The 57,754-nt window shown below is 38.9% G+C and overlaps 2 protein-coding genes across 5 annotated transcripts; both read left to right on the plus strand.

The window, feature by feature from the left end:
* The first annotated feature begins 5,546 nt into the window (after positions 1-5,546).
* On the plus strand, positions 5,547-9,687 carry BRS3 (bombesin receptor subtype 3). The gene is made up of 3 exons (XM_037157052.2): positions 5,547-5,980; positions 7,516-7,867; positions 9,274-9,687. The coding sequence occupies exons 1-3, from the start codon at positions 5,547-5,549 to the stop codon at positions 9,685-9,687; spliced, it is 1,200 nt and encodes a 399-aa protein (XP_037012947.1).
* Positions 9,688-20,368: 10,681 nt separating this feature from the next.
* HTATSF1 (HIV-1 Tat specific factor 1) lies at positions 20,369-39,729 on the plus strand. Of its 4 annotated transcripts, none has more exons than XM_037157062.2 (10): positions 20,369-20,427; positions 21,017-21,257; positions 23,944-24,139; positions 25,792-25,839; positions 26,307-26,461; positions 28,402-28,565; positions 29,684-29,783; positions 35,589-35,678; positions 36,571-36,708; positions 37,432-39,729. In XM_037157062.2, exons 2-10 carry the CDS (start codon positions 21,072-21,074, stop codon positions 38,713-38,715), a joined length of 2,361 nt encoding a protein of 786 aa, XP_037012957.2. In that variant the 5' UTR covers positions 20,369-20,427; positions 21,017-21,071; the 3' UTR covers positions 38,716-39,729. The 4 variants fall into 4 exon arrangements, with proteins under 4 accessions (XP_037012957.2, XP_037012955.2, XP_037012956.2 ...); XM_037157060.2 differs by lacking the exon at positions 20,369-20,427 and adding an exon at positions 20,596-20,831; XM_037157061.2 differs by lacking the exon at positions 20,369-20,427 and adding an exon at positions 20,596-20,747.
* Positions 39,730-57,754: the final 18,025 nt, after the last annotated feature.

The following is a 57,754-nucleotide window of genomic DNA, read 5'->3' on the forward strand; positions in this document are numbered from 1 at the left end:
TGAAAAGTTACATTAAGATTGTATTACAGACAAACATCACTCAGAACTATTGGAGATTGAGTTGAATGGAAGTCCTACAACTACAGAATTAAAGAAAAAACTACATCAAAACTGGTAGGAGAAGTGGAGATACAGAATGGAGTGGTCCCACACACACATGTAGTGGATAAAAATTTGGAGGTATATCTCAGGAACCAGGGGTCCCAGTCCAATACCAGGCACCTCAGCCCAGGGTTCCTGTACCAGGAAGATAAGTCCTTATAAATTCTGGTTATAAAAACCAGTGGGGATTGAGGCTGTGCAAGACAAAAACTACTGGACTCCCAGGCAGTTCCTCTTAAAGGGTCTGCAGATGGACTTAGGTGGACTCACTTGGATTCACTTCCTATGAGCTCCAGTGTGTGAGCAGCAGATTAAACGACATCAGGGACATGTAGGGAGGAAGTGAATTGTCTGGCATCAGGACGACCCCTGGGGAGCAGCTTTCTCCCAGACAAATGCTGGCAGAGGCTATTGTCCCTTTTCTGAGCCCTCCTCCCACAGAGCCACAGAGTTAGAAGGGGGGCACCATATCTTAGACTCCAGCAACCTGGATCACACTGTTTGCCCCACCCTGGTGATTCCCTGAGGCCCTGACCCATTCAACTCCAGGCCCACCTAAGTTGTTTCCAGTAGCTTTTCTAGACAAATGTCTTGTCTTGGCTCATGCTTCAGATTCTTCTAAATTCTCTCAAACAATCAGTATCTGGCTTCAGCAAAACCTTGTACCTCTCCCTAATTTCCCCAGGCTCAGGACAAGCAGAAGCTAGCCTTGTTTCACTGCCTGGCCACTCCTGGGCACCTCCAAGCCCAGCACAAGTAGCAACCATCTGCAAATAACTTTGCAGCTAGTGATGTTTGACCCCAGATAGAACACAGTCAGTGGATGATTTGGACATGCCAAAAGCAACCAAGGCTCAACTACAAAAGGAGGGTATAAACAGCCCACACAGTAGGTGCACCTTGAGTACCCAGCTTTGGTAATAGCAGATACTGCACCACTAGACCCTACTGGATACCTACTGTATTAGGCCATGCTACCAAGCCAGGGAGACATAGCAGCTCTACCTAATACACAGAAACAAATACAGGGAAGCTGCCAAAAGGAAGAGATAAAGAAACATGGCCTAAATGAAAGAACAGAACAAAACTCCAGAAAAAGAGCTAAACAAAACGGAGGAAAGCAATCTATCAGAGGCAGAGTTCAAAACACTGGTTATAAGGATACTCTAGGAACTTAGTGAGGACCTCAACAAAAAAAAAATCCAGCCAGAAACAAAGGATATACTAATTGAAATTAAAAAAAAATTTACAGGGAAACAACAGCAGAGTGGATGAAGCCATGAATCAAATCAATGATTTGGAACATAAGGAAACAAATAACAACCGATCAGGACCACACACAAAAAAATAATCCAAAAAAATGAGGATAGTATAAGCAGCCTCTGGGACAACTTCAAGGATTCCAATATTGGCATCACAGGGGTGTCAGAAGAATAAGAGGAAGAGCAAGACATCAGAAATCTATTTGAAAGAAATAATGAAAGAAAACTTCCCTAATTTGATGAAGAAAATAGATATGCAAGTCCAGGAAGCACAGAGCATCCCATGCAAAATAGATGCAAAGTGGCCCACTCTAAGACACAGCATAATAAAAGTTCCAAAGGTTAAAGATAAGGAGAAAATCTTAAAAGCAACAAGAGAAAAGCAGTTACTTACCTACAGGGAGTTCCTGTAAGACCATCAGCTGATTTCTCAAGAGAAACTTTGCAGGCTAGAAGAGATTGGCAAGAAATATTCAAAGTGTTGAAAAGCAAGGACTTACAACCAAGATTATTCTACCCATCAGAGCTATCATTTAGAATTGATGGGCAGTTAAAGTGCTTTCTAGACAAGAAAAACCTAAAGGGGTTCATCATCACCAAACCAGTTTTACATGAAATGTTAAAGAGTCTTCTTGAAGAAGAAGTGGAAGATAAAAAATATTAATAATAAAATGGCAATAAATACATATCTATCAACAACTGAATCTAACAACAAAATAAATAAACAGAACAAAAACAGAATCATAGATATAGAGAAGGTTTTGTTGCTTGCCAGATGGGAGGGGGGTCAGGGAGATGGGTGTAAAGATGAAAGGATTAAGAAATACAATAGGTCACTACAGAATAGTCATGGGGATGTAAAGTACAGCATAGGGAATAGAGTATCCAAAGAACTTATATGCAGGATCCATGGACATAGACAACAGTTTGGGGATTTCCTGAGTGAGTGGGGGGTCAGGTAAAGGGGGACAAAGGGGGAACATTTGTGATAACTATAATAGCATAATCAATAAAATATAATAAAATTTTAAAAAGATTATATTACAATTGTTTAATCTATAGCTAAGTAGTTGGTTTTGAAAATCTTGTTTTTAGTGCACTAAAAACAAACGAAAGAATTTCATCATTTAGTATAATCTAAGTGCCCTACAGCTTTACCTACAAAATACATGGTGATATTTTGTGGTTAATTACAAGGTAAAAGAAGGAGATATTGGCTATTCTTATTAACAATCAAATGTTACTAATAACATCAATATCAAGATATAATAAAATATTAATAATATTAAATTAAAATAATTAAAACCACCAGATACTTTAGTACTAGCAAATGGTGACAAAATATATAATAATAAAAGCTTTTGTAAATTGAAAAGTAAAGCAGATGCATTTAAGTAATCTATTATGATTTGCTTGTTAGCCTGGAAATCTCTTATTCTTAGGTTAATAAAACATGCAGAAGCACTAATTCCGCAATGTCAAATGAGCAAATATTGCTTGTTGTCAGGAGCTCTTTTTCAACTCTTGTCACTGATTTTTAACTTCTTGGAATTGAGAGACATCTTATTTCATCTCAGCCACAGAGTACTTCTGTGACCTTACATGAGATAACTTCCCCCCTCTTAACCTCATTTCTGCCTCTGAAAAAGAGAGGATTTGATTTTATCATCTCTAAAGTCATTTATCTCTGATATTCTGGGATTCTAGATTTCTAGAGATAAGGCCACCACTGCTCCAGGACCACCCCCAAATCACTGCTCTCTCCTGACTTCTCCTGACCAGAAGGAAGAAAAATGATAAAAGGCATACTGATAGCTGCAGCCTAATGAAAAGCATGCCTGAGAACTTTGGAATCCAGATGATTTTGGAAATCACAGGCAGGATTTGTTTCTTGCTGTGTGGCCATCAGTTGAGGTGTGAATTGAGAAATACCATTTATTCTTTCCTAAACTATATGTAGAATCCCAAAGATTTTATTATAAGCTTTGTGAGAATAATATATAAACCATATAAAGCCATTTTTGATAAAAAAAAAATCTTAAAAGATCTAGTCCAGTGCAGAAATTACTTAAGTGTATATAATAAAAGCTAAGAGACTTGTGTTTACCTATACATCTCCCTTCCCTATTCCCATCAAAACAGTTATTTAGTTGAGTAATTCAAGCTCTGGAGATAGGGTAGAGAATAGGTGTGGTTTAAGAAGCTCAAATTAACCAGATAATTGATTCAATTAACCCAATTCACTTTCCTGTAGAACTTATTACATCTATTGTGTCAGTATCAAGAGCAATCTATATTTGCCACTACTGTTCATTGGCTAGCCAAATACTTTGCTGGTTTTCATTTCACTTCCCAGGCTAATTCTTATATGTATATGTTTATAAACACCTCACTACAAAACGTTTCTCATAGCTGAGAGGTTATCCTTTAAAATTGATCATTTCAGAAAATATTTCTTAGCAGGTTTTATTATTAAATGCCTTCAAAATGCAGGCTTCCAACTCCTAATCAACCTCCCACCTCACACAGACACATAAACCACATACTTGTATTTTCTGTAACAAGGGGCTTTTCTGGCTGGTGCTAAAGTAAGTTGTGATTTTTTGCTTCCTTCTGTTGATATCTACATGCCCATCATCTCTGGAGCAACCTATGGCATTCTCTCACTTGAAGAGAACAATTTTAATATTTACAAGTCTTTTTGTGTCAGAACCTTGAGCTGTGTTCTGTGTTATTTTGTTTTGTAACAAGGTGGGTTCATTTCAACCATTTCTTTTTTTTTCCTCAATCTTTTTTTACAATTTATTTAGTTATTTTTCAAGTACAGTTTTCTTTTGTCAATTTCTCCCATCCCAGCCCCCCCTTTGCCCCGTCTCCCCACCTCCCTCCCATTCCCCCCCACCCACAGACCTCATCCCTGTGTCTTTCATACTTGTTCTTCAAAATCCCTCCCCATTTTTCCCCTTAAATTCCCTTCCCTCTCCCCTCTGGTCGCTGCCCACTTGTTCTCTATTTTAGTGTCTTTGTTTTTATTCTATTTGCTTGTTTATTTTGTTATTTAGCTTCCTGTTAAAGGTGAGATCATATGGTATTTGTCCTTCAATGCCTGGCCTATTTCACTCAGCATAATGCTTTCCAGTTCCATCCATGTTGTTGCAAAGGGTATTACAGATTCAATGCAATACCTATTAAAGTACCAATGGCATATTTCACAGACATAGAACAAACACTTCAAAAATTTATATGGAGCCATAAACGAGCCCGAATAGCAACTGCTCTTTTGAGAAAGAAGAACAAAGTAGGAGGGATCACAATACCTGATATCAAACTGTATTACAAAGCCACTGTAATCAACCATTTCTTAAGAGAGAAGCCCTAAACTGAATTTAAAAATATATAGCATTAAAACAGACAAACAGTAAAAATTGTTTTATTAGGACATTTAGAGACAAAGCAACTGGTGATTTGCCTGCATTTTTTCATCTCTTAAAGGTTGCTTTGCTGTTGTGCAGTGCAGCCTTAGTAATATGCACGAAGGTGGGAATTACCATGTGTCAGAGAGAGATGATATGCCCAGGTCACCTGAATTATCCATCCTTAGAGGTGACATCAGCCCTGTAAAAATGTGAATGCTCTTTGCTTTAGCACCTCACTGATATGAATCCTAGAGAAATGGATTCAAGTCTGTGCTTCAGGGGACATACATCTTATTTACCATGTAAAAGAAAGTGCATTAGACCATCTTCTGATTGCAGAAAAATGAACGAGTTCCAGGACAAAAGTGACAAGATCTATATATAGATCTTCATGGTTAGATAGGGAAACAGAGTGATTCTAATAAACAATGGGTATTATTCTATACTATCTACTTATTCATAAGATTATCCAAGAGGAAAGAACAAGCAACTGCAGAGCATTTCCCAAACCCCCCTCCTTCAGTCATGGAAACGTCAATAAAACTCTTCCACCTCCCACTCTTCAGTGCCAGATTCGTAAGCACGTAGCCAAGCATGCTGGGAGACACAGAAAAACTGAAGGAGGCGAGTATCTGGATGTCTTAAATTTGCTTGCATTCTGCTCTGTTCCTCTACCATCTCGTCACTAGACATGGGCATTAGACGTGACAATCGACAACATCTGAGCTGAACAGAAGAAACATTAAAGGAATAGTCTTCAAGAGAAATGCCTCAAAGACAGCCTCAGTCACCTAATCAGACTTTAATTTTAATCACAAATGACACAGAATCATCCAGCCCTGTCATTCCTAATGATACCAAGAATAAAGGATGGACCGGAGACAACTCTCCAGGAATAGAAGCATTGTGTGCCATCTACATAACGTATGCTGTGATCATTTCAGTGGGCATCCTTGGAAATGCTATTCTCATCAAAGTGTTTTTCAAGACCAAATCCTTGCAAACAGTTCCAAACATTTTCATCACTAGCCTGGCTTTTGGAGATCTTTTACTTCTACTAACTTGTGTGCCAGTGGATGCAACCCACTACCTTGCAGAAGGATGGCTGTTCGGAAGAATTGGATGTAAGGTGCTCTCTTTCATCCGGCTCACTTCTGTTGGTGTATCAGTGTTCACATTAACAATTCTCAGCGCTGACAGGTGGGTTTCTTTTCTCAATTACATTTGTCAGGATGGGATATGAGGCAAAAAGAGAACAAGATATGAAAATAAATAAAAGCTAGTAGGTAGCATTCACTGCTTCCTATCCTGTTTTTCTTACACTCTGTAACCGAGATGTAAGATTAAATATCGGGGAGCACTGGTATAAGAATGTTAAAATTCCTGGGTTAGCATTAGAGGAGTGATTGAAATTGTATGTTTTAGGGATAATATATTCTCTTTGAAATGTAATTGTTTGCTTGAAAGAATATTTGCACGATGTTTTTTCCCCCAGTTTATTACGGCAAATTGTTCCAGGTGTAAAAGAAAAACAATTCATGCTTTATACATTAGTGCATCCTAGTGGTGCAATATTGTCGATATTAAAACACCAGCCTAAGTATGAAATTGACCACATATGCATTACTGAATACCAGGAGAGCAGTAAAAAGCATACATCTAATATATTTGAAATTCATCAAATTAATAGCAGAAACATGGCGAGCTTTTTGGCTTCCTGGTAACTCAGTGTAATGTCATCACTTAATTGTACTTGTTTTCTCTATAGGCATTCAATGACATTCTTGTTTTCAGAGAGATAAAATAATCTTGTTTAACTTTTAGAGCTCTATGGATAGAGCATGTGAGAACCTCTGGCAGTCAGAGTGTTTGGGCTCTGTTAGGATATTTTCAGTATAAATACTCTTTTTCTGTGTTCCTATTTGTAGAATGGTAACTGAAAACATGAACAAAATTGAGCCTCTAAATGTTAAAAGTGATGCTTAGGAAAGTCTGCAAGAAGCCTGTAATAAACACCTGGCAGTACCAGAAGGATAGCTTCTTCAGATTCTGGAATCTGAGATGAGGAAAAGCTTTCTTGGTGCCTTTTTTGAATCTTTGCTTTGACTGGTTTTATATTATATTTGAAGGCAGATTTACTTAAAGGCTATAGATTTTAAGGTGGATGTGTCAGAATAAACACATCTATCTTTGCATGGGCACAGGGCTTCCGATTTCACCCTCTTCTTGACCCCAGTCTACCTACCTATGGCTTGGGCAACAAGTTACCACTTTTGAACAATGAAGAAATTAATCCTATCCTCTCTACTGCATAAACTCATGGGATTCCTTTATAGGAAGAAAGGAGAATTAGGTTTAACATCAGTCACTTATACAAAAAAGAAGTCTTTTAGAATATATAAGGTAATACACAGACAATGAATTACTCTCAATCACACATAAAATCATGCTGAAAAAAAAATCATTTGTCCTAAACAGAGGATCTACACATAAAATTATAAACTTGCAAACCTAGAATATCTCACACTGGTGAATAAGGGAAGAGATGATGAGCACAAATAAAAAAAAACTGGGATGGATTATGTATATTTAAAACCATAACTAACTCCAAGTGGTTAATGTTGACTTGGTTATATACATTTGGATAGGAGGTAGAACTGAATGACCACTTATAACCCTAAGATTTTGTAATTTTGATATTTATTTAATCTTTGCCTCTGCTTATGTATTTCTAGATACAAGGCAGTTGTGAAACCACTAGAGCGACAGCCCTCCAATGCCATCCTGAAGACCTGTGCCAAAGCTGGGTGCATCTGGATTGTTTCAATGATAATTGCTCTACCAGAGGCTATATTTTCAAATGTATATACTTTTCAAGATGCCAACAAAAATACCACATTTGAATCATGTGCTTCTTATCCTGTTTCAGAGAGGCTCCTGCAAGAGATACATTCTCTGCTGTGCTTCTTAGTCTTCTACATTATTCCACTCTCTATTATCTCTGTCTATTATTCTTTGATTGCTAAGACTCTTTACAGAAGCACCTTGAACATGCCCATGGAGGAACAAAGCCATGCTCGCAAGCAGGTATGTACATATCAGGATTCATGAGTGAATTTAGAGGTGAAAGGTCCTACTTTAGCACCTGTGAACAATAAATACAATAGGAATATGGTATTTTTGTTATGATCATGGGCTGTGGAGTCTGTCAGACCCAGAATTTAATTCCAGCTCTACCACATACTAGCTGAGCAATCTTGAGCAAGTTAGCCTCCCTGCACCTCAATTTCCTCATCTGTAAAATGAAGATGGGGACTGGATGATATATATGAAAGGCTTAGCATAGTAAGCATTCAATAATGATAGAACTATTATTATTAGAAAAGGGAGAACTGAAGTTTGGGAGCAGTCAAAATTATTCATCCCTGTAATAGTGAGGATCATTGCACAACATGAGACTATAAAGTGAAGCATCTTTTATTTTATAATGTGTAACATAATGATAGGAAAACACAGGATGATAGAACTGGCAAGAAGCCATAACATTATTCAATGCAAACCACAAAGATGAGTAAACTGTGGTGTCCAGGGATGAAGTGCCAGTAGTGGCAAAAGAATACAGTGACTCACAGAAGCTTATTTAAGACTGTTGCAAGAAATTAAAAAAAAAATTGCAAGAGCCAGGTGTGCTGTTCTGTAAATGTGAACAGAATAAAAAGAATGTTGCCAAAACACTGTTCCATATGATTTTTAAAAATGCAACAGGATTTCCATCTTTCTTGAGTGGAGAGGGATGATTCCATTTACCTCTTGACCATTTTAGAGATCTCAGTGCCTTTTTTTGCACCTGGCCCATTGGGTTGGTTCAACAGCAATGGTCATAAAGCTAAAGTTGCATATTTAATGGCCATGTGAGCAGCTATCTTTGCTCTATGACCAGAGGCAATGTCTTCATTTCATCTAATTTCTCTTATTAATAGGTATAGGATTATTTTCACATATGAAGGAAGCACAATTAGTTTTTATTCCTTTGACTATAGTTAGAATTCCTATAGGTTAAAAACAATTTTTGGTACCAACTTGGCAACTTTCATAAACCCCAGAATAATATTCTAACCTAGTCAGCCTCTGCTGATATGATGAAACCAGTCTTGTATAATACCTCTATTTTTAAAGTAAAATTTCCAGAATTCCACAATACTCCTTGAGAGATAATTGGAGACATCTTAGAGTACCTCAAAACCAGGGGTGGGAGTCTCTAAAGTAGAGCTAATGAGACCAAGAACATGGATTACCATGCTAATTAACTTGCTGTATTCTATAGCCGCAGGCTGCCTTCCCACATGTGTCCGGTAGTTATTTCACAAATGCATGTTCAAAAAGACACCAGCTTGTTGACTGTACATTTCTATGTAAATCTAGAGAATGGTTTTTTTAAAGACTCTGCCAGCTAAATGATTTGTTTCTTTTGCCATTTTTATTTCCCCTTATAGATTGAATCCCGGAAGAGAATTGCCAAAACGGTGTTGGTGCTTGTGGCTCTGTTTGCTCTCTGCTGGTTACCGAATCACCTATTGTATCTCTACCGTTCATTCACTTATCAAACTTACATGGACCCCTCTGCCATTCATTTTATTGTCACCATTTTCTCTAGGGTTCTGGCTTTCAGCAATTCTTGTGTAAATCCCTTTGCTCTTTACTGGCTGAGTAAAACCTTCCAGAAGCATTTTAAAGCTCAGTTATTCTGTTGCAAGGCAAAGCTGCCTGACGCTCCTCCTGTCAATATTCCTCTTGACAACCTGGCTGTAATGGGAAGGGTCCCTGGTGCTGGGAGCATGCAGATGTCTGAAACTAGTATGTCCTTGTTCACTGGGTGGAGTGTGAAAAAGGAAGATGACAGAGTCTAGCTTTTACATTAAAAATGTTTTTTTTCCCTCCCAGTGTGTGTATCTGATTCTGAGCTGTGCATAGGTGTATGGTGTCAGGATTTTTGTTGTTTATGAATTGTGTTGAAATCTTAGGAGTGAAGGTCCTTTATAAGTAAAAGACAAACCATGATTTTTTAAAGTACAAATGTTAATGTTATTGGGCTTTCTAAACAAAGTGAAGCCCCATTAGGTGCAGAAAGACACATTTATATGTCAGTGCATCTTAAAAGAAGGGAAGGTAAAATGAAAAAGATAATTTTTAAAAATCTAATTTATTTCCATCACATCTATAATGCTTCTAATTACTCATATTCCTGTGATTTACTAAAATTGTTTGTGTTTATTATGTGGTATAAATCTACACATTATACCTTGCATATGAAAAGGGGATCAAAAACATCTCTTCTGCACTTCCCTTAAAAAAAGAAGTCCTAAAAAATAAACCTTTACAGGGTTTTTGACTGCCCTTTCCTGTTAATCTCTATTTCATTAAACTGTGCAATTGTAATGAAAATGTTTTGGGGCCAGTGAGTATAAAGCAATGAGTGAGAATCTGAAGAAAGGAGCTTGCTTTACTGGGTCAACACTGACTGACTTAATGCAGTTCTATTTACAACTACCATTGATTGATAATTGGAAAACGTTCCCTCTCACAAATATGGAAAGCTTGCCTTATTTACAGGCAAAATAAATGGCCACGTTTATGGTATCTTGAGGTTCTCCTCCCCAAGAAGGATGGACCTCTGTTGAAAAATCTGCAAGCCTGCTGGTGTCTGAAGTTCTTCTTTTAAGGAAATTCATTTATTTTGGTAAGCAGTGCCCTCTCTCTTAAAAATGCAGAAGTACCACATGAAACCCCTAACACCTGGGTGTCTAGTTTTTATCAGATCATCTTCCTGCTTGATTTCATTAAAATGTGCTTAAGTCCAGTAGGAGTATGACCTAATTAATCTCTACCCTTGGAAATCAGACATAAGGTTCTGGTTTCCCATCCTCCATTTCTACTTGCTATCACTATAATTTTGTTAATAATTTTTATTTCAAACAACTGTTGTTAATAGACACCAGATTTAGATTTGTGATTTCAGAAAATGTTTTCTTGAGGCAATCTGAAGCATATGTTTGGCACTAGAGAAGGCTAATTTGCAATTTCAAAAACTTGATTTTGGGGTGTGCTTTTGGTACTTTTGAGCTTTCTTTAATAGCTTATATAGTTGTAAACTTTTGCTAATGATGTGGCTCAAAAGGGGGATATATATGAACACTAGGCTTTACATTTCTGTAAAACCATTTTACTAAAGTGTGGCCAATGCCAATATTGTATTAGTATTGTTTTAAGTTGGACATTGTAATAAGTGGGGCAAAACAAATAAATATTAAAGTTACAAATAATTTTGTGTAACTTTATATTCTAAAAATAATACTTCTGACAGAATATAACTGAGAACATGTTTTAACCCTGAAATTTATTTTCAAGTCATGAAGACTTTGAATATTTTAATATTTTCCTCACTCTGGGTAAAATTATATCTTTACTCTCCTAAGTATAACATTTTAGACATAACTTGATAAAAGTACCAGATCACAAAGGCCAAGATAACCTTTTATCAATTGATAAAACCAGAGCTCAGATAACTTTCATTTTCTTCATTCTAAGTAATCCCAATGTGAGTTAGGGATTTGATATAAAATAATTCCTCAGTTTTATAGGGCTTCAGTCTTCCTTCCAGAGTTAAAGAATTGGGATTAAAACTATGGCTTTGATTTCCAGTCCAGATGGTGGCATAGGTAAACACAGCATGCCTCTTCACATAGTCACATAAAAACTACAGCTAAAATATAGAACAACCATCACTCAGAACAGTCAGAAATCAAGTTGAATGGAAGTCTGACAGCTACAGATTAAAAAAAACATCCATCCAGACTGACTGGAGGCATGCAAATGCAGAACAGGATGGTCTCACATCCATGTGTGGTGGATAAAAATTCAGGAGGGATATCTTGGGAGTGAGGAGTCCCAGCCCCACACCAGGCCCCACAGCCCAAGGTTCCAGTGCCAGGAAGGTAAGTCCCCACAACTTCTAGCTGAAAAACCCAGCAGGGATCGTCAGTGGTTGAAACTTCTTTTTTTTTTAAATTTTATTTAGTTACTTTTCAAGTACAGTTTTTTGTCTATTTCTCCCATCCCAGCCTCCCCCGCCCCATGCTCCCCACCTCCCTCCCATTTCCACCCCCCTTAGTTCTGTGTCCTTCCTGTTTGTTCCTCCAAATCCCTCCCCCTTTTTCCCCTTAATTTCCCTTCCCTCTCCCCTCTGGTCACTGTCCCCTTGTTCTCTATTTCAGTGTCTTTGTTTTTTTTCTGTTTGCTTGTTTGTTTTGTTGTTTAGCTTGCTGTTAAAGGTGAGATCATATGGTATTTGTCTTTCAACACCTGGCCTATTTCACTCAGTATAATGCTTTCCAGTTCCATCCATGTTGTTGCAAAGGGTAGTAGCTCCTTCTTTCTCTCTGCTGCATAGATCCCCTAGAGCAAGGAATATAAAGGAAAGAATAAACAAATGGGATCTCATCAAAATAAAAAGCTTCTGCGTGGCTAAAGAAAACAGTATTAAATTAAAAAGACAACCAACTGTGTGGGAAAACATATTTGCCAATGATACCTCAGACAAAGGTTTAATCTCCAAAATATACAAAGAACTTACATGACTCCACTGTAAGAAGACACCCAACCCAATTAAAAAATGGGAAAAGGACTTGAACAGACACTTCTCCAAGGAGGACATACAGAACATCCAGAGACACATGAAGAGATGCTCAATATCATTAGCTATCAGAGAGATGCAAATTAAAACCACCATGAGATACCACTTTACACCGGTCAGGATAGCTATCATAAACAAAGCAACAAACAACAAATGTTGGAGAGATTGTGGGGAAAAGGGGTCCTTAGTTCACTGTTTGTGGGATTGCAGACTGGTACAACCATTATGGAAAACAGTATGGAATTTTCTCAGAAAAATAAAAATCAACCTGCCTTTTGATCCAGCAATTCCACTGCTAGGATTATATCCTAAGAATCCTAAAACATCAATATCAAAGAACCTATGCACCACAATGTTCATAGCAGCACAATTTACAATAGCCAAGAGTTGGAAGCAACCTAGGTGCCCATCAGTAAATGAATGGATAAAAAAATTGTGGTACATATACACAATGGAAGAAACTTCTGAAGCCCCATGAAGTTCCTCTGAAAGAACCCATACACGAACTTATACAGACTCACTCCCTCTGAGCTCTAGCACTGGGTTAGCAGCTGGAAAAGTACCAGTGGCATAAAGGGAAGAACTGAGGTGTCTGGCATCAAAATGAGCAGAGACCATTGTTCCTTTTCTACAGCCTCCCTGAACAGAGCCAGCAGACTAGTGCCACATCTGAGACTCCATCAACCTGGCTAACACTGTTTAACCTGCCTTGGAGATCCCCAGAGACTCCGCCCTAACAACTTATAGGCCCACCCACACTGCTTTTCTGTATGAATTGCTGGTCTCAGCTCATGCTTCACAATTTCCTAAATCCTTTCAAACAAGCAACAGCAGGCCTCAGTGAGCCCCAGTCCTGGCAATAGCAGACAGCCTAAATTCAAAGCTTGCTTTGCCTGAGAATCTCCAAGCCCAGCACAAGTAGCAGCCTTCTCAGATTGATTCATACCTCAGGCAGGTTGGCCCTAGAAAAACACAGATGGGGGCTGACCTTGGCAAGCACCACCTGGGAAACCTCAGGACCAACATACCCAGTGGACAGCTACATACCATGTCAGACCACCACCACCCTGACCCTGCACAGCTGATCCTCCACAGAGGACGGAAGTTGGTGATCAGGCTCACAGCCAGACCTTGCAGTTGACTGGCCTAGGTAAGTCCCTCCCATTGATCTGCCAACAGCAACCAAGGCTCAACTACAAGAGGAGGGTGTACTGAGCCCTCACAAAGGGCCAAAGGGCACACCTCAAGTACCCAGCTTATAGGGGAGGCTGTGCCACTGGACCCTACAGGACACCTACTGTATTAGGCTAAGCTACCATGACACAGAGTCAAAGCTCTACCTAATACATAGAACAAAGGGAGGCTGCCAAAAAAGGAGACAAAGAAACATGGCCCGAATAAAAGAACACATAAAAACTCTAGAGAAAGAGCTAAAAGGGAGATAAGCAACCTACCATATGCAGAGATCAAAACACTGGTTATAAAAATACTCAAGGAACTTAGTGAACACCTGGACAGCATAAAAAATGATCCAGTCAGAAACAAAGGATATACTAATTGAAATAAAGAAAAATTTACAGGGAAACAACAGCAGAGTGGATGAAGCCATGAATCAAATCAATGATTTGGAACATAAGGAAACAAAAAACAACTGATCAGGACCACACACAAAAAATAATCCAAAAAAATGAGGATAGTATAAGCAGCCTCTGGGACAACTTCAAGGATTCCAATATTGGCATCACAGGGGTGTCAGAAGAATAAGACGAAGAGCAAGACATCAGAAATCTATTTGAAAAAATAATGAAAGAAAACTTCCCTAATTTGATGAAGAAAATAGATATGCAAGTCCAGGAAGCACAGAGCATCCCATGCAAAATAGATGCAAAGTGGCCCACTCCAAGACACAACATAATAAAAGTTCCAAAGGTTAAAGATAAGGAGAAAATCTTAAAAGCAACAAGAGAAAAGCAGTTACTTACCTACAGGGAGTTCCTGTAAGACCATCAGCTGATTTCTCAAGAGAAACTTTACAGGCTAGAAGAGATTGGCAAGAAATATTCAAAGTGTTGAAAAGCAAGGACTTACAACCAAGATTATTCTACCCATCAGAGCTATCATTTAGAATTGATGGGCAGTTAAAGTGATTTCTAGACAAGAAAAACCTAAAGGGGTTCATCATCACCAAACCATTATTATATGAAATGTTAAAGGAACTTATTTAAGAAAAAGATCAAAACTATGAACAATAAAATGGCAAAAAATATGTATCAATTAACAATTGAGTCTAAAGAAACAAACTAAGAAAACAAGAAGAACAGAGACAGAATCAAGAATACAGTGTTTTGATGGTTGCCAGATGGCAGGGAGGTATGTGGGAATGGGTGAAGAAAGGAGAGAATTAAGAAATACAAATACGGAGACTTCCGCCAAGATGGAGGCATAGGTGGAGACATGGTGCCTTCTCACACAACCAAGTTTAGAGACAACTAAATATTAGCAACAGAAAACACAGCCAGAACACAGAAAATTGAACTTTTCAGAAGTCTGTTAACAACAAATTCTTCAGCCTGACCGGTAAGGGGCAAAACCAGCAGCTGGTGGAGCGGGGTTGCACAGGAAAACTCAGTCAGACGGACTCAGGCGCACGGAATCCAGGCGCAGGGTTGGACCTGGTGAGCTACCGAGCGAGCGACCAAGCGAGCAACCGCGGGGAAACAGTGAGGGAGCAGGGCTGCGGGTTGACTGTGGTCCTGCATCCATGCATGGATAGACAAGCGAGGGAGTGGGTGACTGGACTGGACCCAGCGGGTCCCCGCAGGAAGCAGCAAGTGGTAGTGGAGGGCGCCGCCATTTCCCCGCTCTGACCCCACCTCCACATACAGCATCATAACCCAGCGACTCTGAGTGGCCCAGCCCTGGTGAACCACCAAAGGCTCTGTCCTTCACCCAGCGGCTTGAAACAGCAGAGGGTGCTGCCATTTCCCCGCTCTGACCAGGCCCCCACATACAGCGTCACAACCCAGCAACCTGGGAGTTCAAGGCTCCGCTCCTCATACTTAAAGGGCGCGAACAGACCAAAAATGGCTCAAGAAGATCTCAAAGCCTCAGAGCTTATAAATCTAAGCTATGAAGAAATAGCAAAATTCTCAGACGCACAGTTTAAAACACTGGTGATCAGGATGCTCACAGAACTGGTTGATTATAGCCACAAATTAGACAAAAATATGAAGGTGAAACTAATTGAAATGAATGGAATTGCACGGGAAACCAATAGCGATGAAAAGGAAACTGGGACTCAAATCAATGGAGTGGACCAGAAGAAAGCAAATAATGGCCAAACAGAAAAGAGTCAAGAAGCAAGAATTCAAAAAAATGAGGAGAGGCTTAGGAACCTCCAGGACATCTTTAAATGCTCCACCATCCAAATTATAGGGGTACCAGAAGGGGGAAAGGAACAGCCACCAGTAGAAAACTGATTTGAACAAATAATATAGGAGAATTTCCTCAATCTGGCAAAGGAAATAGACTTCCAGGAAATCCAGGAAGCTCAGAGAGTCCCAAAGAAGTTGGACCCAAGAAGAAACACACCAAGGCACATCATCATTACATTAGCCAAGATTAAAATGAAGGAGAGAATCCTAGAAGCAGCAAGAGCTAAGGGGACAGTCACCTACAAAGGAGTTCCCATCAGACTGTCAGTGGATTTCTCAAAAGAGACCTTACAGGCAAGAAGGGGCTGGAAAGAGGTATTCCAAGTCATAAAATCCAAAGACCTACAACCAAGATTGCTCTATCCAGCAAAACTTTCATTTAGAATGGAAGGACAGATAAAGTGCTTCTCAGATAAGATCAAATTCAAGGAGTTCATCATCACCAAGCCCTTATTATATGAAATGTTAAAGGGACTTATCTAAGAAAAAGAGGTTTAAAAAACATGAACAGTGAAAGGACAGTTAACTCACAGTTATTAACAACCACACCTAAAACAAAAGCAAACTAAAAGGACAGCTAGATCAGGAATGGAAACATAGAAATGAAGATCTCAAGGAGGGTTAGCAACAGGGGAGTGGGAGGAGGAGTAGGGGGAGAAGGTGCAGAAAATAAGTAGCATAGACAGTAGATAGGAAATAGATGGGGGCAAGAATAGTATGGGAAATATAGAATCTAAAGAACTTGAGACACATGGTCATAAACTAAAGGGAGGTAATGGGGATGGGGAGGTAGGGTGGAGGGAAATGAGGGGGGAATAGAACAACTGTAATGGCATAATCAATAAAAAATAAATAAATTTAAAGTTTAAAAAAAGATATACAAATAGGTAGTTACATAATAGCCATGGGGATGTAAAGTACAGTATAGGGAAAGGAGTAGCCAAAGAACTTATATGCATCACCCATGGACTTGAATATTGGTGGGGTGAGTGCCTGAAGGAATGGGGGTGCTGGGTGGAGAGGGACAAAGGATAAAAATCAGGACAACTGTAATAGCATCATCAACAAAATATAATTTTAAAGAAAACTATGACTTTGATTTTTTAGATGGGGTAGTCTTTTTTTTAAAACAGATTATCCTTGTTAGAATTACCCTTCCAAGTAGGCTCCAATATCCGCAATGTCTTTCATACTCTCTACTGTGGTGTCATAAATGTTACTATGAGAGACTTCCTTCCATTGGAGGGGTTTGAAATGGAAGGAGAGGTAGGATACTTGAAAAACAAATTTTGCATACTCCTCAATTGTTCTCAGGGTCTGCCCTGACCCTAGAATAAGAATAATGGACTATAATAATATGCTATCAAGCAGCAAAACAGACACAAATTAGGTATAACTAAAATGTCCAATGGGAAAGTATTTGTCATGGAAGTTGAAAGTGCCACAAAACACTGAACATTGGTCTATCTACTGAGAATAGTAAATTTAGGCTTAAGAATTTCTGCAGTTATAACCACTTGAGGTCAGGGATCCAACAATTGTTTGTCAAAACGAGTTTTATTTTCACCAAGTCTTGAGATTACAGGAAGTGGGGAAAGGAAATTCACACATAGAGTTAGCTTGAATAGGCAAAATTTTCACTTGGTGTAGTTGAGTAATTTTCCAGAAAATGTTCCTATTCCAGGTAGGTAACTTCTCTGGCCAAGCAGTTTCTGCTTTTATAGGTTAATGTATTTTTATCCACAAAGAAGGCTGTGGCCTATCAGGCCAGGAGTATAGCACAGATCACCACTTTTGGACGTCAGAGAGAAGAATGAATAAGATATTCAGAAATAAGCCAGTTGTCTGGGTTCCAAAACTTTTTACTTCCTGGACCCATCTACATTCCAGTCCTGCAGTTTCAGGAGCTACTTCCTATATTTATAATAATGAGGCCCCCCTTTTTCTTTTTGAGTATTTCTGTGCCTTAGAAAAAAGATTATGAAGACAGAGATACTTCCAGATTACTTTGGTTACTAGGGGGTTAATTCTACAAATACACCAGGACACAAGAACAAGGAGGAGCCAAGCCTCATAGAGACAATAGCACGGCTTTAAAAATAACTGTCAGGTCTCATGGTCAGATAGAATGTCATTTAGGCAGCAGTCACCAACCTTTTTGGCACCAGGGACCAGTTTCCTGGAAGACAATTTTTCCATGGCTGGGGTGGGGGTGAATGGGGGGTGGGGAGTCAGGAGGCAGAGCTCAGGCAGGGGATGGCATGAGGGACAGGAGGCGGAGCTCAGGTGGTAATGCCAGAGGATGTAGAGGGAGGTTGGGGACCCCTGCATTTAGGTACAAGTGTACTTGGCTCCCTATTTCACTATTATGGTGACTCAGTGACCCCTGTCACTGTGTCAGCTTAACCTCTCACTTCTGGGGAACTTCATGGTAGGCCTCTGTTCTGCTAATTACCTTTCCTACACAAGCTTCCCTGCTTCTGTTCTACTCTGATCATGTTCTTATTTGTACCAGTCATTTCTCTCACTGGGAAAGGCTCTTACTGGCTCAGTTCATCAAACTGTCTAGAATGCAGGGCTACCCTGCCAAGTCATTTCACATGCTTCTGGGCAGCCTTTGGGCTAGGGTTGGCTGGGTCACATGGGACACAGGCATAAGAACCTTTATGAATACCTACTCAGAGTATCCAGGGGATACAGCAGGCACATATAGTGTCACATGCAGTAGGGCTGGGTAGCATATTATCTATCACTTATTCTATGAACTCACTCAGGATTAAAATGGGATCCTATAACACAGTGCTGAAAACAGCTGTATGCCATTTTTGGACCCATGAAGAAACATTTAGCAATGCTTAAATGATCCTAACAAAAGTCATGTTATCTCTACTATAAAAATGCATGCAAGTTCAGTTCTTCTCCTAGTCTCCAATACAACAACTTCATAAAAATGTTATTGAAAAAATACACCCAAAATCCAAGATACTATTTAAAAATTGTTGTTATGGTGGAAATTGTATTCACACAGCTGGTAACTGGGGAATTAGAATGTTTAGAAACAAAAAAAAATAGTAGAAATAATTTCTTCTGGGATGCTTTTCCCCACCCTCAACTTTGTTTATGAACTTCATATTTACATACAACAGCCTTGCTATTTTTAAAAGAAGTAATACTTTTAGCCCTGACTGGTGTGGCCCAGTGGATTGAGCACCGGCCTGTGAACCAAGGGGTTGTGGGTTAGATTCCCAGTCAGGGCATATGCCTGGGTTGCAGGCCAGGTCTCTGGTAGGGTGCTCTCAAGTTGAAACCACACCTTGATGTTTCTTTCTTCTTCCCTTCCCCTCTAAAAATAAATAAAATATTAAAAAAATAATAAAATACTTCTAAATGACTTTTTTTAATTTTTAAAAAGTATGTGTTTTGATTTGAAAAAGAGAAACATCAATTGGCTGCATTGATGGTACTAGATACCATCAATTGATGGTACTCAGCCTGAGGAAGGTACTAGATAAACGAGAGAGGGTTGAGGCTTGGAAAAGGCGAACCCTTCCAACCATCACATATGGCATCATTCCCATATATGCCCCAACCAGGGGTTAAATACACAATCTAGGTATGTGCCCTGACCTGTAATCAAACCCCCAACCTTTAGGTGCACAAATAATGCTCCAACCAACTGAGCCATACTCGCCAGGGCTAAATGGCTGTCTTAATTTTAGTCTTACAAATATTGATAAATACAAACCACATGAACAAAAAAAGCTCTCTGAGGTCTTCAATAATTTTCTAGTGTAAAGGTGTCTGAAATCAAAATGAGGACTGCTATTCACCAGCATCCAGTACTTCCATCATACTTCCCAACCACCATGAGCGTGTCTCCTGAGTGATACCTGTCTTGTTGACAGCTAAGTCACCAGAGCCTAGTACAGTGCCTCGCACTTAGAAGGAACTCAGTATCTGCCCAATTAAAAATTACATACATCTTCATTTTCAGCGATATGTGTAATTTGTGAGAAAAACAAGTTCTTTAGAGGGAAAGTATTCTGTCCCAAAAGAAAGAACAAAATAATGAAGTTAGCCGGCCAGTAAAGCTGGTGTTTACACTTGGATATTTTATGTTCCAGGTTTGGAGCTTGTGTACCTCTGAATCATTGAGTACAAAAGACAAGCAACTAACTGCTGCCCTCCCCATCCCTCTTTCCAGACTCAGCCTGAGGAAGGTACTAGATAAAGGAGAGAGGGCCAGGCTTGGAAAAGGCTAATCCTTCCAACCATCGCACCTTCTTCCACTCATTCACCACGATGGAGGCTCAGAATCCATTCTAGGATTTTAGGCTATCAAGATGCACTAGAACCGACACCTATCCTAGGGAATCAGAAAGAAACAAGTAAAAGACACATTTCCCACCCGGAGGAGGGGCCTTTGGGCGAAGGAGGTGAGGCTTTTTCTCAGCAAGACAATCCGCTTCCGTCAGCCCCAGGAACCTCCCCAAGATGGCGGCACCCCAACATCCGCCTGCAGGGTAAGAATATTTTCTTGCTTTTGTTCTGCCGCCCCGGGCCGACTCAACCCTGCCCAGGTCGGGCCGTAGTAAGCCGCACCACTTGCCGCCCCAAGGCGGTCCGAGTAGGCACCTGCGCGTGGCAGCAACGCGGCCATTAGCGCTCAGTCCTTTGTACCCGCACCCCGGCCCGCGTTGGGGCCTGTTGACGCCACTGTGGGCGTGTCAGAGCGACGTGCGACGTCTCGACGTGCCCACACGGCGACTGCGTCAGTCTGAGAGGCCGCCGTTCTCAAGTCATTTCCTGACGTTGCCGCTGGTGTTCGGTAGTCTCAGACCCGGTAGGTGGCGACGGCGGCGCGCGTGCGCGCTCCCGCCGCGCTCTGGAGCCAGCGGCTGCACCGAGCCCCGGAGGAGCTAGCCAGGTGGGCGGCGGCGCAGCCTGGCGGGGAGCATTAGGGCGCGCGCGGCAGGCGGGCGGAGAGGGGGCGGTGCGGCTGCTGTGAGGCCGCATTCCCGGGGACTGCTGGGGCGCTGCGGGGAGGCGCGCCGGGGGGCGGCGGGGCGCCGGCTGAGCGCGGCCGACTTCTTTTTCTCTATTCCCCTTTAGCTTTATCTCGGCCTTTCTGCGTGCTTGGTCGCTACCCGTGGGCTAAGTTGGCAAAATGAGCTGTAACAACTTGGATGGGAACAACGACTTTGATGAACAGTTGCGAATGCAAGAATTGTATGGAGACACCAAGGACGGAGACACCCAGAAAGATCCTGATAGAGAAGCCAATTCTTTCGGGCAGCCGCCAGATGACACCCCCTACGAGTGGGACCTGGACAAGAAGGCTTGGTTCCCCAAGGTAAGAGTGTGTCACCATACCACTGCAGAGTGGGCTCCTGGGCCAGACTCGTTTTCTTTGCGAGGTCTTGGGATAGAGCCCCCAATGGTAGTGGCGTTTCTTTTTGTTGTGTCTGTTGCAGAACCAGTATGTAAAGGAACGTAAATCTTTAGGGGCATGTCTTAAATGTAATTTAATTATAAAGCTTTTTCTATGCCTCGTTAATTTTATCTGTGAAGGTCACAGTTGGTTATTACATTGGTGGCTGCTTTTTATTGCAAAGAGGAAAAACACCAAGAACAAACTTGGTAGCTATTATTCTTAAGGACCTGACCTCACTTATCCTATGAATTCATATGTTTAGCTTATATGCTATGTGCAAAATGCAGCTTTTTTAAAGATTTTTTAATTTATTTATCTTTAGAGGGGAAGGGAAGGAGAGAGGGAGAGAAATATCAATGTATGGTTGCCTCTTGTGAGTCCCCTGATGGGAACTGGCCTGCAACCCAGGCATGTGCCCTGACTGGGAATCGAACCATGCTTGCTTGGTTCCCAGGCCCCTGCTCAATCCACTGAGCTACACCAGCCAGGGCCTAAAATGCAGCTTCTTGATTAAAAAAAAAAAACAACTAGCCATTTACATAGCATTACTAATTGAACTTTGCACCCCTACTTTTCTATTAAATTTTGTCCCTAGACACATATGCTTGAACCATATAACCACAGGAATATGAGTAGAGGTGCACAGAATATGGATGGTCAAGATCTGTGTATATTTGTTCAGAGTATTTGGAAATTGTTAAGCATTTTATATCAGCCTAATTTCAGTAAAATAACTGGTGTTGGACTTAGTTCTGTAAACTTCTGAGTAAATGCATCCTGTTAATCAGAATCTCATGGGTGGAAAAAGGACACCAATAGCACAATAATTGACTTGCAAGCCTGTAATAACAAACTGTGTCTCTATTGTGGAACTTTAAAATTTATTTATTTCAACTTCTTTCTTTACCATTTTGTGTATGTGTATGTGCTCCAATCCCTCCAAATTGTTAAATTTACTAAAGTTGATCCTTGAACAACCTGGGTTCGAACTGGGTCCACTTTACATGCACATTTTTTTTCATCTTGTGAGCAGATGACATAAACTTATGGTATCAGTAAATACAGCACAGTAGTGTAAATGTGTTTTCTCTTATGGCTTTCTTAATAACATTTTCTTTTCTGTAGCTTCATGTAGTACATATAACATACAAAATATGTGTTAATTAACTTTATGTTATCAGTAAAGTTTCTAGTCAACAGTTGGTTATTAGTAGTAAAGTTTTGGGGGAGTCAAAAGTTTTATGTACATTTTTGACTGAATGAGGTATTGGCGTCCTGTGTTGTTCAAGGGCCAACTGTATTTCACTCTTCTACTGGTAGTGCCAGCCCCAGTGCACATTTGGTTTATTCAGCCTTCTGAGTTCTTTTTAAAAATACAACCAAAAACATTGAAATAAAGAACAAACTGACAATAACCAGAGAGGAGGTGGGAGGGGGTAATGGGGAAAAAGAGGGGAAGGGCCATCAAGGAACACGTATAAAGGACTCATGGACAAAGCCAAAGGGGGTAGGTTTGAGGGTGGGAGGTGGGGATGGGTAGAGCCACGGGGGCATGGTGGGGTGAAAATGGAGACAACTCTCCTTGTAACAATAAAAAAAATTATAAAATTCTTTTTTGAAAAGTTCAAAAATTTAACAGTATAATATAAAACAATCTAGTGGATATTTTAATTCAAAAATAGTCTGATAATAGATTAACTTGTGACTCTAATGCTGTGGAAACCCGTATCTCTTCAAACTTAGAATTAAAAATTTTTCCCATTCCTATGTGTGCATAACATTGATTGGTATGAAGATATAACTACACTTTTTGCATTACGCAATTGTGCTGTTTTTCCTAGAAGCCAGGAGGATAGATGTAAGTTCAATTGTTCTTAACTTGTTTTGACAGTAAATAATAATGTGATTTCATTCAAGGTAAAGTTAAAATAAGGATTTACTGTTGTTAGCCCCATTCTTTATACACCAGATCAAAGTTCCATACTGTTCTCTTTGCATACAGATACATAAATGTTCAGTGTACATACACTTTTGTGCACCTATAGAGTTAAAGAGAAAGTAATTCTGTTGTTAGATTACTGGTTGGCTACTGGTTTATTCTCTTTTATTGTTATCTGGTACTCCTTTGGTACATGTTCTCGTTGCCTTAGGTAGACTCTAGAGAGGTAGTAATTTATAAATAAAACAAGTAGAAAGGTGCCAACATCATTTGAAATATTTTAGAAGTTAAAAAAATCTTAGTATTATCTCATACTTTTGTGTGGGTAATCCAAGTGCCCATGGTTTGTTTTTTATCATTTTATGCAGTTTTCTATATGTAGGGTGGGGCAAAAGTAGGTTTATAGTTGTTAGCACATGAAACACAGTTTATTTTTGTATTGTTTATTAACTATATTACTTTCCATATGAACAGTTGTTTATAGGTAATCCGTATAAGGTGACTATTCTTGCATTTATACTTTATTACTACAATTACTTGCAGAAACACTTCTATGTTAAGGTGTATAACTAACTGAATATCCTATAATTTAACACAGTGTAAACTTTTTACAGGAGAAAATTATTTAAAATTTTTTTATATGTGTGTGTTAAATTTCTTGTTCAGATCACTGAAGACTTCATTGCTACCTATCAGGCGAATTATGGCTTTTCTAATGATGGTGCATCTAGCTCTACTGCAAATATACAAGATGTTACTGCTAGCCCCGCAGAGGAACTGCCCATTGTGCCAGGGGCACAAAGAAATGCCCCTGAACCCACTGATCCCAAAAAGAGGGGAGAAAAGAGAAAGGGTGAATCAGGCAAGTGAATTTAGCTTGAAAACATGAGTGTAAAAATTAAAAGTGTGTGTATGTGTGGTAACTTTTTGGAGAATTATAATGGCTTTGAAGGAATTGTTGAAATGATTTTTTTAAAAAATATTTCAGTTAGCCTGCGAACCAGACAATTGAGGCTCGATTCCCAGTCAAGGCACATGCCTAGCTAGGTTGCAGGCTGGTTCCCTGCAGGCCAGTTCCCAGCAGGGGATGCACGAAAGGCAACTGAACATTGATGTTTCTCTCCCTCTCTCCTTCTCTTCCCCTCTAAAGATAGATAAATAAAATCTTTAAAAAAATATTTCAGTTCATATGTTGACTCTCACTACCTTATTGAGGGCATTGAATGGGCTGTTTCAATTCTGTGCCTCAGTTGCTTGCTTTACAAAATAGAACTATTATTAAGGGATTATCAAAAGTTCTATTAGTAAGATTTTTTTTTGTACTTTTTGAATTTAAGTGAATTGAACTTAAGTCAACTTTGCATCAGCTTGGCCATGTCTAACACAGTAGATTGGAATCAGAAGCAACTTAATGTGAAGGCCTAAAGTTAGTGCAAGGATGAGGTTTTTTTTAAGGTACTATCAGAATCATAGCCAGCATATAGAAGCAGCCCAAGTGCCCATCAGTAGGTGAGTGGATAAAAAAGCGGGAGTATGTTTATGCAATGGAATACTACTCAAACATAAAAAAAAGAAGGAACTCTCAACCTTTTGTGACAGCATGGATGGACCTGGAGAATATTATGCTAAGTGAAATAAGCCAGTCATAGAAAGTCAAAGTACCATATGATTTCACTTGTAAGTGTAATCGAATGAACAAAAAAATAAACTAACAAATAAAATAGAAACAGACTCATTGATAGAGAACAGACTGACAGCTGTCAGGGGAGGGGTGGGAGGCTGGGTGAAAAAGGAAAAGGCATTAAGCAAGGGGAAAAAAAAACCTTATAAACACCAACAATAGTATAGTGATTACCAGAGGGAAAGGTGGATGGGAGAGGTAGAGAAGGTAAAGAGGCTATAAATGGTGATGGAAGGAAACTTGATTTGGGGTGGTGAACACACAACACAATATACAGATGATGTATTACAGAATTGTATATATGAAATCTATATAATTTTATTAAGCAATATCATCACAATAAATTCCATTTAAAAATTGTAAAAAGATTTTATTTAGTATTTTTAGAGGAGAAGGTAGGGAGAAAGAGAGGGAGAGATCTTTTAAAAAAAGAGAGAGAGAGGGAGAGAAACATCGATGTGTGGTTGCTTCTAGTATGTGCCCCAACCAGGGACTGAACCTGCAGCCCAGGCATGTGCCCTGATTAGGAATTGAACTGGCGACCCCTTGCTTTGCAGGATGACTTCCAACCAAATCAGCCCCACTCCTCAGGGCTGCATAATTTTTTAAAAAATGAACTAGCTCTTTTTCTTAAGAGAGGGTTCTGAAACTAATTTTGTATCAAAAAATCCAAATACTACTTTGAAAGCCAGACAGTGGTTTGAATTAGTCTGTCTTGTTCTAAGGGTAAAAGAGTTCCTGGAAGTTTTAAAACACTGCCACATTGTCAAGATATTATAATGTGACTTTTACCTTTTGTTGCATGTGTTTTATTTATTTATTTTGATTTTTAGGATGGTTTCATATTGAAGAAGACAGAAACACAAATGTATACGTGTCTGGTGCGTATACCTTTTTAAACAGGTTTAGAATAGAAAATACTTGATTTTGATATTTTTCACAAAGTATTTTGTTTTCAGTTTTTCTAAAGTCTTTATTATTGTGTCTTTTTTGTTCAACTCTTTACATTAGTGAGGAATATGTTTGTTGTTTATTACCAGACTAAGAAAGATTAAGTATGTGTACATTTGCATGCCATCCTTTTTGTCTGGTTTAGGTGATTTGTGGTACTTTGTCCCTTCAAATTCATTGCTACAAGGCTTTGGCAAAGCGTAATTTTAATGTATGTTTGAATACATTAAAACATGAAATTTCTTCAATTGTATAGTTGTGAGATTTTACATACATTTGGAAAATCAAAATTATGCTCATCTAAGTTGTAGTTTTCTAATTTGTATAATGCAAAGTAACCTTCACCTTTATTTAGATGCCTTTATACATTTAAAATTTTTTTTCCTAATGTTAATAGGTTTGCCTCCAGACATTACAGTGGATGAATTTATACAGGTCATGTCCAAGTTTGGCATTATTATGAGAGATCCTCAAACAGAAGAATTTAAGGTCAAGCTTTACAAAGATAATCAAGGAAATCTTAAAGGAGATGGGCTTTGCTGTTATTTGAAGGTTAGTTATATGGTCAGATAAGTGTCTTTGATCTCCATTTTTAAGTCAGGAACCAGGGCTGTAATTTTATATAGATGATTACTAAGATGAAGAACTATTCAAAATACGATGTCTCTAAGAAGAAGTGCAAGGACTACAAGCGGTTTTAGATTGTGCCTGCATGTATCACCTTGATAGGTTTTTTACTTATTCGTCTAAGAAAATAAAGTATCAGGTCAGAGTATTATGTAAGTTATATGACTGACGTGCTTTTTGTCTTCAAAGAATTCTCACTGCAAAGATCTCTTTCAGAGTGTATGCCTATAATAAACTCAGAACTCATTTTAAAAATACAGAAGGAAAGAAAGCCAGTAATATTTTATTTGCCCATTTGAATGAATTTGACCAGGGGTCAGCAAACTGCAGCTCACTGCTTGTTTTTGTTAGTGAAAATTTTAGAACATGGCTGCATTCATTCATTTACCTATTTGTCCATGGCTACTTACATATTTCAACAGCAGAGTTGAGTAGTTGCAGCACAAACCATGTGGCCCACAAGGCCTAAAATATTTGTAACTGGCTCTTTAAAATAGAAGTTTTCTGACCCCTGAGTTAGACCATAAAGGAAATGGTAGCTTATGCTTACCTTTTCAGAATATCTTTTAATGGGAGAGAATGGTATTAACAGAAATTCACAGAACTATATTTATGGTATCATAAATGCACAGGAAAAGCTCAGTGTTAAAAGACACTCATCATTTCTCTGGAACACCTATCATCTTAGAAACGGGTGTGATCCATTTTGCAGGGTATAAAGAGATGGGCACAATGATGACATACACATGTCATAGAACCTGAAAATAATTGTGAAGTAAAATCAAAGTGATAAAACAGCAGTACCAATAGCACAGATGTGTTGCGTATATATACAGCATTTCAGTGAAATCAGAAGAGGGTGGGATTAAGCCGACAGCCTTTTGGGAGAGAAGGTTTTGACCTGATTCTTGAACATGGTGGGAATAGGACATGGGTGTGACCATTATAGGAAGATAGTTATATAATTTTCAAATGGAGATTTTTTACAAGGATTAAAAATCTGTGAACAGATTCTTACGGGTTTGATTGGATTTTAAAAGAAAAAGTGGGGTTTTAAGAGACCGTGTATACAGTTTATGATCCATAAATGTGTAAGATTGGCAGACCAGTAAATTGAATTCCAGAAAAATATAGTTAATTGCTCCAGGATCCAAATTTTATTATGCAGCTGTATTCAGCTGTCCTTTTGTGTTCTCTTTAGGTTCTCAGATTTTTGACTGTTGAACTGACAACTGCCCCTTTTGTATAGGACCCGGAATCCTCAATGTATATAATGTATAAGCTGTCAGATGATAATCATCTACTTCCTATTATGTTATAGGCCTACATTTTAATTGGTGAGCAAAAAAATTAAAGGCTGGCTATGCTATTCCCTGTTTCTTGAGCCATCTGGTCTTTTAAGAAGGCCTATCTTAGAATTTTAAAACTGGAATGTACCTTAGAAATCATGCAAGTTCCTTTGCCTTGTTCTGTAGTTGAGAAATTGAGAGTCCAAGAAGCAATACTCCAATAATGGTATAACTTAGTGAGCAACTGCCTTATACCAGTCACTGTCCTTCATATATATTCCATATAATTTTGTCAGGAACCCCGTGATGAGGGCATTGCTATTCCCAGTTTACAGATGAAAAAACCTGGGGCTCAGGGAGTTTGAATAACTTGCCCAAGTTCACATGGCTGTTCGGGGGCAGCTATGTGTTGAATTCAGGTTTCCTGGTATGCATTCTAGAGTTCTTTATCCCAAAGTGGTTAGGTATGTTTAAATCATCATTGCATGTCTTGTCATCATTCATCTAAAAAAAAACTCCTGAAGTTTTATTTCAGTGTGTGCCTTACTGACTGGGTCTTGTTTTCCCTTTTTAAAGAGGGAATCTGTGGAACTTGCATTAAAACTTTTGGATGAAGATGAAATTCGAGGCTACAAATTGCATGTTGAGTTAGCAAAGTTTCAACTGAAGGGGGAGTATGATGCCTCGAAGAAGAAGAAGAAGTGCAAAGACTATAAGAAAAAGCTGTCTCAGCAACAAAAGTTTGTGTTATTTTTTTTCCTCTTTGAGAGAATTTGTATAAATATTCTAGAGTATGCTTTTGCTAATAGCCACCTAAGTTTTGTTCCATCAAATATGCCTACAGATTATTTTAAAAGAATTTTATTAGGTCATCAGGAACCTTCAGTAATCTGTACCATAGGATGATTTGGCAGCAGTGGTGTTTTTCGTTTTCTGGGGTGTTCATTTATAATACAATGGAGATTTAAATGAGATAAGACAGCTATGTCTTTGGAAGATGTTGAACATCAGATTAAATAAGATAGTATAGGCTTATATACTAGAGCCATTAGTTCATTTTCAATTAAGTTGAAATCAGCTACATCAGGAGCTAAATTTTTATGTACAGGTTTGTAGTAGAAATTTGCAATGATAGGTTTTTCATTGTATTTACTGTGTGTCATATGTAATATATACATAATGCCATCAAGTTTCCATTAATTCATTTGTTTAATATGTGTTTTGTCATATGCTACTTTTAAGAAATCAGCCAAAATGCTAGGTACTTTTATCAGAGTGAGTGCTAATAACACTTTTAACACTGCTTAAACTGTTGATAAAATGGTCATAAAAGCATTTAGTTGTGATGTCCTATAGTTCTTATAGGAATAATTAAAATAGATACTTACAATTTTTATAAGCATTATCAGTTAAAGTTAAGATTGTAACAATAAAGAATGAGTAGTTTTATATATTTCAGTGCAGTTTGTCATAGTCATAAGATGCCTAAAAACCAATACAATTATATACTGAAAAATTAGCAGTGATTGAGGAATCTCATTGGAATATTTGTAACCAGACAGCAGCTCCGAAAAAAATGTACAGGGCAGTGCATACGTAGGTTTATAGCTGTTCATATGGAAAATAATATAATAATAATATAAGAATAAACTCTGTGTTTCATGTACTCACAATTGTAAACCTACTTTTGCCCTACCCTGTATATTTCGGGCATTTCAGATATTGGGTCCATCTTTCACCTCCCGTTATTTTTATTCCAGAAAGTTGTCGGAATGAACTGTGACTAAAATATACATTGTTATTTTGGAATCAATTATTAAATACTCAATAAAAGATTATTTCTACTTTATGACATTAGGCAGTTGGATTGGAGACCTGAGAGAAGGGATGCGCCATCCCGAATGCGCCATGAACGAGTCGTCATCATCAAAAATATGTTTCATCCTATGGATTTTGAGGTAGGGCACAGAACTCTTATTGATAGAAGCATTGACATGCCTTCTTTCAAGGGAGCCCAGAGCTTGCTTCCTCCCATCTTTCCTTTGTTGTGTCTTGTACATTCATGTAGTCCTCAAGGTAGGAGAATGTAGCCAAGAATCAAAGTTTTCAGATTTTCCCATATTTACCCCAGTGTTCTTTTAGTTGTATTACAGGTAAGACTGCTTAATATCCACGCTGTGGCCCAAAATGGCAACTACTTGGTATAGTAAATGATCAAAAATATAATAATTAAAAGATTTATGGTAACTGCTCATGCAGTTCAACAAGTACAAGTTTATTTTGTTGGGAAGGACCAGTTTCACATTTGGAAGTAAAAACTTCCCTTTAGAACTAAAAGTTTAGTCCTTAGCACTTCTTAGGTTAGTGAAATATAGCTCATTTTTAAATATTGAAGTTTGTTTTTCAGGATTTAATTTTTACAAAAGTCTTTAGTGGCTCTTAGGTGGAGTTTATACTATTAATGTCCATGTAAAAATCCAAGAACAACAAATAAAAGCAAGTAAAGGAAGAAGAGCTACTAATGGGGTGTGAGGAATGTTACTTGGCATCAGGGTACCTCATGTTGCATTCTGCCTCTTGTTCTTACCCGTTACTTTTGGCATAAACCATAGGGATTATTTGCAGAAGAATAATTCATTATTATCTTATTAGATTCTGAAATTGATAAGTTACATATAAGAAAAAATGTTCATAATGTAAAATTCCAGGTTTACGAATGATGTAGTTGCAACCAAAGCCTACTTTTGTGCATTTAAACACAGAATAGCAATGTCATAGTAGTCCCCTTACATACTAACTCCCCAGATTGTCTGTTGAGCTCCATTTGAGTGAATAGTGATGAGATCAGGTTTACTGTGCATCCATGGAGTCTGTTGATTTTTTATGTGTCTTCTGACTAAAGTACTGAAGAACCTTGAAATATATCAGAGCTACTCCTGACTGGTATGGCTCAGTGGGTTGGGCATCATCTCAGAAAGTGAAAGGTCACTGGTTCAATTCCTGGCCAGGGCACATGCCTGGGTTGTGAGTTCCATCCCTGGTTGGGGGTACATGCAAGCAGCAACTGAGCATTGTTTCTGTCCCTCTCTGTCTCCCTCCCATCCCCTCTCTTTAAAAAAATATTTTAAAAAAAGACATATTCAGTATATCAGAGCTGCTTTAGACTTAACAGTGAAAACGAAGTATGTTTTAAAGACACATGTACACATGCACATTAAATGTGTTTTGAAATGCAGTCCTTACCAGGTGTGCTTTAAAAGGAATTCATAGATGGATTGTGGTATTTAGTCTACTAGGCACAACTCCAGAATTGCCTACAATTCATATAATTTTACCCTACTAGTAAGTAATCATTTTTTTTATTACAAGGCCTATTAATATTTATGGCTTGAGGTCCTTAATTCACATATTCCATACTCCTAACACTTCAGCGTGAACATAAGTGCAAACCTAACTCAAAATATCTGGAACCTCAGCAAGTAGGAGTCTGTTATGTTAATTATATTGTTTTTTCTTTCTGCTTCCGCCTCCTCCCTTGCTCATTGAGACACCTTATTTGAGTCTAGCTATCACCCTGGCCAGATACATGGTAGATACCTTTTCTACCTTAACAAATATTCTTTCCTCCAAAAAGCCACATTTATTCTACCTCGACTCCTAGAAATTCCATCCAGTGAATATTTTTAAGAGTAGAAGTTTCATGCTTATAAATTCTTGATGGTTTTAAAACAAAAACATCACCCTTACTGGTTTAGTATAAATTTTACTTGAGAGTTATACAGCTTTTATATTATTCCACTTTGTCTCCTTCATACCATTTATTATTGTCTGAAATAATTAGATCTCGCCTATTAGAAAGCCAGGGCTCTGTCTACCTTGTTTGATGGCTGTTACTATTCCCCACGTTTGGAATTGGGCCTGGCACATAGTAGGCTGTCAGTATATACTTATCAATAGGCCCTTGATATTTATATGAAGAAAAAGTGAATGAATAATTGAATGAAACTACTGTTACTCACAAGGCAGAGTATTTTTCATTCCTAGATGGATAAAACATTTTCTGTTTAGCATCTTTGCGAATAAAGGAAAAGGTCCTTTTCAAGCACTTATACCACCAAGGCTGGGAGGACAGTAGTGGACTTCAGTTTCTTCACATAAAGAAAACCTTGGTCCTGTCCTTCTTTGTCCACCTGCCTTGACCAATGTCTTGTGTGGTCTCCTGAGCTTGGTAAGAGCCTCTCAGTCAGAGTGATTGCAGATAGTCTTATTTTTTGTTCAGAGTCTCTCTGGGTGAACCTCAAAGTGTATCAATGTAGATCTGTCTGATATAGTAGACTCTAGCTTTGTGTGGTTATTTAAATTTAAATTATTTAAATGACATAAAACTAAAAATTTAATTCCTAAGTTGTACTGGCTACAAGCAGCCGGTAGCTACCATATTGGATAATGTAGATACTCTTTTCTGTCACCACAGGAAGTTTTGCTGGATACCACTGGCATAGACATTATATAACTTGTAGACATGTACAACAGGAAAACCTGGTTTCATTGGACATTTGGGGGGATCATTTGATTTGACTGGTGATTCTATATTTTAAGGATGGACATCATCACCCTGACTGGTGTGGCTCACTGGATTGAGCACCAGCCTGCAAACCAAAGGTTCATGGGTTTGATTCCCGTTGAGGGCACGTGTCTGGGTTGTAGGCCAGGCTCCAGTTGCCTCGATGTTACTGTCACACATCATTTTTTCTCTCTTTCTCTTTCTCCTTCCTTTCCCCTCTCTCTAGAAATAAATAAAATCTTTAAAAAGAATAAACATCATCACTGTGCTTTGTGCTGAAAACAAAAACTGAGTTCTAAGGTTACCTGGGGTGTGAAAAAGAAGTCAGATTTGGGGAGTGGAATATATTTTTCTTCCAAATAGGTGACCAGTGTCGGAAGCAAAATACCTGAAAATAGTCTTTGGTATCAGGATGAACAATGTGAAGGTTAATATTTTTAATGTAATTTCAGAGGGTTTTCAGTATTTAATTCAAAGCCTTATTTTAAAATTTTTGCCTGGCAAATTTGAATACCAAGAAATGAAGAATTAAAACACATGCAAAGGTAGGTTTCTCACTGTCTATACCACTATTGTCCAATGAAAATATAGTGTGAGCTACTTGTGTAATTTAAACTTTCCTAATTGCCACAGTAAAAATGTAACATGAAAAAGGGTAAATTTTTTTTAAAGATTTTATTTATCCATTCTTAGAGAGAGGGTAAGGGAAGGAGAAAGAGTTGGAGAGAAATACCAATGTGTGGTTGCCTCTCATGTGTCCCCCACTGGGGACCTGGCCAGCAACCTAGGCATGTGCCCTGACTGGGAATCGAAGCACAATCCTTTGGTTCTCAGGCCTGTGCTCCATGAGGGGAAATTTTAATAATGGATTTTACTGAGCTACATGAGGGGAAATTTTAATAATGGATTTTACGTAGCCCAGTGTATTCAAAATAATGTAATTTCAATATTATTCAAGATATTAATGAACTATATTGTACCCCCCCCCTTTGGTACTAAAGCTTCAACATGCAATGTTTGTTTCGCACTTGTAACACAACTCAATTTGGACTAGTGACATTTCAAGTGCTTACTAGCCACATGTGGTTAATGGCCACCATCTTGCACAGTATAAGTTTAGGTTAGAAAGAAATAAGAAATATGGCCTATTGTTTGCTAGGAAAACAAAACACCACCCTGAAAAGTTTTGAGCATTGCACCCTGAAGCAGGGTTCAATGTGTCAGTCTGATTTTAGTCTCTGGTCTGTTGCTTGCAAAGTGTTGTCTTTAGGAAATTTCTATGCTTAGCTATGTTTGGGAGTTTTCCTAGACCAGGGGATTATTAATTATCTTTAAGCTTCAGGGTACTATAAAGTAATGAAGATACATTAATTATTTTCAAACTGTTATAACTAAAAATGGAGGTCTGGGAAGTCTGGCAAAAATTTGATATCCTCGTAGGAAAAGCATTAGACTTTGATATAGAAATAAAGACAGTGATTCCCCTCCTCCCCCAATGGAATCACACTGGTTAAGTATTTTGAAACAGCTTTTGTTTTTAATATAATCTTGCTTTCTCTTAGTGAATAAAATAGAGGTATTAGGAATAGTTTATGAAACGTTGACAAAGCTTTTATTGACTTTTCACTATGTGTAAAAGACAGTGCTATGTTCTGTGAGGCATAGAAAACTCATGTAAACATGATTCCTACCTTTGGAAGGCACACAGTCTGCTAGGAGCTAACCATACATGCACATACTGAAAAGCCGCCACATGACTTTACCAAATGACTTTTATGCTCCATTCCCCATTCCTGTCAGTTCTGATAATTATATATAAAACACATTGGCCCCTTCTCCAAAATTAGAATTTATAAGTGAGGGAAATCCAGAGTCTTTCCAGCTGTAGTTTCAGAAGCCACAGATTTATAGAATATTTTTTATTTTAAGTTTTATTTTAATGACTGCTTACCAGTTTTTTATTTTCGCCTTTTGAGAGAACTGTAGAAGGGGAAAAAAACACTTTTTGGACTTGTTTGTGTTTTTTTTGTTGTTGTTGTTGATGAGGAATATAAAAACCTCTGAGTTAGATGAATTTAGATGTTTTCTAAATGTATGTCTTGTACTTCAATAGAAATTCCTAGGTAGGCCCTGACTGGTGTGGCTCAGTTGGCCTGGCATCCTCCTGTGAAGTGAAAGGTCATCAGTTTGATTCCCAGCTTCAGGACACATGCCTGGGTAGTGGGTTTGGTGCCAGATTGAGAGGCAACCAATCTATGTTTCTTTCTTGCATCCGTATTTCTCTCCCTCCCTGCCCCTGTCTGTAAAAATAAATAAATAAAAATATTTAAAAAATTCCTAGGTGTAGGGTATACTTGTTTATACTTGCGTGTAGTTGCAATTCAAGGTTATAGTGTAACATTTATGAGTCTTTTTCATGCATAGGGACTTGGTGAAAGATTTCTTAATTCCTACAGGAAATCTTAAAACCTTTTATTGGTAGGGGGAACGTGGAGGCAGGAGGAGGGAGTCCACCTGAACTCAAGCAGCAGTGTTTGAATATTTTTAATAGATTGTAGTTTCAAGAAAGCAACAGCTAAAAACATGTTTTATTGAGTGCTTAATATCAGTTCCTTATTTGTATGGTTCTGATGCAATGTGTAGGAGACAAGATGAACAGGAATCTTTATAAAGGAGGTTTACCCTGTGAGTTAAAATAGAATCTTGGAAGCACAACAAACAATCTTAGAGCACTTAGTCAATGAAAGGGGTATATCTTTCCCCCATTAGAACATTTCTATAAATAGGAATCTGTGCAAAACACAAAGCAAAGGGCTCTCATTGGCACAGTCATTCATGCCTATGCAGTGTCTGACTTAATATGTGCCACAGTACTTCTCCTGTTTTTAGAGCTGCTGTTATTTGGGATTTCCAGTCCACTTCCCTTCCCCCTTCTCTGCCATTGTACACTCCTACTGCTGCCTCCTGTATTTGCCCATTCTCTCTGTTTTAAAAGCAGGGCAGACCTGTGGTAGTACCAGCAGCCATAGAACTTTAAGTTCATTTTGATTTTGATTTTCTTTTAAATTTTGTAGACTACAGACAAACATAACTGAGTAAAACCTTTTGCATTTGTTGGTATATCAAAGCAAGAAATTTGATTCTCTGAATTTGTCTTTAAAGAAAGGGCCAAACTTGTGTGAATCATGTATTTTTGCAGGATGATCCACTGGTGCTGAATGAGATCAGAGAAGATCTTCGAGTAGAGTGTTCAAAGTTTGGACAAATTAAGAAGCTCCTTCTATTTGATGTAAGTTGATGGCTTTGACATTTCTGAAACAATTATTCTTTCAGTTAAAAGTTATTACCAGATGTCAATATGCCCAAAATTTTACATTGTTTTTATATAGTACGTCTATTTGGTGGTAGTCATCTGTTAGCAATAATTAGATGGACATGGATTGTAAGTCAAGGTTTTGATAGACGTGGTATGCTGTGATTATTTCCCTGTATCATCACTGTGGAGTGTCTGATCAGGTTAAGAAAGTATAAGAAAAATGTGTCAGATCTTACAATTCCATGTTTGTCCACATTTACCCCCTCTTGAATGATTCTCCTCCTCTATATTTGGAGAAGAACAATTAAGAAAAATATACTTTCTTATATGTTCCCCTTATCATCCTTTTTTTCCTTCCAAAATTAATGCATAATGAAAAAAGAGTCACTGTTTATTGATTGTGTACTACAAGCTACTTTATATGTTACCTCACTTAATTCTCAATCTTTCGAGGTAGGTGGGTACTATTATACCCATTTTACCAATGAGGATACTAAAAGTTTAGAGATTGAGCACCGTGCCCAAGGTCATTCAGTTGTTAAGTAGCAGAGCAAGGATCGAATCCCAGGACTGTTCAACTTTAGAGTCTCCATTTAGAGTCTGTGCTGTCTTGCCTGTCCTAGACAGTGTTGTCAGTAGAAACATTTCCAAGGTCATCATGTTTCATTCTTGCTAGAAACAATTAAGATAAAGAAAAGGCTAGCTGCATGTCACTGGATGGGGTAAAAGGGAAGAAAGTGTTCATATATAGAATCTTAACTCAAATTATCAGAAAGAACACTACTACTTAATTGCTTTGTCAGATGTGTATGTTTTATTTTGAATTTTCTCATTTATTCCTACTTTTTGTTCCTTGTCTTTTTAGAGACACCCAGATGGTGTAGCCTCTGTATCCTTCAGGAATCCAGAGGAAGCTGATCATTGTATTCAAACTCTTGATGGACGGTGGTTTGGTGGCCGCCAAATCACTGCCCAAGCATGGGATGGAACTACAGATTATCAGGTAAATTCTGCAACTGCCAGGGGAACATAATTTGTTACCGACAAATTGATCTAGCTGTCCTTCAGATAATGTTTGGATTTCATTTAATCTGTGTAATATTATAGTAGCACTTGTGAATAATATTTAACCATTCAGAGCATAGAAAGAAAAAATGTTCAGCCTTTCAGTTTATAAGTGTAAATTTGAGGCTTACTCAGAATAGTAATAAGAAAAGAACACATTAAACCAAAATGTTTCTCTTCTTTTCTGTGGTGTAAAGTACAGGCAGAGTTTGAATATTAACTTTTTAATTAATGAGACATTTCTGCAGTACTAGGGTGTTGGGCATTTATTTAAATGATCCTAAGGTCAACTCTAGTAAATCAAGATTTAAAGTTTTTAGAGCATTGTTCTGATATGCCAAGGGTGTGGGTTCAATCTCTGATCAGGGATAATAATAACCAGTGAATGAATAAATAGGTGGGGCAGCAAGTCAATCTCTCTCTCTGTCTTTTTCTCTCACTTTCTCTCCCTGTCTTCCTGTCCCCCATCTCCCTCCCTCTCTCCTTTTCATCCCCCAAAAGTAAAATTATGTAAAATTTTTAAAACTAAAGACAGGAATTTGCTTTGATTTCCTAATCAGTGCCTTATAAAATCAGGATACTTTTATCAGTATTAGAAATGCTCAGGGATACTACTTTCATCTTAAAATTTATTTTAATGGCAATTTTCATTTATGCACAGGTGGAGGAGACCACAAGAGAAAGGGAGGAAAGGCTGAAAGGATGGGAGGCTTTCCTCAATGCTCCTGAGGCCAGTAAAGGTCTTCAACGTTCAAATTCCATTTGTGCTTCAGAAAGGGCAGGGCCTTCTAGAGTAAGGCATTTTTCAGAGCACTCTAGCACATCCAAAATGAATGCTCAAGAAGCTCCAGCTGAAGTGGAATTTGAAGAACCTATAGATGAAAAGAAGTTTGAAAAAACAGAAGATGGGGGAGAATTTGAAGAAGATGGTAAAGAGAGGGGACCCAAAAAAGAGGCTGAAGAAGGATGCCTCCAAAAAGAATCCGAAGGTGGCTGCCTTGAAAGAAAATCTGAGAAAGGCTGCCCTAAAAGAGAGCACGAAGACCTTGAAAGAGAGTCTGGAGAAGGCAGTCCCAAAATAGAGTTTGAAGAGGGTAGTCCTAAAGAAGAGTCTGAAATGAACGGCCGTGTAAGAGAATCCAAAAAGAAGCGGCTCAAAAATGATTTTGAAGAGAATGGCCTTGAAAAGGAGTCTGAAGAAGATGGCCCCAACAAGAAATCTGGAGAAGAGAATGGCCCCCAAAAGGAGTTTGAAGAAGATGAGTCAGAAAGAGAATCTGAAGAACACTGCCCTGAAAAGCTGTTTGAAAATGGCTCTGAAAAAGAATTTGAAGAAAGCGGCCTCCAAAAAGAGCTTGATGAGAATGGCTGTGACAAGGAGTTTAATGAAAACATTTTTGAAAAAGAGTTAAAAGAAAATGACTCTGAGAAATCAGAATTTGATGATGACAGCTCTGAAAAAGTGTTTGATGAGGAAGGCTCTGAGAGAGAGTTTGACAAAGAATCAGATGAAAAGGAAGGAGAGGAAGATACATATGAAAAAGTTTTTGATGATGAGCCTGATGAAAAAGAGGACGAAGAAGATGCAGATGCAAAGGGGCTTGAAGATGCTGATGAAAAGGAGGAAGATGATGCAGATGAAAAGATGTTTGAATACTCAGATGAAAAAGAAGAGGAAGTAGACGCAAAGGAGGATGAAGGAGAAGGTATAGATGAAAACATGTTTGAAGATGATTCCAATGAGAAGTTGTTTGATGAAGATTCCTGTGAGAAGTTGTTTGATGATTCTGACGAGAAAGGGACTGTGGGTGATTTGGGGAATGTTCAGGAAGAAGGGGCCTTGTCCACAGGCAGCAGCTTTATCCTCAGCAGTGATGATGATGATGATGATGATGATGATGATGATGATGATGGTGGTGGTGGTGGTGGTGGTAATGATATTTAATCCCTTAAATTTACTTTTGAGGGCTGGTCCTCTACATTTTGCCTATGCTCCAGGGTAATTACTAGTAGTGTTAACATGAACATGTGCATAGTAGTAAGATGCCATCAGATTAATGAATGAACATTTTCGTTGTTTCCTATACCTAATGATTTTAAGTATATATTAATTGGCTTTTAAGTTAAAACTTAATAGTATAATGCAAGTAAACTGGATACTCGTCCTTTGTCATACTGTTAAATGCATGCAGAATATTTTTAAAGTATTCTGATTGAATTTTGTGATACTCAAAAATAAAAATAAGTTGTTAATATGCAGAAACTGAAAACTGGACTTGAGTTAAATTGCATTTTAAATTCTTGCTATTGCTTTATTCATACCTAAGTTTAGTTTTTTAAGGATTTGAAAAATCTCATAGGGATCTCCTTGCCTCTAGTTTATACTACCCCTTAGGTCCCTATTTCCCCACTCTAAACCAGAACATGTTACTAAACTTATAAGGTAAACAGCACTTAGGAGTTTTTTTTTTCTTCCCAGTCCTTGCAAGTTACTTTTGCTTTCCTTTCTACCTCCTTTTCATGATAATTGATTAGTAGATGTGCAAGAGTGAACCTGCTGAGCTTTACAGCTTCCACTACTGAAGATACAGAGAAGGAGATTAGAATGATAATCTACTCTGTATTATCTAGGCCCTTTCAGAAATTGATTGGAGGTCTGGGACCTCTCCCCAGAAAAGTGCACACACTACACAACTTTTTTGTATACCGTTTTGAGAGGTTCCTGGATCCCCTAGAGTTTAGGAATGTCATCATTCATACTTTAATTTTGTGTTCTTGTTTTTGTTTTAGAATGGTGCCTAGTACTGTGATAAATTGTGTAGTCCCAATAAAATGTTGGGTCTTTCTTGCTTATGCTTTCCAAATTTAGTATTGATGAATTGACTTCTGATGTAGCATTAAGAAGTTATTCTCATAAATTAGAATCATTGAAATAAACTGCATTGATGCTTTTTCATTAGACTGTCTCTAAGTGTAATCATTACCCTCTTTAAACTGAGAAGAGTTCTTGTACTTCAAGCCAGCTTTCTGAGTTTTTAGTTGATGTCTGGGTTTTCTTAAAATGTGCAGGATTTGGACCAGGGATAAATCAGTAAAAGAGGTGAAGAAAGTTAAATTGAAAGATTGCAAGCCAAAATAGTGTTTCCTTTAAAGATGAACCAGAAACACCCAAGTACAATTTTTTTGAAAATTGGTTTTCTAAATGAAAGAAAAATGAAGCTTTATCTTCATACACAGTGGTTGGGACATACAACTACAACTTTTTTTTCAATTAATAAAACATATATTCACCTGCTGTTTTCCCTCAAGAATGTATACTGTAACTGCAAAGTAATGATACCAAAATTTTTAAAAATGGCAGGCACGTTAGAACCTGACACCAACAGTTTTAAACTTTAACTGAGCTCTAAGACCATTAGGAAGAGTCTTTTCATTATAGCTTCCCTGCTCATTAATTTGGTTGATGATCAAAATACTTGTGCTCTTCATGTAAACACCCTGGAAATGAAAGTTATGAACAACTATAAATTGGTAAATAATTTATGAGGTGCTATTGACAAGAGTCATGAAGCACAGAGTCACCTCTTTTCTAAGTAATCAAGTTTTTTTTTAAATTTATTTATCTTCAGAGGGGAAGAGAAGGAGAGAGGGAGAGAAATATCAATGTATGGTTGCTTCTCATGCATCCCCTGCTGGGAACTGGCCCGCAACCGAGGCATGTGCCCTGACTGGGGATTGAACCGCGATCTTTTGGTTGGCAGGCCCATGCTGAATCCACTGAGCTACACCAGCCAGGCCCCAAAGTAATCAAGATTTATTGATCCAGAGAATGAAGTTTATTGTGAGGCAACAATACATCAAATACAACAATACATCTGTTATCAAAAGAAAAAAAAAATATATATATATGAGTGGATTTTAAGCACAGCAATACACAACAATTACCTGGCACTTTCTAGATGTAAGGCTCCTCAAGAGTATATATAAACTATAGTGTATATGAACGTCAAATAATGCATGTAGCCCTGAATGTGTGAAGTGGCTACAGGGATGCATTTGAAAAGCTTGAATGCCCGCTCTCTGAATCTCCAAGTACCTTGATAGGAAAAAACTTGAAACTTTATTTTATTTTCCAGATTTTATTTTATTTATTTTTAGAAAGAGGGGAAGGGTGGGGAGGGGGAGAGGGACATCAATGTGTGGTTCTCTCATGCGAGAGAGAGGGACATCAATGTGCCTCTCATGCTCCCCCTACTGGAGGCCTGACCCACAACTCAGGCATGTGCCCTGACTGGGAATTGAACCAGCAACATTGGTTCACAGGCCGGTGCTCAATTCACTGAGCTACACCAGCCAGGGCCGAAGCTTTATTTTAGAAGATAAAAATATTACTGGCCTTGCCAATATTAATGAGATATTTGATATTGTTACTACTTTCTACAAAAGAACCTGACAGGGCAAATTTGGACTATTCGATTCCAAGGATCTGTTTTCCTTTTCAAGTAGTGCTCTTTCTGAAGCCCTGATTTGCCAATCTGCTTTATTTGGGATACTACATCTTTTACTTATTTTTTTATTTTGGGAGTGTTTATTAAGGATGGGGACAGTGAAACAAGGAAGGGCTTAGAGTAGAAACAACAGGAGAGAGCCTCGGTGGGGCTGCTTTGGGTCTCTGGACTGTCAGAAAAAAGGGGCCTTGGAGACAAGTTTATAGGGTTAGTCTGTGACAAGCTGCATTACTCATTGCTCCCTGGGTTGCAAGTCTCATGCTAATCCTTAGAATTTAGGAGAGGCACATATGTGATGGGGAAAGGAGAAGGGAAAGGCCTGAGAATGGCATGTTACCACTTCCTTTTCCAGATGGTATTTCTAAGGCTTAAAAAAGAAGGATTTAACTAATTTTCTAAATACACCTTTCTCAAATAACATGAATCTTATTTTTTCAAGTAAACCAACATTTCAATGTAATGTTGAGAAGTGCTTTTAAATTGAACAAACCCATGGCTTAGAGAACAGTAGAAGACTTATAAATTTGCGTTTTGTGAATATTTGTTCATAGATTTTTTTTTTCTTATTGGGTCTCTTTCAGATACAAACTGCATGCCTTTTTATTTCAGACAGTTCATTTTTTTAAATTTTTTATTTATTTATCTTTAGAGGGGAAGGGAAGGAGAGAGGGAGAGAAATATCAATGTGTGGTTGCCTCTTGTGTGTCCCCTGCTGGGAACTGGCCTGCAACTCAGGCATGTGTCCCGACTGGGATTCGAACCATGGTTGCTTGGTTCCCAGGCCTGTGCCCAATCCACTGAGCCACACCAGCCAGGGCCATTTTTAAAAAATATATTTTATTGATTATGCCATTACAGTTGTCCTATTCCCCTCCACCCTGCACACCCCTCCTCCACCATTCCCCTCTCTAGTTTATGACCACGTGTCTCAAGTTCTTTAGATTCTATATTTCCCATACTATTCTTGCCCCCCCCCATCTATTTTCTACCTACCATCTATGCTACTTATTCTTTGTACCTTCTCCCCCCTTCTCCTCCTCCCACTCTACTGTTGCTAACCCTCCATGTGATCTTCATTTCTGTGGCTCTGCTCCTGATCTAGCTGTCCTCTTAGTTTGCTTTTGTTTTAGGTGTGGTTGTTAATAACTGTAAGGTTGCTGTCCTTTCACTGTTCATCTTTTTTATCTTCTTTTTCTTAAATAAGTCCCTTTAACATTGCATATAATAAGGGCTTGGTGATGATGAACTCCTTCAACTTGATCTTATCTGAGAAGCACTTTATCTGTCCTTCCATTCTAAACGAAAGCTTTGCTGGATAGAGCAATCTTGGATGTAGGTCCTGACTTGGACCTACTTCATGACTTGGAATACTTCTTTCCAGCCCCTTCTTACTTGTAAGGTCTCTTTTGAGAAATCAGCTCACAGTCTGGTGGGAACTCCTTTGTCGGTGACTGTCCCCTTATCTTTTGCTGCTTCTAGGATTCTTTCCTTCATTTTAATCTTGGCTAATGTAATTAGGATGTGCCTCAGTGTGTTCCTGCTTGGGTCCAACTTCTTTGGGACTCCCTGAGCTTCCTGGATTTCCTGGAAGTCTATTTCCTTTGCCAGATTGGGGAAGTTCTCCTTTATTATTTGTTCAAATAAGTTTTCCACTTGCTGTTCCTCTTCCCCTCTGGTACCCCTATAATTCGGATGTTGGAACATTTAAAGATGTCCTGGAGGTTCCTAAGCCTCTCCTCATTTTTTTGAATTCTTGTTTCTTCATCCTTTTGTGTTTGGTCACTTTTTTCTTCCTTCTGGTCCACTCCCTTGATTTGAGTCCCAGTTTCCTTTCCATCACTATTGGTTTCCTGGGCATTTCCCTTCATTTCAATTAGTTTAGCCTTCATTTGTTCTTCTAATTTGTGACTAAAACCAACCAGTTCTGTGAGCATCCTGATCACCCATGTTTTGAACTGTGCATCTGAAAGTTTGGCTATCTCTTGGTTGCTTAGAATTACTGGTTCTGGGATTGAGCTGTTCTTCGTGAGCCATAATGTTTTGGTCTGTTCGCGCCCATTAAGTATGAGGAGTGGAGCCTTGGATGTTCACCCAAGGCGGGGCCACCCAGTTGCTGGTTTGTGACGCTGTATGTGGGGGTGGGGTCAGAGAGGGGCAATGGCATTTGTTCCACTCTCAGATTTCTGTCCCCTCTGCTGCGTCCCACAAAGAAATTGGGCCCTTCTGGTACTGGTTCCCAGGTGTATGGGCTTGTGTACCCTCCAAGACCCTGTGGGTCTCTCCAACGTACTCTCCCGGCACCTCAACCCCAAAAGTCTTTCCAATTGGTGCTTTCAGGCTCTAATTCCCATTGCTGGGGCCCTAGCCTGAATGGTCTGTCTCAGTGTTCACTCCTTGGCTTGGTTTATCTGTGCTCGAATGTATGACTGGTCAGCCAGCCACCCTGTGCTCTTACTGGGTCCACCCATTGCCAGCCCTCGCCTGGTATCCGCCAACCGCTGCCTGCATGCCTGGGTCAGTCCACCGATCTTTCCTGCCCAACTGACCCCACTCTGCTGCTGACTCCGCCCCTCTTACGCATTTGGCTGAATGGTTCATTGTTGGACTTCCATACAGTTCAACTTTCTGTGTTTTAGCTGCGTTATTGTTACTAAAACTTTGTTATCTTTAAATTTGGTTGTGTGAGGAGGTACAGTGTTTCCACCTACGCCTCCATCTTGGCCACAGCCCAGTCAGACAGTCACTTCATTTAAAATAAGTTTGCTCAAATTATTTTTCCTTTTCTCACACCTCATTTACATGACTGACTTTATTCACACTTCTATGTAAAATACTAACCTGATGTAAGAAGTGTTACTGTATGAAAGGGGGGAAGGGATTAAGAGGTACAAGCTGGTAGTTACGAAATAGAAGGATGTAAAGTAGAGCATAGGGAATACAGTCAATTAGTGGTGCCCTTGCCACTGTGGCTTGGTTGGAGTATTGTCCTATAAACCAAAAGGTCATGGGTTTGATTCAGGTCAGAGCATATATCTCAGCTGCAGCTTTCATCTCCAGTTGGGGCACTTATAAGAGGCAATCAATAGATGTTTCTCTCCCTTTCTCTGTCCCACACCCTCACAAAAATCAACAAGCACGTCCTCGGGTAAGGGTAAAAATAACTAGTAATATGGTAATAACTACAGTATATGGTTATGATGTCAGATGAGTGCTAGACTTACTGTGTAGATCACATCATAAGTTATATATGAGATCTGTCTGAGAAAAGTCCAGCCGTTGTTAATATAATGAGAATGGTTTGCATGGCATTGATGTAACCTGGCAGCCAAGGAGAGTGGACTGGAGTGTGAATGCATGAACAAAGATGACTTCACTGTACTAGTCAGTGGGGTGGTAAATGCCATTGAGTGAGCAGGTGTACTGTGTAGCCACCTCATTCAAAATAACTGGGTGAGTAGAGCAATGAATCTGCATCAAATTTTGTGTTAAGCTTGAACAGTCCTCCTAGGAAACTACTGAGATGATTCAGAAGGTTTTGGGGGATGATGCAAATAAGAGTGTGGCACAAACTCTCCAAAGATGGTTGAGAATCTGTTGAAAGTGATTCATGTTCTGGAAGGCCTGCAACAAGCAGAACACCTGAGAATGTTGAACATGTATGGGCTGTGATCAACAAAGATTGGCGATGACAGTGCAAGAACTAGAAGCTGATCTGGGGATTCCAAAAACTACTGCATCAAAGATTTCCACGCAGGGTCTTGATGTGAAATGTGTTGTGACAAAATTTGTTCTGCAGCTTCTGCTACCAGAACAGAAAGAACATCATGCTGCAGTCCCTAATGACTGGATTCAAACTTCTACCATTGAACCAGGTTTTCTCAAAAAGTCAAAATAAAAAATGAATTGTGGGTCTATGTCTATGATCCAGAAATGAAGGCCCATTTGTCCCAATGGAAGTTGCCTGTTTCTCCACATCCAAATAAGGCACAGCAGAGTCAGAGCTTATGGCAATTCCACCAAAGGATTTGCAAAGTGCTTTGAACAGTGGAAGAGATGGTGGGAGAACTGTGTGAGATCCCAAGTTGCCTGCTTTGAAGGGCACTGAAGCATCATTGTTTTATGTATAAAGTTTCTTGCCCCCTGGTTGGCGTAGCTCAGTGGATTGAGCGTGGGCCTGTGAACCAGAGTATCGCGGTTCGTTTCCCAGTCAGGGCACATGTCTGGGTTGCAGGCCAGTTCCCGGCAGGGGATGCATGAGAGGCAACCACACATTGATGTTTCTCTCCCACTCTTTCTCCTTCTCTTCTCCTCTCTCCAAAAATAAAGAAAATATTAAAAAAAAGATTTTCTTTAAAAAAAATAAATAAATAAAGTTTCTTGCATCTTCCTCAATAAATGTCTCTGTTTCTCATAGTACATGGCTGGATACTTTCTGAACAGACCTTGTAAATGCCTAATCATTATGCTGCTGTACACCTGAAACTAATACAATTTTGCATGTCAACTGTATGAAAAATTTAAAAAATTTTTAAATGTTAAAATTTGTTCTTTCTAAAATCACAAATTGATATTGCAAATAGCTTAAGTTATTGAACAGTTATCACAGGGATTGATTGCTTAAGAAAAATACTTCATAGTTTAAAGTATTTTTAGGTGTTCAGAGATCTACAGATAAGTTTTACTTTTCATTCGGAACCAAGAGGATACTGATGTTATTGTATGACAGATGCATTGTTCTCAAATAGACAGCATAAGCAGGTTGGCTTGTGTTTACAGTTTAGTTAGCTGTAGAATTTACAGGCTGTGATATTAAAATGTACTGGAAGTCCTGGGCCAGATAAAGAAAGCTAGGACAGCAGCAGCAGCACAAAGGTGGCTTTTCTGCTGCCAGTATTCTACTTCTTGTACCACTCCTTAATGTTTCTGCTGAAATAGCCATGCTGATATTAGAAGAGTAAAACTCTAAGAATAAGTATTTTTGGATTTGCCTTTTCCAACTTTCTTGTAGAAATTAGATATAAATAATGATGATAAGCCTGCAACACATTAATATAAATATTTCTAGGCTCAAATATATGTCTAACTTTTAAAGTTTGAAAATGTGATATCATCACCTCTTTTTTTATTAAAATATGTCTATACTACCTTAAAATATACAATATAATGATGCACAGCCCATTCGTTCCTGCAGGACCTGTGTGGTCTGTGCTTGCTCATGTTGCACCTGCTCCAACTGGCCCAGGAAGCCATGGAGCCTGCCACCGAGGCCCCCAGGCAGCTGTAGGGCCTCCTGTGCCACCCCCTCCTCCTGATGCTACCGGATAGTCAAGGATGATACCTCCCTCCTGGAGGGGCAGAGACATAAATAAGGAAAACTGTTGGGGAGTTCTGACCAAGATGGAGGCTTTGCTCCCTCACACAACCAAAAGAAGGATAACAACCAACTTAAAAACAAAGAATGACCAGAACTTCCAGAAAATCAAATTGCATGGGAGTCCAACAACCAAGGAGTTAAAGAAACATTTATCTAGACTGGTAGAAGTGGCAGAAATGGGGGCAGAGAGGAAGTGTGATAAGGCAAGGTGGCAGACAGTGTGGGTGGTCCCACATTTGCATGTGGATAAGCAAGGAGGAACAACAGGGGAGCAAGAAAGACTGAGAAACCCAGGGTTTCAGCACAGGAAACTAAAGACTCAAAACCTCTGGCTGTGAAAACTTGTGGTGATTGCAATAGCAGGGGAAAATTCCAGTTTCACATGAGAGTTCACTGAAGAGTCCCACAGGGTCTTAGAATGTACATAAGCACACTCACCTGGGGAATCAGCGGCAGAAGAGCCCAATATGCTTGTGGGAAGTGAGAAAAGTGACTGAAAGTATGGTGAAAGCCAAGCAAACAACACTGCTCCCTCTCTGACCCCTCCACCACACAGACAGTGCCACAATGCAGTGAGGAGAGTTGCCCCACCCTAGTGAATACCTAAGACTTTGTTCCTTACAATGTAACAGGTGCATTGAGAAAAAAAATATGACCCAAACAAAAGAACAGATCGAAACTCCAGAAAAAGAGCTAAACAGTGAGAAGGCAGCCAAACTATCTGATGCAGAGTTCAAAACAGTGGTAATCAGGGTGCTCACAGAATTGATTGAGCTTGCAAAATGAAGGAAGAAATGAAGGCTAACCAAATTGGAATAAAGCAAAATATACAGGGAACCAACAGTGAAGGAAAGGAAACTGGGACTCAAATCAATGATTTGGAACAAAAGGAAGACATAAACATCCAACCAGAACAGAATGAAGAAACAAGAATTCAAAAAAATGAGGAGAGGCTTTGGAAACTATGGGATAATATTCCAACATCCAAATTATAGGAGTGCCAGAAGGATAAGAGGAAGAGGAAGAAATTGAAGGAAAACTTCCAAATTTTGGCAAAGGAAGAGTTCCAGAAAGTCCAGGAAGCTCAGAGAATCCCAAAGAAATCGGACTCAAGGAGGAACACACCAAGACACATCATAATTAAGTTAACCAAGGTTAAAGATAAGGAGAGAATCCTAAAAGCAGCAAGAGAAAAGGAGATAGTTAATCTACAAAGGAGTTCCCATAAGACTATCACCTGATTTCTCAAAAGAAACTTTGCAGGGTAGAAGGGACTGACAAGAAGTATTCAAAGTGATGAAAAGCAAGGACCTACATCCAATATTGGTCTATCCAGCAAAGCTGTTATTTAGAATGGAAGGGCAGATAAAGCACTTTCCAGATAAGGTAAAGTTAAAGGAGTCCATCATCATCAAGTACTTAGATGAAATTTTTTTAAAGGTTTTATTTATTTTATTTTTTAGAGAGAGAAGGAGAGAAACATCAATGTGTGATTGCCTCTTGTGTGCCCCCTACTGGGGACCTGGCACAAAATACAGGCATGTGCCCTAGACTGGGAATTCAACTGGAAATACTTTGTTTCGCAGACTGGCACTCAATCACTGAGCCACACCAGTCAGGGCTGAAATGTTAAAGGGACTTACCTAAGAAATAGAAGAATATCAAAATTATGAAGAATAAAATGACTCAACAAACTCACAACTATCAACAACTAAACCTAAAAGAACAATAACAAAAACTAAGCAAACAACTAGAACTGGAACAAAATCACAGAAAAGGAGATCACATGGAGGGTTATCAGTAGAGAGGAGGAGAATGGGGGGAAAGGTAGAGGGAATAAGAAGCATAATATATAGGTACAAAATAGGGTGAGGTTAAGAATAGGATAGGAAATGGAGAAACCAAAGGACTTTTATGTATAGTCCATAAACATGAACTAAGTGGTGGGGAATGTTGGAGGGTGGTGGCAGTGCAGGTAGGAGGAGGATAAAGGGGAGAAAAAAATTGGCACAGCTGTAATAACACAACCAATAAAGTATATATTAAAAGAATAAAATATACAATATAAATTTTGGTTTTTAGGTAATTCTTAAGAAAGTATAGATTGGAGTATTAAAATTTTCTCATTGCTCTTGCTAGGAATATATTGGTTAACATACTGAGATTCTAGTACTGTTAGACTTGATTTAGAGTATTTGCACTCAGGAAATCTTTTTAGTGTAATTTGGTTCAGTCAATTAGCAATTAACAAGTATAGATTGGGGTGGTGTGTGCCCAATAATATATTAGATGAGGTGTAGAGTAAGAATATGTTAGACAGTAAGAATAAAGGCAACATTAGGCATGGACACTCCCGAAATGGTAGTTGTAATCTATGATGAGACAAGGCAGCCAAAAAAATTATGGCATTGATTTTGTAATACCACTTCTAAAGCCTAGAACAGTGCCTGTTACATAACAGAGGCTCAGTAAATATTTGGTGAATTAATTAATTTATTTATTCTAGGGTTACACTGGCACACTCCTATTCATTCATTTGAAGAGGTTTTATTGGCTTCACCACTACCATGTAACCCTTTTTTTTTTTTAACTTGAAGACTCAATGGACTTTATTAAGCAATTCAGAATTAGGCAGCATCCCATCTAGCAACTAAATGGGCGCTCTCTTCTCATCACCATTCTTGATTATTTCAATGTCAAAGTAAGTAACCCTGTTCTTCTAGTCTTCCCAGCTCAGCAACCCAAGTCTCCAAACAAAAAATCGAGGAATTATTTTTATTTCTCTCTCACCTTCACTTCCCACCCCCAAGCTCTGTTGGCTCTACCTCCAAATACACAAAAAATCTGAATACATTTCCCCATGTCCATTCCTACCACAGTAGTACAAGCTACCATCATCTCTCAAAGGCCTTCTAAGCTGGACTTCCTACTTGTGTTCTTGTTTCCTTCCAAGTAATTTCTTACATGACAGCTGGGACAATTTTAAAAAGTCACTGCTTAAAACATCCTAATGGCATTCTATTAAAATACTCCAGTAGCACTTAGAATAAAATCCAAACATAGCTGCTCACAAAGCTCTGAATGATCTTGCCCTGCCTGTTTCTTGAGAATCAATGCAGAACTCTCCCTAGTGTACCACTTTTTAGTCACACTGGCATTATCACAGTTTCACATTCATAACTTAGGACCATTGCACATGCCTTAGCCTAAAATGATCTTTCCCCAGTCAAGCTGGATCTCTTTCATCCTTTAGATTGCTTAAGTATCACCTGCTTGGGAATGCTGTTCACCCTACCTCTCTCCCTGGATGGTTACTGTTGAACCTCTTTAGAGCAATAGATTATCTTTTTTTTAAAAAGATTTTATTTATTTATTTTTAGACAGAGGGGAAGGGAGGGTAAAAGAGTGGGAGAGAAACATCAGTGTGTGGTTGCCTCTTGTGTGTCCCCCCACTAGGGACCTGGCCCACAATCCAGGCACATGCCCTAGTTGGGAACTGAATCAGCAACCCTTTGCTTCACAGGCCAGCACTCAATCCACTGGGCCACACCAACCAGGGTGGTTATCTTGTTTATTTGCTTACTTATCCCACAACCCACTCCTTCTGTAACTGAGCCAACCGGGGCTCAGTCACGTGGTGCCTTGACACATGACCCAACCATTAATGGTGAAGGAAACAGATTTTATTAACATAGTTCCAATTTCAAGAGTGCTGAGAGCACTCCTGCTCAGAGCCATCTTCTCCTACAAGACCCAGCATTTCCCATGCTCCCCAAAAGACTACAAGCCAAAACCATGTCCAAAAGTTCCCAATACCCTTATCTGTCCCTCAGCTGCTCCCACAAACAGATCTCCATCCCCTCTGGAAGATGCATTTGTTTGTTTCAGAGTCACCATCCTCTTATAGCAGCTCTCTCCTTCATGATCTGGATTGTGCTGTTCTCAGCCTCCTGGCAGCGGTTCAGGAAAATATGTGCTGTTACACTGGGCCATGGTGGGGTCCAGGGAGGTACACATCCAAAGAGAGTGTCTTTTCCATATGCCTTTCAGAGAAGCAGAAGTCTGCAACTCAGCATTCCCAGTCACGGTTCAGCTCCAAGCATCTCCCATGAATCCATGCTTGGTTAGGCAGGTTGGTGCAGCTCCATCAGCTCTGACACAGTCTTCCCTAATCTGACCTTCTCCCCTTCCAGACCTCATGATGCACTCCTGTGTCTCTATCAGTTATTCTGGACCTCTTCTCTTTGTGGTGGACTCTCTCCTCTCCTATACCCTTTTAGCCCTTCCTACGATGTGCCATTTTTGCCAATTCCCCCATATCTTTTACCTTCTTTTGGCTGCCGTCTTTAGCCAGGGCAAGAGTTCCAGTGACACAGGAGTATCAGGGCGGGCATCTGCCCTCCCTGGCTATCTGTGTCAGTTATACCCTTTTCCCTTCCTTTCAGGAAAGGTAAGGCTATTAACTTTCCATTTTTATGCAAATATCTTAAGTGCCATATCATCTGCTTCTCCCTTCTCCCAATCAAGGCTTGTGAGGAATACATTCTGCCATTTTCAGGGGCCCCCACTCTGCACCCCATCACATTTCCGCCACCCTGACAGCATGCAAGCTCTGTAATAGCTATGGCTTTCTCCTGGTCTCTGCTGTCTTTCCAGTGCCTGGAAAAGTGACTGGCACATAAGAGGCCACCACATATTTTTTCAGTGCTGGGAATAATCATCATAAATGTGTTGTATTCTGTGAGGAGCTTCACATTCTTAGAAGAATCTGTAGAACTTCGAGTATGGCAAGGAAAGGGGTGTACTAGTAATCTGTAACAAAACCAATGAGATAAGATTTTAAAAACACAGGGCTCACAGTAGGATAGAGTTAATTTCTATTGGGGCCATATTAACTTTGAGCTGTCTCTATGATATTTATAGGGATATGTCAAATAGGCAATTTGATATATGACTTCTAAACTCAGGGATGACGTCAGAGCTGTAAAATTAAATTTGGTGATATCAGCATCTAGATAACATTCAAAGAAGGGGACAGGATGAGAAGCCCCCAGGAAAGATAGTAGAGAAAGGACAGGACTGGACCAACCCCCCAGGCATGTGAGCATTTGGAGGTGAGACAGAGGAGAAGGAGCCAGAAAAAGAGATTGAGAATGAATGATCAGTGGTATGGGAGAAAAAAGAGGAGCTATGGGTTTCTGGAGGCCAAGAGAAGACAATATTTCAGAAAGGCAGGAGTGATCACAGTGTCAAATGCTGCTGAGAGGTAAATATGAGGACAGATAATGGATCGTTGCTTCTGGGAAATTGAGGTAATCAGCTATCTTTGATAAGAGCCATTTCAGCAAAGTACTCAAATTGGGGAGGACATGAGAAGAGAATGGGAGGCAAGAATTTGGAGATAGAAACTACAGTCTATTATTTTGAGGACTTTTTCAGAGCATGGAGCAAATTCTAGAGGAGAATGTAAGGTTAAGGGAAAGGATTTTTTTAACCTCAACTTATTCCTTCTCTCATAGTCTTCTCTTCTTTCTGAGTTGCTGATCAATCTGAGTTGCTGTCAATCTGAGTTGTTGACTAATATCATCCTCCTTTCTAAAAAAAAACTTAATATTTCTTGCAAGGCTCATCACAGGGCAAACTGGTACCCCCAAACCGAAGAAACTGACACACAAATACAAAGAATTCACAACTACAAAGAATCACAACTACTGGAGTAGACACCTCTGGGGGAGGCAATGCCTGGGAAGGAAAACTTGAAGTGTAATTGATGAATTGCTGGATGCTAGGTATGGACAAGTCTGAGGAAGAAAAAAACTCCAGGAGAACCCAGTCATATGTGGGTCCCCACAGTTTTGTGCATTTACCTCCAGGAGCTTGATCAGATTTTCACAGTAAATATGTAAGAAAAACTCACTTGTGCTTCTGTCAGAGGGAGAAGAAAAGGAACCATTCTGAATTATACCAGAGCACTCTATTTTTATTTTATTTTATTTTTTAAGATTTTATTTATTTATCTTTAGAGGGGAAGGGAAGGAGACAGGGTGAGAAATATAAATGTATGGTTGCCCTTCGTGTGTCCCCTGCTAGGAACTGGCCTGCAACTTAGGCATGTACCCTGACTGGGAATCGAACCATGATACTCCAGTTCGAAGGCCTGTGCTCAATCCACTGAGCTACACCTGCCAAGGCTATTTTATTTTATTTTATTTTATTTTACTGTACTTTTTTCCATTACCATTTACCCACTTTCACCTTCATCCATCCCCAACCCTGCTGCAATCACTACACAGTTGTCCCTTTCCTTGAGTTCTTTTTTTTCTTTTTGCTAAATCCTTCCACCCTGCCAATCCTAACAAGGCTTGTCCTCAAGAGAAACTTGTTAACTGGAGCTTAATTTACCTAGAGGGTAAAGGGAAATACCCTAATCTCCTCTAGCTATCCTGTACCACCTAAGCAGGGAGGTAAAAAAATTGAAAATATTGAAGTTTACATTCTAGAGGCACAGGCTCACTGAAAGACTGAGACCTACCTAATCACAGGGCTTTAGAATGCTTTCTCTATTTTTCACCTCACCACATTACTGAAGGCCTATCAATGGCAGTTCCTTTCACCCAGCAAGTCCTGTCCCCTGTTCGCTGACCTCCTCCCCAGGAAAACTTTGCTTTATTTAATTGCCACAGTCTCTACCCCTCCAATAAAGAGATAACTTTACTGTACTTCCCTATAGACTGACATTCTTTGGTTTAGTTTGGTTTTTAGTGTTATCAGTCTGTCTGGAAGTTTGCACAGATGAACCTGTGTTTATACTGAAACTTCACAGCTAACTTCGTTATTTTCTTATAAACCAGTAATTTGTTTTTATAAAATGCCAGTTTGTTTTTAAATATCTTTTAGTATTTTTTATAATTAATTTTATTTAGTTATTTTTAAGTACAGTTTTTGTCTATTCTTTTAGTATTTTTTAAAATAGATTTTATAAACTGAGGTTGATGCCCCATAAAATCTTGTATTTTAAATCTTGATGGATTTGACCAAATTGCTCTTCAGAAATGTTGAACTCACACCACCACTCACAAATGCATAGAAGTGTTCAGTTTCTCCATATTTTTGTTAATACTAAGTATTGATCTTTTAAATTCTAGCCAATCTGAGCATTGAAAATGGTATCCCATTTAAATTTGCATTTCCCCAATAACTAGGGAAGTTATGCAGAGGTTCAAGTGTTTACTGGCTCTGCATTTCTTTGGCTTTCATTTGGTTATTTATACATTTTCATCAAGTTTTTTATTGGCTTGTTTGCCTTTTCTTAATGATTGGTAAAAAGTTCTTTTATATTGTAGATAGTAACCATTTGTTATAGGTATTGCAAGAAATTTCTTTCAGCCTGCCTCTTTCCTTGTAACTTTATGTTGCTTTTAGGCACATACAAGTTTTCTGTGTGTCAAGTGGTAAATCTTTCTCTTTATAACTCTTAGGCTTTATGTCATGCTTAGCAAGACCTTCCCCAGCTCAGTATTATGCTTATCATAATATATTTTCCATATATGTGTTTCTATATGTTCATCTTGTAGTTTAAATTTAATTTATATATTCATGTCTTTGACCTTTACGGTATTTATCTTTGCATAAAACATGAGGAACAAATTGGGATGGGGGAATTAAGAGCTCAATTTTAAACTTATTAAAACTGGAGTCTATATGGTAAACCACTGTCATGTGATCTTTCACCACCAACAAGAAATTTCTGCAAGTTATACTGTGGAACTTGAGATGCCTGTTAGAGGAGAGGTCTGGGCTGGAGATGTAAATCAGTCATAGTTACATAGAAGGTATGTAAAACTCCTTTGGGGCTGGAATCATCAAAGGAGAGGTTACAGAATCAAAGGAGAGAGCCCAGATCAAGTCAATCCCTGAGGCAACCCAAGATTTCGAAATTTAGTGAAGGAGACTGGAAAAAAGGAGCCAGTGAAGTCAAAGAAAAACAGGACAGAGTGGTGCCATAGAAGATGTTTGAAGAGAATGTTTGAAAAATAAAAGGTAGTGACCAATCCTGCTAAATGCCTCTCAGAGGATGAGTAGGATGAGCACATAGAGATGTCATTGGGTTTAGTAACATTGATGGGATTGGTGACTTTGACAGGAGCAGACACAATGGAGTGGTAGAAAATGGAAGTCCCACTGGAGTAGGTTTAGGATCACAAGGAAAGTTTAGAAGTTAGAGATAGTGACCAATCATGGACAAATTGAAGAAGTGTTGCTGTGAAGGGGAAGAGAGGAATGGAAATGAAGGTGGTTGGGGTATGAAAAATGGGAGATACATGGGCATATTTGAGTGATGATAGAAATGACTCAGTGGAGATGAAGAAATTGAAGTGGGAGAGAAATGGGATAACTGAAGTTTGAGATAGGCCTCTAACTTGATTTCAAAATGAATCTCATTACCATCAGTTGATTAACTCATCTGCTCCTTACTAATTGTAAATCTTTAAAAACATGAAATTCCTACCTTGGCTGGTGTAGCTCAGTGGATTGAACGCAGGCTTGCCAAACAAAGGATTGCCAATTTGATTCCCAGTCAGGGCACATGCCTGGGTTGCAGGCCAGGTCCCCCGTAGGGGGTGCATGAGAAGCAACCACGCATTGATGTTTCTGTCACTCTCTCCCTCCCTTCCCCTCTCTCTAAAAATAAATAAGTAAAATCTTTTTAAAAATATGAAATTTCTATTTGTACCTTATAGTCTGTCCCACTAATCTTCCATGACTTGGGCTTTGAAGGTACCAAGACAGTTTTAAAGTTATATCCATTACTGCTTATCTTTTATATTTCAGCAATTGTATTCAATTTGTAAGAACTCTTTTATTCTCTGATTACTGCTTTTCTATAGCTGACTAATTTTGCTGTATGGATGCAATATCTTCTTGGACATTTCTCAAGATGCTAATTAGGAATTTTAAACATTTTCCACATTAGCTTTTCCCTCAGAAGTCTGTTGTTTGGCTTGTTCATTCCAGTGTTTCTCTTTCATGCTCTTGGTTTTCCTTGAATGTCTGGTGATTGGCCATTCAAATGAATGATTAGATCATTACATTTTGATAACTGGTTTGGATTCTGTGGCAGTTGTCAAGGTCACTATTTACCTGCAGGCTTTCTCTCTGAATGTGATGGAGCTGTGCAGGTGAATGGCTGGGGTGTGTTAACAGGAGGATTGCCATTTATGAAGCATGGATAGGGAGCAAGTTGCAATCAGAGGTTGGGAAAGTGTCTTATTAGATATATAGTCCTTTAGAGGATTGAACTGCTGTGCCAAGATGTCTTTTGTCTTTATACCCTTATGGTGGTTCCCAAATTACCTGGACACTCCTTACTTCTCTTTCCAACAACAAAGTCCACACTGGGCTCTGTCTCTGTTCACAAAAAGTACTTTATTGAGAAAGAGGTTCTCACTGTGCAGAGTTGGAGAGTGGCCCAGTTGCTTTGGCAGACCTTTAACTAACTTGTCTGCTTTCTTCTTCATGACTCACTCTAGCTACTAGCCCTTACTAATTCTGAGCTTTTTCTGGACTTTGGGAGATTTATAATCATTTATCCAATATTTTCTTATTCCTGTGTTAGCAGAGTGTGGGTTCCACAATATAACTTGTAGAAATTTCTTATTGTTGGTGAAAGATTACATTACAGTGGTTTACCATACAGACTCCAGAGTCAGACTGTCTGGCTTCAACAAGCTCCTAAGCTCCCTGTGGTTCTGTTTACAAAATTTGAAACTGGGATAATAATAGTACCTATTTTGCAGAATTATTTAGGTATTTTAATACATGTAAACCATTTAGTGCAGTAGCTAGCCCACTGAAAGCACTGAATAACAATCTGTCATTATGTTTCTCTAGTGTGCTGGAGATATATTTTCTGACTTTTTAGCACTCTGGATTCTTTTCTTTCTTATTTTTATATTTCTTCTGGCATTCTAGTGTGATTTTGGAAAAAAGATGAGATTAAATACATTGGCCCAGTTCATCCCCTTGAACTGAAAGGGAGTACTTGCATTTGAAAATAATTTAAAAAATGAACATTCTAGGTCGTTAACTTTCTACTATTTTGAATTTCACATTCTCTTGGTGCTTAGAATAGTATATCTGTAAGAAAGCTTAGAGATCATCTAATAGAGCTCTCTCACTTTAAAAATGAGCAAACAAATGAGCAATTTGGTAGCAAATCCTAAGGTAGCAAATCTCTTTAAGAAAAGATCCTATACAAGAATCAAAATTTCTTGTCTCCTAGTCCAATTCTCCTACCACTAAAAGTAAATAAAGAAATATATATCATAGGTACCAATGTTATAAATTTCATATGCCTGTGCCTATCCTGTGCCCATTCCCTCCTCTTATTTGAAGCCAACCTGGACTTTGATCCCACCCTCTCCTGCTGCTTTCTCTAGAATTCTAAATTATTAATAATACCTTTGTTTTTTAGTATATTCATCCTCTTGTTTTAACTGGATTCTTTCCATTAGCTTTTAACCATGTTGAAATCTATCACTTTAGGAAAAAGGAACAGCAAATTCATTTGACCCTTCATATTCCCACTACCAGATGCTGGTTATCTTTTCACACTTACCTCGAAACTCCTAGAAAGTATTCTCCGCATTGTCAGTCCTTCCATCTTTTTTTATTTTACTTGAATCTGCTTCTGACCTCACACTCCAGCAAATATCTCTTACTAAGTTCACTTATATGAACTCCATGCTACTAATACCAACAAAAAAATTTTAGGCATCAGATTCTCCCATTACTCAGCAGGATTTGACCTATGTACCAGTTTCATTATCTATAGAAACATGTTCTTTTTTAAGCTTTAGGGTACGAACATGATAATTTTATTTTATTTTTTTACCCTCACCTGAGGACAAGCTTATTGATTTTCAGAGAGGGGGGAAAGGAGGAAAAGAGAGAGGAAGAGAAACATTGATCGGTTGCCCCTTGGACACACCCTTACTAGAGACTATGTGCCCTGACTAGGAAGCGAACCCTCAGCCTTTCGGTTTACAGAACGATACTCCAACCAACTGAGCCATGTGTAATTTTTGTCCTGCCTCCTTGCC

The sequence above is a fragment of the Artibeus jamaicensis genome, unplaced genomic scaffold, assembly GCF_021234435.1.
Source record: "Artibeus jamaicensis isolate MK-2021 breed Jamaican fruit bat unplaced genomic scaffold, CSHL_Jam_final contig_240, whole genome shotgun sequence".
NCBI lineage: Eukaryota > Metazoa > Chordata > Mammalia > Chiroptera > Phyllostomidae > Artibeus > Artibeus jamaicensis.

Bases quoted from the DNA above. Each gene is read 5' to 3' on its own strand.
- HTATSF1 (XM_037157062.2), top strand. From the start codon at position 21,072: ATGAGCTGTAACAACTTGGATGGGAACAACGACTTTGATGAACAGTTG. The intron at 21,258-23,943 runs GTAAGAGTGTGT...TTTCTTGTTCAG, and splicing joins AGAAGGCTTGGTTCCCCAAG to ATCACTGAAGACTTCATTGC. The intron at 24,140-25,791 runs GCAAGTGAATTT...TTTGATTTTTAG, and splicing joins AAAGAGAAAGGGTGAATCAG to GATGGTTTCATATTGAAGAA.
- BRS3 (XM_037157052.2), top strand. From the start codon at position 5,547: ATGCCTCAAAGACAGCCTCAGTCACCTAATCAGACTTTAATTTTAATC. The intron at 5,981-7,515 runs GTGGGTTTCTTT...ATGTATTTCTAG, and splicing joins ACAATTCTCAGCGCTGACAG to ATACAAGGCAGTTGTGAAAC. The intron at 7,868-9,273 runs GTATGTACATAT...TTCCCCTTATAG, and splicing joins AAAGCCATGCTCGCAAGCAG to ATTGAATCCCGGAAGAGAAT.